The sequence below is a fragment of the Haliotis cracherodii genome, unplaced genomic scaffold, assembly GCF_022045235.1.
Source record: "Haliotis cracherodii isolate W230 unplaced genomic scaffold, xgHalCrac1.p SCAF_15, whole genome shotgun sequence".
Taxonomy (NCBI): domain Eukaryota; kingdom Metazoa; phylum Mollusca; class Gastropoda; order Lepetellida; family Haliotidae; genus Haliotis; species Haliotis cracherodii.
The window spans coordinates 23,757,297-23,829,385 of NW_027266270.1; the positions used below are offsets into that span (position 1 = coordinate 23,757,297).

The window sequence follows — 72,089 nt, forward strand, 5'->3', positions numbered from 1 at the left end:
ACTGACGAAAGCAGTCCTAAAATCCTTGATTTTCAAAATGCCAATTATGTCCCTTTGAACAACTATTTTAGGCATTAAAACACAAGGTGTCGCGTTTGTTGGAACGATAGACAGGTTTGCCTGCCATAGAGCGCTTTCGCTCCTCGTAGCACTTCACGTTGTGCAGCCGCAAGGGCGAAGGACAAGGGTACCAGTCTAGATGGAGGGAGTATATTACGTCTTTCTTCATTGGGTTTCGGCATGATATCTACCAATCAAATTACGCGTTACATTTACGCGCATCTGCCAGATTCGTGGGGCTGTTTCCGGTCGGGACCTCCCAATTTTTATATCTTACTCAGCATCATGGCAGACGAATCAGAATTGTCTAAATCCTTTTTGTGGAGTGTAAAAAATGGAGACATTACAGAAGTGAAAAATCTCCTGGCCCAAGAGGTTACTATTGTTTTCATTTATATCAGCGATCCTTTTATTTGTTGTTTAATGCTCTGTTGTATATGGATCTCCGTGGCAATTTGACAGAACTTCGGTTTTCGTGTATTTGGACAAATCCCAAGTGCAAATTTCATGTAGGCCTAATGTTAAATAGAAAGATTTCTTAGACCCTTCGCAGCCCAAAGTAACTTTGAAAATATGTGTCAAAAGATTAGTGTACGCCATGTATTGCTGGGGATACTATCTATTCCCGTATTTACATCTCGCATTCTTGGGATGTCAACGACAAGTCATGGTGCTTAAAGAATTTTTACCACCGAGATTGATTTGTTCTTACCTAAATTATCGTTAACTAACTGGTACAATTTCTGTACCCAGGACAAAATTAACTGGAACAAACCGACATTTAGTTGATACATAAACTGACTGCCCACTTGTTACTGTTTTAGATATACAACAAGGAAGCAGTTTTTATCTTACTCATCTGCCATGACTGTTTAAGTGATTAAGGCTGATTTGCATGTATTTCGCTTTTCGTCAAAGGTTCTATAATTTTTAATTCTGCTTATTTTGTTGTAGAAATTAGAGGTATCTTGTTTGTTTGTATCTTGATTAATACCACTCAGCAATATACCAGCTATATGACTGCTGTCCGTAAATAATCAAGTCTGGACCAGACAATCCAGTGATTGACATCATGAGCATCGATCTACGCAATTGGGATACAATGACATGCATCAACCAAGTCAGCGAGTCTGACCATCCAATCCTGTTAGTCGCCTCTTACGACAAACATGGGTTGCAGAAGAAGTATTCTAAGACGAATCTTCATGGGTAGATGTATTTTGTTTTGAAAATTAAGTGGGTATGATCAGGATATTGTTCATAAAATAAAATGTCCCTTGCTAGCTTTTCTAGGAATGATTGTTTTTGAGCGTGGAGCACAAATAATGATTTTGAAGTGTATGCAGTGTTATGTATTATCAAATCCTGGGATTTTGTTTTGAGAGTAGATATATAATCAGTTGCAGCTGCAAAACCAGATATTTTATTTATTAGAACTATGAGCCTGATCACTTAAAAAACCCAGAACATCTTGCAACACTGCAGTAAAAACTGTCATAGTTAAATGGATACTGACCAAAGGTATTATAATATGAAATCTTTGCAAGCAAATTTTGATAGCGCAACAGAATAATTCAGGTATTTTGACTCGGCAATAATAGTTGATAGAATTTGGTTGATATTTGCAAAGAATGCTGAAGCTAATCCACTTTTCCAAGACAGGTAGTTTTAAGCATGGAATATGATAATCAATGAATTTGTTTTGATGTTAAATTTTCTTGCAGAAATCTCTTGGCACAAAGGAAATAGCAGGAAGGAGCCCGCTCCATTTTGCTGCAGATTATGGCCAAACAGATGTTGTGGAATATCTAGTGGCTAATGGGGCTGGTATAAATGTAAGTACATTGATTTTACTGTTACTTCCCTGTCAGACAGCCTAATCTCTTCAAAAGTCGTAGGTGAAATTGGTGCTACAATTTACTGTGCTAAGTAACATCCCTTAGCCATATCAGGAACTGCTGAATGGTGATGCAAATCACTGTTTTGCTAGCATTATGATCTTTGGTTTGATAGCACCGTACTCATGTGCTTCAGCATGCTCTATATCTCCAGGGCTCCAGCCTACACTAACCCTTGCTGAACGAGGCAGAAATTCCGGAGTTGCATTTTGGCTTGACTAACGAGTCTATGCATAGTCCAATCAAAATCGCATAACAGATTTGACATTCGGTTGATGAACAACATGGATGTCAACATGCAGATTTCAGTTGACTGCTGGATTTGCAAAACATGGGTACTGTCGAAGTAAGACGAGTTCTATGGATGAACAACTTCTTTATTACAATTAGTGCGACGTTTCGGTGTAGATCCTAACACCTTTATCAAGCAAGTGATAGATAGGGCTTTCTTCCCACATTGATATAACTGGAATAGTGTTCAACTTCAAGGCAGCGTTAACCTGACTTTCACTCACTCTCCTACTGTGAAGGGCGATCGGGTAGCAGAGCGGTTAAAGCATTTGCTCGTTCCCGACATGGGTACAATATGTGAAGCCCATTTCTGGTGTCTCCCACCGTGATATTGCTGGAATATTGCTAAAAGCGGCGTAAAACCTGAGTATCTCACTCTTCCTGTGAAATTGCCGGACTGAGGAATGTGGTCTTTTGCATGTATATTTCTTCTTATGATGACATCATTATTACGATTTTGATGTTATTTTCTTGTTTTCTGATTTATGCAGAAAATAGTTTAACTCATGTTAAGTGGCTGCCTTTGTTGACATTATAAACTGTTGACTATATATCCAGGTGAGCTACAGTGCCATGGCACTATTTGTATTACTTCAGACACTTTTAAGAGGTAATTGGTTCACAGAATTACAGTCTGTGCCAAAAGTGTTTAAGACTACTAGCCCGAACATGGCTCTTGGCATCATTTTCAGCAGAATTTATTGTGATTATGAAGACTATTATTAACTGAGCTTACAAGATTGAACAGATTTTTACTACATGCAGGCTTTGGTCTTGTGGCTAAAGTTTCTGACTGGATTTATAATTTCTGCAGTGATTCTCTTTCTTCCAACTTCAGTAAAAACGGACATATCTCACATCTAAATCACAACAGGATCATATACATGTTGACAGTTTTGAGAAATGCTATTTACCATGCAGACAAGTGATGGACTTATTTCTATTTAGGTTGAGGACCAATACGGTATCACCCCATTGCTATCTGCCATCTTTGAAGGTCACAAAGAAACTGTTGCACTCCTGTTGAAAAAAGTAAGTCTGGTTTTCAGCTCCCCTGGCTGAAAGTTGCCCCTGTCAGCAGTATTTCAGCTGCTGGGTAAAATCTGCAGAAAATGTCAGTAAAAGTTCCCAACTTGGAATTATGATTTTTCCTATTCATGTGAATATACACTCTTCATAAAAAGTAGGGGATTCTTGGAAATAACTTAAAAATTTCAAAGACATTAGGTTTTAGTAACAGTTGTATGATGATAATGGAAGAATTTGGAACAATACAAGCTTTTGTAACGTAGACAGCAGATGTTATGACCGCCAACAATCTTGAAGGATGATAGGGTTAGGATTGGAACTCTCAAAGTTGACGTTTTTTGCATCAGTGGCCACATTCATTCACTCAGTGAGGCCTGTTGTGTAGGAGTCTCCCAATGGGGATTTGAGGGAGTGTCCCACTCTCTTGCACAGTCTGACCAAATTCAGCCAACGTGGCCGGTGTCCTATGATATTGACACACACGTCTCTCAATCATTTATCATATACCCAACAAACATTACAGATACACTACGAAAATAAAACTTGTGCATATCATCAAAATATTGTGAAGTAACCCTGCAAATTCGATTAGCAAATAAGCAACTTATTTTGAAATTATATACGGACATTCCGTCAACCTTGCCAAACTCCACGATAACAGTTACATCATAATCATTTGCCATCACACTTTCTTGTGGAAGTATCGTGGTATTTTTGAGTCCTATAAAGCTCTCGAACCCACACGACACCAGTTTGCTGGGACTAGATGAATAGTGTTTTTAAATATTTAACTTAAATACCCACATGTGTAAAAACTAGTGGGTAACAGAAATTTGAATACCCAGATAGAATTACTGATACCCATCGATTTAAAAATACATGCGTAAAATACCCACAACACCAAAAGCTTATCTGGAGCTCTGCTAAAGATTCAGGCCTCAAGGTTTAAATTTTTACCAAATGGCCATATGGCGACCAGTATTGTCTTCCAGGTAGCCAGTGGTAAAATCAAGCAGTCAAGCCAATGTTGTAGCCAAAAGCATTTGAAATTATCTTTTATCAAATAACTATTATAATACTAGTATATATACAAGTCATGGCACTAGTCTTGGAATTGTATATTAGTGGAAACTGTACTTGACTTTTGTTATTTGTGGCTCGAACAATGATGCAATTTATGTTACTAGATTGCATAGGTATATCCTTGCTTATCGAATAAATTATCAACTAAAATTAAATACTAATTACATCAATATTTATGTATTTCGGTTCATTGTTGACTTTAGGAGGAATTTATTTTGAGTACAATTAGTAGCAGACATGTTGTGTCTACACATATGTAGCAAAAGAATTTAGTCACCACAAGATATTTTTTAAGCTACCTCTGAATTTTAGACCGTAGACAAATTGAAATTTAGGTCGCATTGCCGACCGTTTTAGTCGCAACTTTGAGGCCTGAGATTTCTAATCGTCTGACCCATAACTTGTACTCCAGTCGCTCCGGGCCTCAAAGGGGCAACTAGAACACCAAAGCGACCTAAATTGCAGTGTGTCTATTATGAAATATTCAGAGATCACTAAATGACTACCTTGAAAAAATATCTTATCGATTAAGTTGTATTACTTCACATGAGCAGACACAGAAACAAATAACTTGATTGACATTTGTTTCAATGCTTTCTTGATCACCTGTTATTTCTGATTGCAATGTAACTCGTATAACCACACTCGTGTCAAATAACCAGGTCAATAAACATTTTTATAGCTCCATGCAGCAGTGTGAGGATTTGGTTTGGTTAATAATTTTACTGTGTGCAGTGCCTTGAGTTTACAAACTTCTGAGATGCGTAGACTGTTCCATTTTACGTGATATCATTGCAAAATACTTCTCCATCTTCGTACAACCAAAAACGATTGTACCACCGAAAGTTGTTTTTGAAAATGATGATGATAGTTACTTTGAAAGTAATAAATAGTCATGGTTGACGTGATCCCGAGCCGATGGACGCAAATGAACATGATGAAGACAAGGTGGTGATGTTTGAAAGTAAAATAAATTAGTTGAAAAGAAAAACAAAGAATGGCTGACGAAGTATACGTGGATAATATACGATTCCAAGACTAATGCTATGACTTATTTTAATAGGAATTGAACTAAAATGCTCTTAAAACATATTTTCAAATGTTTTTGTTTACATACAATTTTGGCTTGACTTCTTGATTTTACCAGTGGCTACCTGGAAAAGGTATTTGTAGCCATATGACTACTTGATAAACAATGAAACTTGGAGGCCTGTAACCTGATAAATGGTTTGCAGTAATTTGATCCGCCATGTGAAATCGATTTTGTTGAACCTGGTTTGGGATCAATTGACCCTGTACTCTGGTTGTAGACCTGGAATGCCCTGAACAGAGTCGATCCTCAAAATCTTGGGTCTGTTGATACCTGTTCCACAGTCTGCCAATCACAGACTGGGAAACATTGAACACATTGGCCACTGCATGCTGACTTCTGCCAGTTTCCGGGGGCACGGGTGGCCAAGTCATCTAAGGCGCTGCGATTCGCTGTGCAGCCTCCCTTGGGCTCGCCAGAAACCTATGACTGTGGGTTCAAATCCCAGTTCGCCCCAATTTTGTTTCTAGGTTTGTCAACACCATACCCGTACTCGTGGGTTTCACCTAAGTGGTAAACGTCTGTGACCTGCATTACTTCGGGCTTTCCTCCCACATTAAGCTGACACGCCGTGATATAACTGCAATACTGTTAAAAGCGGCGTTAAACCCAACTCACTCACTCACTCTTCCAGTTTCCAGCATACTAATAGCCTGTTGACGCTCTGCTCGTTGAAGACGCCACATCGCGAGTGAATGAAATCAAGTAAATCACAACAGTATGATAAGCAGAATCAATAAGATTGACAAAAATAATGGCCCACAGAGATGAATTGACCTTCGCGAAGGTTCAAAATCAGGAATGACATGCTACACAAGTTTGTGACACTGCTGTGTGAGGCATGTGTGAACTTTAGATGTGTTTTGGTGTTTTACAGACAAAAACAGTCCTCCTAGGATGTTTGTCGTCAACATTTTTCTTATCTTATACTTGGTTTAACATTTATAGTTCATGATCCCCTACTTTTTGTAAGAGTATAGTTCCAACTGATATTTATGGCTTTGTAGAAGCGCCATGTATTTATTTGATAACAGGACCAATAAAAAAAACCAATCTTGCTGTTAAAGGCAACTATGCTTGTCGTAATAGGTGACTATTGGGATTGGGTGGCCAGGCTTGCTGACTTGGTTGATGCATGTCATCTTATCCCAAGTCGGGGGTTCGATTCCCAGCCGCGCCATACCAAAAGACGTTAAAAGATGGTACTTGTTGTTACCCTGTCTGGCGCTCGGCATTAAGGGGTTAAAACAAGGACTGGTCGGCTCGGAGTCAGTATACTGTGTCTGATAGGGGTATTCGTGTTAAACTGCGGCATGGTATCTCAGTGTGCTAGCACTATAAATCAGCATCAGTCCAGACTAGTACAAGCAGCCACACACACACATTTACACGTGCATGCACGTCGCAATATAAGTGCAATAATCTTGGACGCGACGTTAAACCCCATTTCACCTCACCTCACCCCTGGTCCAGAATTGATTATTTACAGACCTCCATCATTTAGCTGGAATATTGCTGAGTGCTGCATTAAACAACAAACAAACAAACAAAAAAAAGATAAACACACTACTCCAACCTTCCTCGTCAACTAAATCAACACATGCATCTATAGTTTAAAAATCACTGACAGATGCTGATTTATCATTTCATCACGCCGCTTCCTACTTATAACAAATTCAAAAGTAGCTTTTATCTTTTTGTAAACTTGAGAAGGTGAAAAACTTCCCGTATTCAGTTACAACTATTGTTAACTACTCAATAATTTCATGGAACAGTATGAACAGTTATATTATGGTGACCCGTGAAAATCCGGGGTAGAATATGTCTTCAGCAACCCATACTTGCCGTAAAAGGCGACTATGCTTGTCGTAAAAGGTGACTAACGGGATCGGGTGGTCAGGCTCGCTGACTTGGTTGATGCATGTCATCAATCCGAATTGCGTGGATCGATGCTCATGATATTAATCACTGGATTGTCTGGTTCAGACTCAATTATTTACAGACCGCCGTCATATAGCTGGAATATTGCTGAGTGCGGCGTAAAACAACAAACCAACCACCTTATATTATGGTATATTTCACTATTCAGTGAGTATTTTGGTTTTCAGGGCGCAAACAAGAATGGAAAGTCGCCTGATGGGAGGCCCTATCTGGACTGTGCAGAAACAGATGACATGAAGTCTCTTCTAAGCAAGGCTTAGATGAGGAATATTTAATGTTTGACCACAATCTTTGTCCAACAGCAGACCAAGTTTACAGATCATTTCCTATAACTCCCCAGTATTTACGCAGTGCGTTAACAGAGGAGGTGTGACGACATGACCTGTATTTGTCGGAGCTGTCTCTCGGTTACATGTCTATATGATGAATGAGTAGAAACCAACGTTTCCTTTGCTACAAATTGTTATCGGAGTTATCTTTGATATTGTACACCATCTCTGTAAGAACATTTGTTGACAATAATTATGGGACCATTGTTTGAACTATCAAAACCTGATATTTATGAGATACTTTTCATTAAGATACATGATTAAATGTATTTGTTATGAACAGAGAATTGGTATGTCAGCTTTGTAAAGGAGTGTGTCACTTCTCCTTTTCTAATGGGTTTAACAGGCTTTTGGGTAGCCAAGTGGTTAAAGCGGCGCTTGTTTTCGGGGATGGCAGGGTTCTTTCCCAACATGAAAAGAACAAGGCAGCGTTGACCTGAACTCACTCACTCTCTTCCTGTGAAGGGTGGTCGGGTAGCAGAGTGGTTAAAGTGTTCGCTCGTCACAACAAAGACCCGGGTTCGGTTCCCAACATGAATACAATGTGTGGAGCCTATTTCTGGTGTCCCCCGCCGTGATATTGCTTGAATGTTGCTAGAAGCTGCATGAAACTTACTCTCCTGGGTTCCATACTTTTGTGTTAATGCTCGTTGTTGCCTTCCACGTCCTCAATAGTTTTTGACCATGGAATGGAACTAAAACATTTTCCATCAATGTGAAGAACAAAACACTGAATTGTAGTGTACAAAATCATGTATCATGTTTTATATAAATCATCAACCATTGTTTTAAAATATACTGAGCTGATTAATGGTTGGCTGAAATAATGTGTCTGTCTGTAACATGGCGATCACAGGATCACCAACCATTGGACCACGGGATGTGAAACTGGGAAGAGCATCACCTCTCTTTAAAACACCTGACATCCTTGTATTCCGAAAATATCTAAAAGAAAATGTAAATTTTTGATACTGCACAATTTTAAAACTCTTATATTTAGAACCAATTGTGTTCGAATATTATTTTGTCTTGTGATGATTATGTATCTTTAGTATAAGTAACAAAGAGTATGAAACACCAGGGGCTTGGGTCAGTTGCGGTTCTTGTCTTACATTGTAGTGACTAAAGGAGTGAGTGAGTGAGTTTGGTTTTACGCCGCTTTTAGCAATATTCTAGCAATATCACTGCGGGGGACACCAGAAATGGGCCTCACACATTGTACCCATGTCAGGAATCGAACCTGGGTCTTCGGCGTGACGAGCGAACGCTTTAACCACTAAGCTACCCGACCGCCCCAGTGACTAAAGGATGAATGTTTTGAGAAACCCTTTTATTTGGTTGAAAGTTGACTGGTGTGTCGGGGGTCGTAACCTGCTGGTTTCAGCATTTGCTTGTCAAGATGAAAGAAGGCTATTCAAGGCGTCTCCAAACATAGTTCTGCTTGAATATTGCTAAAAGCAGTATATAAACATACTCACTAGTTTGACCTGGAACTTATTTCCTTGCTGATTAACTGTTTAAGGGTATAGAGTATTCAAAATGTCGTCACACCTCTCTGTAATAAGATTCCTGGCTTGGTGCTTATGGGATATTCCAAGATTCTGAACAGTTTATCTGTTTCAGAACATGTTGTCTCGAAGGAGGAGTGCTCACAAACAATATTTTATTGCAGTTTTCATCTGAATGATGATATTCTTTTTACACTTGTCTGTTTGTAAAAAATCATCAAATTGGAAAAAAATGTTTAGCAAGTTAAAGCTGATAGAATTTTCAATGATCATTAGATTATCCTTGTTTGTTTATTTTCCGTACAAAGCTGCTTATTTGTTGATGTCAAGGTTGGGCTAATTCGTCTGCATTTTCTGAACATACTTACCGTATTCGACGTATGAGCGCCTAGGGCGCTCTCAAAATTAAAAATAGTGGGCTCTTATTAGAATATTATTTTGGTGAAAATGAGAGAGTTAAAAGACAAATTTCGTGGTTTATGCTGAGAGCCTGAAATGTTTATATACGAGATATACATTTTTCCAGAATTTAATTGTCCATAATTAAGAGTGCATATAACACACGAGTGTGTAAAATACGCGAATAAATAAGTGTTGTGTACATTGATCTATCGGAAGGGGTGCTAATTGGTATTGTTCACAAGCCAATATATTTGCAAATATCGTCGTGGGCGCTTATTAGAGCGGGGCGCTTATTACGTCGAATACAGTAATATGAATAGGACCATGATTAACAAGTATTTGTTTTGATGAATGATATTTTTTATATGCTTGAATGGTTTAATAAATTCATTACTTGCTTATGATTAGAACACGCTTTGCCTTGAAGAAACTGTGATGATGCTGACTCCAAAGCTGATCTCGGTATAATCATCTGGTAACAAGAAACGTATTTCATGTATCAGGAGCCAAGGAAATATTCATATGTATTCAAAGACGGGCATTTTTAAAGACATATTTGAGATTTGTTTTTGAAAACATGGTGCAAGGCGCTTAGTGGCGAAGGGCACTTTCGTTCGTGCCATGCAATTGAATAATGTTTATTATTTTGTTTGATTGTTGACATGACTTCTTGAGTAATGTGAACAACTACATTGGATTGCCTATTCTTTCTGTAACTCAAACTGGTTAAATAAAAAAATCAATAAAATGTTTTCTGAACAAAAATGGACAATAGATGGTATTGACTCGTTTCTTTGTATGATTTGATGTCTTAAAAGTAATGTAATGCAACGAATTAATAAAATATTGATCTGATTTGATATTTAATTGACAATATATACTATGAGCATTTTTGCATTATAAGAATCTTGGTATATAATTATCCGCATGGTACAGGGTTCTTTAGCTGCTTGTGTTTTTTGTTGCTAATGTTAACATCCGATTCACCAGCCCTGCTACTAAAATGACTATCTAGATGATTCATGACATGACACATGCTCTGGAGTAGCGGTCATTGGCATTAATCACAAATTAGGCCAGACCCCTTTTCCTTGTTTCTGAAGAACAGCAAGACCAAGATGGTTAATTGGACACCATCACTTTAAAAACATCCCATTTGAAATTCATGTAACATGTCAGGACATAATTTTGACAAAAAACCTCTTTTTGCAAAGGTTGATTTCCTCAAATTAGGCCATTAATCAAAGTTCATGACACCACTAACAAGGAGATATTTGAAGTAAGCATTTCTCAGATACAGTTACTTGTACTTTCAATAGAACTTGGGCGTGTTCTCTTTTTGGTTTTTCAACAGCAACAACATGCTAGGTCCTTTAAGTGTCTCATCTTCCTCTTCCTCTAACGGGGCAGTGGGGTAGCTTAGTGGTTAACGCGTTTACTCGTCATGCCAACGCACGGGTACAATTCCCCACATGGGTACAATGTGTGAAGCCCATGTCTGGTGGCCCCTGCCATGGTGTTGAGGGAAAATTGTTCAAAGGAACATAAAGCCATCTCGTTCCCACTCTTCCCCTTGTGATGTCATCATCTGATTTGGTCTGAAATGTCACTTCCATGTGTGGAAGATATTTCTGCCCAGTTAGTACTGCGACACATTTTTCTTTTGTTTTAGGTTGGATTTATCGGAATGATGCTGTGTTTTCTATTCAGAAACAGTTTGTGTGAGAAAGAGTCTTATTTTGTAGACTGTTGTCACAACACATGCTTTAGATATTTTTCTACCCATTCTTGGTAGGATATTTTTCTGTTGTCTAGTGGAAAATAAATCCAGATTCTTATATATGTTTTTGTAGTTATTTTTTGGAAACATTGTTTCACAAAGAATTGTTAAAACTGAGCTGAAAACATAATTTCTGTTTTCTTTAACTTGGTTTTGATTTAATAACACATAGTCTCAATAGGTGATTTGTAATTAATTACAAGGTCTACAGACTATAAACTTTTCAAATGTGAAATATCTGGAACAATTTGTAAATTTGATTCTGCAATAAAACTAGCCTCTGTATGAGATCAATATGGTCACATGCACACAAGACCCGTGAAGATTCTGGGGCAGAATAGGTCTTCAGCAACCCATGCTTGCCGTAATAGGTGACTATGCTTGTCGTAAAAGGCGACTAACAGGATCGGGTGGTCAGGCTCACTGACTTGGTTGATGCATGTTATTGATCCCAATTGCTTGGAGCGATGCTCATGTTATTAATCACTGGATTGTCTGGTCCAGACTCGATTATTTACAGACCGCCATCATATAGCTGGAATATTGCTGAGTGCGGCGTTAAACAACAAACCAACATGCACACAATTATAATATCTGTGCTTCAATGGGTCGGACAGTTGATATTTATCAACTTCAGTTTCAGAACTGTTTTTGTCAACCAACAACCGAGTGCCTAGCAGTTGTCTTTGAAAATCAAATCTGTAAATCATGCCATGAAAAGACACGTAATTAGGACATTATAGCAATGTGTTTGTAGGGTAAATATGCTCTTTCAATGGCGATGCTTCTGTGGAGTGAGTACTGAGGAGTTACTTCCCTTTGTTACAAGTATTGTCTCTATATTGCTTGCTGTTGAGATTTCTGTATTGGAAGGCATAATACTCTTTCATAGTAGTCATGAAAGCTGCCTGCCCCAAACACTGAAATGCAAAGCAAGACAAAAATATTAACTGTCAGGTCCATGAGATGTGTACTGGAAGAGCACCACCCCTACCATCTTTTATCAGACAATTCTGAGTTGTGGTCTTGTTTTCGTTCTCTTTTCGTTTGTTTGTTGTTTAACGCCGCACTCAGCAATATTTCAGCTATATGATGGTGGTCTGTAAATAATCGAGTCTGGACCAGACAATCCAGTGATTAATGTCATGAGCATTGATCTACGCGGTTGTGAGTTCACTTTTTTATTTGAGCAGAGTGCACCCCTAAATTATAAAAATGCAGATTCCAACTCTGATGTGCCAGCTCAAATTTGTACCTCGTGAAAGATGATTCAGGGAAATATATGAATATTCTTTTTATGAACCAAGGACCAAATATGAAAAACATTTCCCAATGATATGCTTTTATGATTGTTTCATAGATGAAAGTTTGATAAATGACGAGACAATTGATTAGTTCTTAAGAATTGATGCTTTTCACTTCAGCTTGATATTTAACTAGAATTAAGGCTGGGGCATGGGTGGCCTAGTTGTCCAAGGTGCTGCAACTGGCTGTCTCCTGGACACAGCAGAAACCTATGATTTGTGGGTTCGTATTCCGGTTCATTCCCGGGCTCACTTTCACCCAGTGATAAACGTTTAAGACCTGCATCACTTCATGCTTTCCTTCCAGATCAAGCTGACGTGCTGAGATATAACTGGAATACTGTTTAACTCGCTGTTAAACCAAACTCACTCATGTAAAGCTTGTGCTTGACTTGTTTATCACAGATTTATTTGTCTGTTGTGGAATTCATGTCATAGCATAGATTTATTTGTCTGTTGTGGAATGCATGTCATAGCATACACACTTTTAATAAAGTTTCTCCCACATTGTCTGCACTGTTTAAAGGTATCTAAAAGCTATAATATACTACTCCACTTTTGATAGGGATATTTTTATCTTTCCGTGACACAAAAGTTATTCTCATCATAATGTGGGGTGGTCGGGAACCTAGTGGTTAAAGCTCATCACGCCAAAGACACAGGTTTGATTCCCGACATGGGTACAATGTGTGAAGCCCATTTCTGGTGTCCCCCGCCGTGATATTGCTGGAATATTGCTAAAAGCGGCGTAAAACCATACTCACTCTAATAATAGTGTAAATATAAATAGAATGGACATACCTAATTATCCCTACAAAAGTTTACTTTATTAAACTGATTATTAGATTTTCATTCCTTCACTCACCACCAAACACTCCACCACAGAGAATAGTATTGTCCCTAAATACCAAAAGATGAAGAAAATCTGTGTTTCTCTCTTTCTTTACTTGATGAATACACTCTATGCCAGGGTACATATTTCTATCAAACAGTTATGGTTCATTTGAATCACATCCTTTACAACTGACCGTCTCCGTTATCTAGTTGACAGCATCTGCCTGGAGAGTGGAAGGTCGGGGGTTCAATCCCCTGAGTGTGCCCTACCAAAAGATGTTAAAAGTTGGTACTTGTTACCGTGCTTGGCGTTGGGCATTAAGGAGCTAAAACAAGGAGTGTTCGGCTCGGAGACAATGAACCGTGTCTAAGCGGGGTATTTATGTTAAACTGTGGCATTGTATCAACATGGGATAGCACCATAATACTGACAGTCTGGACTGCTACAAGCCGCAACAAGCACAGATGTTCATGCATGTCGTTATGCAAGTGCAACATGAGTTTGCCACTAACGTGGCTATATCCCCCGCCCCTGTTGCAGAATTTATGACATAATTAAATCTAAACAAACCCTAACCTTTTTAAACCGAGGTGGAACTTGCCATGGAAATTGTAAAAAAAAGAAGAGTTTGGAACCTAAGTCCATCTTGCTTCCATGGAAACGAAAAAAATTTTTTTTTTAAAATTTCTTAACAGCAAAAGGCACCAGTTCAGCATGTACTTGACAGATCTGCAAAATTTGATGAAAAAATATTGAGCGGTTTCTGAGTTATGCTCAGGAAACGAAACGTGAGGGATGGACGGAGCCTGTTTCTATATTCCCCGCTAACTTTGTTGGGCGGGGGATAATAATCACGAATACTGCGAAAACCCCATTTCACCTCACCCTGTGAAAAGTAATGTTCAGAAACTTGTTAACTGATATATGTAGTAAAAAGTTATTTTTTAATTTGGAAGAAAATATTACATGCTGTCTTGGCCTAATTGAATGGAGAACTAAATAATGGATAATTGAAGATGAACCAGCAGTACAGAACACCTTTTCTCGGAGCTGGGGCAGACACCACCCTCACAGTTTCATTAAGGGGCCTTGGCTGTGGTATGTTTCACTTAATCTTTAACATGGGGGTGGTATGGCAGAAATTAATTAACATATATATATATTTCTTTTGAATTATTAAAAAATATTCCAGGTACAGTCAAACACCATTGTGTCGAAGTTGAAGGGACCTACGTAAATACTTATTCAAGGTTCGACACAATCGAAGATGAATATAGAAAGAATACGCAGGGACTATTCCCAATTTTGAGCTGTTTTGCAATTCATCATTCTAATTTAGTGCCCAAAACACTTTAACTGAAAACTGATTGGCCAAATATTATTCTGAATTTGTTAAATACCTAACCTGTCATTTCGTTCGTACATGTAGATATAGTCTGAGACATCAGTGGGATCTGATAACTACCAGTTACTTGTGTGTAGTGATGTTTTGGTCCGTGCCTTCAGAATTAGTGCGACAAGCACTGGTGTAGCCCCTGAAGATTCCGGGGTAGAAAAGGACTTCAGTAGCCCATGCTTGTTGCAACAGGATCGGGTGGTCGTATCCCAATTGCGTAGATCGATGCTCATGATATGAATAACTGGATTGTCTGGTCCAGACTTGATTATTTACAGATTGCCGTCATAGAGCTGGAATATTGCCTAGTGCAGCATTAAACAAAAAATCCAAGAGTGTGATCTCGTTGAGCCATGGCAGAATGGACTTAAGTACTAGGATAAGTAAAATCAGTATCCATACGGTCTGGTTTCATGTGTTTACTACCTTTAACAGGTAATTTTTAGGGCTGGCAAACAAAAAAGATAATCAGAACTTATTGGCGATGGGAAAAATATTAACAATTATCGATATAAAAACTGTCTCATCGTTCAGATTTTACATAAACTATTGTCATGAAATAAAGTTAGGTTTACCAAATCAGACTTGTTATTGTCAGTTGCTAAAGATGGAAGGTAACTTTTTTGGTTATATTTTGAATGTCCACAAAGTAATCCCTGCATAAATAACGGGCCACCACTCACCAGTGGAGCGAAATATGTTGACTGCTTTAGGACTTTATTTGCATATTTACTCAAAGTTACTTCTGATATTTATCGATAATTGATCAATATTTAGTTAACAATGATCTGTCTCTATGATCTGTATCGACAGCCAGCCTGTTTTTTTACTGCCTCACCAAATGTGATAAAACTTATCAATTATTCATTGTTTAAGTTTCGCGCCACATTCATCCAAATGAAAGTGACCTGTGAGTCTCAAACAAACAAGTGATTGAGATCATGAGCAAAATACCAGTGTCTGGGTATGACGACATTCAATAAAAAAATCACAGAGCCTGACCTCTTACAAGAACAGGTTGCTGAGGACCTATTCTAACCCCAAATCCAAATGAAGATGTACTTGCATGTATATGAATATTGACCGACACTGCATTGGCAATATGCAGGGATGTGAGCAGGTTTCCCGAAAAAACAGGAAAAGTCTAGTGGGGTCCGGTTTTCGATAACATTTTTTTAGTTTTTTTCTATAAAAATCTTTGATTATATATTTACGCGGATTCTTATTCAAGATTTGGCAGTCGGTTCGCCAAAGATGGCGGGTGCCACTCCTTGTCTCTATGTATATATAGGGGTGCGATTTTTTTCTATACGAATATATTATGTTGTACACGCTATCATCGAGTTCCTGTGATATTACATCCCTGAATATGTTATTACTTGTTTACAGGAACACCTAACATCTTTGTGGGGCTGCAGGGGACAATGTCAATAAAAACACAAGGAGGAGCTTACGTCCCCAGACTTTATTATCACATAGTACAGACTTAACGGTAGGACTTCTGGTATCTGGCACGGGCACCAGGTCCACCAAACTTTTTGGGCTCGCAGCGTCTGGGGTCAGCAACAAGCAGTGTTCTGTCGTACTGAATCAGGATGTCCTTGATTTCCTTCTTTGAAGCTTCATCTACATCTGAAAACCCAAGGTTTATCTTATGATTGTCTTGAAGTGAATATGCAATATTTTCATCAGTATCAATACTATCATGGCCAATCTCATTAAAATCAGATCTTAGTTCTCGCTAACGCTAAACAAAGATCTGAGGACATGCCATTACAGGTCATGTCAGACTGACCTTGCACAAACTTTGACCACCAATGGAATGACCAATCAGAAGGCAGCTTTCTCATGCTTTACGGTACAAATTTCAAATTGGCGACTACGCTTCGAAACATTTTGACAAATTCTCGATGACAAATTTGAAAGCTGAACAAACAAACAACATTCTGGAATGGCTAATCGATGGTCTAGATTGTAAGGATTCCGTCGTTAAACCCGTAAATATCGTTCGGAATACCCAATGTTAAAAGTTTGCATGGGATTGCATGATTAGAAATCACATTCCGACTGTCACTTTCATAATCTGGTAAGCCACGCACTGATTGGTCGGATGAAAGGTCGTTCTGATTGTGATTGATTGGTAACATCATTATTGGTTTCAAACTTAAGCTTTATGTCTTATATTAGATGTTGGTAAAATATGCATCAATGTCTGTGTTCAGGTTAAGAACATTTATGTATTATTTGTTTGCTTTTGCTTAATGCCGCACTCAGCAATATTGTGGTGGTCTGTAAATAATTGAGTCTGGACCAGTCAATCCAGTGATTGACATCATGAGCATTGATCTATGCAAATGGCATATGATGACATGCATCAATCGAGTCATACCACCTGATCCCATTAGTCGCCCCTTACGACAAGCATCGTCACTTTTTAAGGTAAGCATGGGTTGCTGAAGACCTATTCTAATCGGGATCTTCACGGGTATATTCATTGCCAGATAAGCAGTATGGATTTATATCCTTTGAGTGTAACATTGGTTGTATTCAGCTTGTTTTACGAATGATGAAATGTGGAGGAAGTTTACCACTATGTATTCCACCTAACCAAATAATAGAAACAACTTACACTTCTGGTAGTATGCAACAAGAGACTTGGAGATGGCTTGCCTGATCGCTAGAAACAAGAAGACAAAAATCATTAACCATTCAAAACATGGGTTTATCTTCAGTTGTACTAGCAGTTGGCTTTCAGTGAAACAGTTAACTGGAACTCTTTTCAGTTAACACACAGACTTTGATATTGGCAAGATGTACTGTGGCTAACATAATGTTGCCAGGAACTTATTCACTTTTTATTTACTATAAACAGCATTTTCGAAAGCCTGGTAAAACATTTTCTAACAAACAAGGTTGAAATCTGGTTCCTTGGCAACCAACACCAAAATTTACATAGTGTTATAGGGATTGTTTCTCAATGACCAATTTCTTGGGCCAATCAAAATTCAAAACTGAAACTGTACAAGGATGTCATGTCACCCATGCAACATACCAAGCCCCCCCCCCCCCCCCTCCAATGTGATCTTAGCGCCCGGACAGTTGTAAGTCAAGCCTCAAGATTGCTTTTTAACCCACAGTCATGTTTTGGCTCAAAAGCTTTTGGTCTGACCGAAAATCATTACTGATACTGCTCAAAAAGATGATACAGTGTATAAAATATGCCTACCATAGATCTGTGCCACATGACCACCACCTCTGACGCGAACACGGATATCAACACCGGCAAATCTTTCTTTGCCGAGGAGCAGCACAGGCTCTTGGAGCTGAAAGGAAAAACAACTTAAATGTAGCACTGAATCAGTAATGTGTGTCAGTCATTAATGTACAGCACAGTGGCCTGTAAATGTAGTCTTGACCAGCAAACTAGTGATTGGTGACATGAGTAGCCATACTACTAATGTAGTACCAGGACAAGTGATTAATCAAGCTCGTCTGTAGCAATGTAATCTCAACATGATTCACTTCTGACAACATGCACAATAAGCTAATAAAACCAGGCCACACATTGAAACAATCCAATAACTCTTGCAGATCGTACGTATTGTAGAGTTATGGAAGTCGCAATCTTTACATTTAAATATTTCAAACATATTACATGTCACAGGAAAATCTAGCCATGATTTTTGTATTTATACAATTATCAAATCACCTTAGCCCTCAAGATCTGTGGCTCGAGCTGTTCCAGGGGACGACCGTTCACCTTAATCAGGCCATTTCCACGCTTGCAGTGAGCAACAGCTGTAGCAGTTTTCTACAACCCAAGTACATGAAGAATAATGTGTATGTCATGTACTTGTACATTCAACTTCTTCCTCTTTCTCTCTGGGATATTGACATTATCTAAATAAATATGTTCATTTAATGCTAATGTGATTGATAATCAAATTAATGCACACAAATAATGGATAAACCAATTTTATAATCAATCAGTGCACCAATACCAATAGTATTCTGCCCTAGGAACGAGGAGTGTCTGATGTCAATCCCTGGAAGAAGGGTTTATAAGCCAGACACTCCATAGGAATGCATGAGGCAAGCGACACATTTTGTGTATTGTATATCATTTGACGCAACTGTTAGCTTAATCAACCACTATTTTAAAGCCCTAAACACATGCTTAACCTGTATGTAATCAAATACTGACATTTGAAGTGAACGATAATCAATATCTACCCTACCAATACCAATAGTATTCTGCCCTAGGAACGAGGAGTGTCTGATGTCAATCCCTGGAAGAAGGGTTTATCAGCCAGACACTCCATAGGAATGCATGAGGCAAGCGACACATTTTGTGTATTGTGTATCATTTGACGCAACTGTTAGCTTAATCAACCACTATTTTAAAGCCCTAAACACATGCTTAACCTGTATGTAATCAAATACTGACATTTGAAGTGAACGACAATCAATATCTACCCTAGGGCTGGCCATCGAATGACGATACAGATAACAGACTGATAATCGTTAACTAATTATTGATCAATTATCGATAAATATTGGAGAAGTAACTTTGAGCAAATACGCAAACACAATTCCGAAAGAAATCATTATCAACATCCACACATTTCACTCCACTGGCAAGTGGTGGCACATTTATGCAGGGCACTTTGGGGACATTTGAGATATAACAAAAAGTTACTTTCCATCTTCAGCAATTGACAGTAAGAAGACTGTTTGGGTAAATGTAAACTTTATTTCATCATAATATTTTATGTAAGATATTATCGAAGACAGTTTTCAAATCGTGAATTAGCCGTGACATACCGCAAGGAGTCCTGTATTCGATCAAGAGATGAAATATCGTGCTTAGATTTACATGAGTAAACAGTCAACAGTGGTGTTGATTATGAGGTTTACCGATACCACGATAATATATAGGCCAGGTGATATCGTTTGGAAATGAGGATGGTAATGTCACTTGATGGTGATCAACTCTTCATGCAAATTAATGTTGCCACTTGTCACATATACTGCTGTCAGTTACAAGCAACACGAGTGATCCCACGCAGCTGTACATCTCCCATGATGATGAAGGTTGGGAATTCCTTCAAATATTAAATAGTGAGTCGAAACACAGTGTACGAAATATCCTCGGATTAACCTCTTAACCACGCACCTTACGTCCAAATACTTGGACAGACTGCAGGGGTCCTTTCGACTGTGTAGTCCTGTGAAACAAAAGATGTGTGTTTAGTAACGCTTTATTGTTCATGCCATAAATGAAGTAATCGTGTATTTTATTGGGATATATCTAAGATATGTCAAAGAAAAGGAGAGTCCCTCACTTCTCGTCACGTTCCCCAGCCATGTTGGAAAAGAAAGGAAGTCAGGGGGGAAAGCAACTTCCGCTGCAGCGGGGCCCTACTCTCGTTACACAAAGTTATTTTGTAATATTTTCTTCTTGTTTATAGAAAGGCTGTTTCAATGAACATATGCGACCGTTTATTGAAATGGTAACCATGCATATATGATGATAATTTGGAAAAAGATTACGAAATATAATATTATTTTGTTACACAGTGTGGTTCCCTGGGTATGCTGCGCTGGCGCTACACTGACCCTAAGCTGGGCCCCGTCTATAATATCACAATATACGAGCCGGTACAGGCCAATGAGACGATGTCGGTAAGCGCCTTCGAAATATTAAACATACACTATGTTATGTAATTTTTCATCGGTCGCTATTTTTAGAAGACGCGCTGCCGTTCTACAAAAGCTTCTCTGAGAAACGTCACAAATTACTTTAAGTCATTTTGTTAGATGTGCAATCAAGAGGCTCACGTGATTTGATGCATTTCGCGATGTAAGACCCGTTTTATCACAATATAGATCTTGATTATCGATCGGATCGTCCTGACTGAGCGCCACAATTTTGTGTGAAGCAAACGCAAGTGATACGAGCGGTGGAATCTGATTGGTCAATAGGAGAGGCTTAGGCGGGACATAATTGGTAATATCCGCCCACGTAGGAATATACGGTAATGAAAACGCCGATAAAGCAGCTAAACTATCCCTCAAAATCCCAGAAATAAGCTTAAAATCTCAAAATCAGAAATTAAAATTGTAAACAAGCAAAAAATCACAAAAATGGCATAACCTATATCTAAACTCAAATAGCCAAATCAAAAAAGTGCTCTGCAAACCACTAACCAAACCAAAAATTCTCCATCCATAAAAAAAACCCCGACAGAGTAATAACTAAACTCCAAAGAGGACACACCAACCTAAATAACCACCTAAAATTTAAAAAACAAACACACTACAGTAGTATAGTCTCAGTCCGCAGAAGGCCATTTTGGTTGAGGGAGGTTGAGGGAAAATAGGGAAGGTGATTGGCTGATCCAAGTCACGTGATCGGATAGGATGACTCATGCATCAACAGCACGTCACAGGTGAGGGGGGATGAAAGGTGTGTGTTTATAAGGCAGAAAAGAATTCACAAGAAAACAAAAGTAAGGGTTATTGAATAGAGCTATGTGTATGGCGTGAGGCCCTAAATAGACAGACCGTACCCGTCAGCCCAGTTTGAATTGAGCGCACTTGACAACTCACGTGGCCCTATATTCAAATAACCCGCGCTTGCTAGAGCGTGCGACCTGGTTTGATGAATACAGGGTGTGTGTTGAAAGTACATCATACCGCAATAGAGACGGGTTGTGTCAACATGATATACGCCGGGTAATGTAGGAATAAAAAATGTACGTCTAGCTGGATCAAATTCATCTTGTACAGTCTACAAGTTGTACACCATGAACGTTAGACAACCTGTATAAAAAAAAAATATAGATAAAATAGATAAGAGTACACAACCAGCAAGCTAGCAGTGTAGTTTACATTTAGCGCGCAACAACGAGGTAGTCATGTCACCCTGCATTGACTATAACGCTGAAGGCAGCCGGATTTCGAATCATCCGCGCTGCCTACTATTGTGAACCATTTGTATAGAAGGCGTTGACTTATTCAGGTCTGCCCCGACTTGCATAAGCAGCCAAGAAGTCGACGCTGAAGACAAAGAAGAGACAGGTAACACCTAAAATGAAAACGATGACAACCAAACAGGGATCGAAGACAATACCCCAACTCGTGAAAATACAACATGTGTCGGAGGTGAAGGCTGTGGTGGAACGGGCACTTGCTGCCTTGAAGCGTCAACAGAGTCAAGGGTATAAAAGAAAGCTTCATACCCTCTAATCGCACACCGTATTGGATCACCATGGGGGTTGCCACCTGTCTGGACTGTGGAAAAATGTTTTCAAGGAGAGATGTCATGTTACGACACAGGAGAAATAAACATAGCATACCGCCACCGTTACAAGCCCACCCGCCGCCGCAAGTCCACTCGCCATTACAAGCCCACCCGCTAACGCCGCCGCCGCAAGCCCATCCGCTACCGCCGCCGCCACCGCAAATCCACCCGCCATTACAAGCCCACCCGCTAACGCCGCCGCAAGTCCACCCACCGCCGTCGCTGCGTCAAGCCAACCCGCCGTTACAAGCACATCCGCCGCCGCCGCCATCGCAAGTCCACTCGTGGCTGCCTCATTTACCATGTATATCTGATCTTCGAGAACAATTGAAGTTCCTGATTCCCTCAAATGCGCTCGTTGTGGGACCCAGTGGTTGTGGAAAGTCTGTGTTTACCTCTCATGTACTCCGGCATGGCCTGATCCAACCCCAACCTACCCGCATCGTTTGGTGTTATACTCAATGGCAGCCATTATATCAGGACCTCGGTGAGCAGCTGCCTCAACTGACCTTTGTAAAAGAAATTCCCTACGATAACTTGGACGAGGATTACTTTGATGCTCGTCAACAGAACGTGTTGGTCCTGGATGATTTCCTGGCCGAAGCAAAGCACGACAAGCGTATTTCGCGGCTGTTTACTCAGACCTCACATCACAAGAATGTATTGATCTTTCTCTTGATACAAAATCTGTTTCCGAGAGGTAAGGAATCGAGAGACATTGCTTTGAACGCGCATTATGTCATCCTGTTTCATTCCCCCATAGATAAACAGCAAATCAAACTCTTCGCTCGTAGAATTTTCCCCGAACATATGGATCACTTTATGGCTATGTATGAGAAGGTTGCTGAAACACCCTATGGACAACTCACCATCGATCTAAAACCTACCACCAAAGATAATGATCGACTGCATGTTAACCTTATAAATGAGGAAAACAGGAGAACAACAGCACAGTCTGAACCTGATCTGCGTAGGGAGAAGTTGACTACAACAGAATCTCTGGATAGTCCTCTGACACAAGAAGAGAGATTGCCCCAACATCAGCTCACTCCAATTAAAACCGATTCAGACACGAGTAGTGAGACATCATTGACTATGGCCACGGATTGCGCAGATTGCGGGGTGCTGATAGATAACATGCACGATCTACAGCGACATATCAAACACTGGTGTCCGGCCAATAGCCTTCAACCTAAGAGAAAGCGTGCCAGACTCGAGAGTGATGACGATGACAGTGACTTTGACGACCTAGCCTCTTCCCAGAAAGGCAGTGGTCTTGCCGTCAAACCTCCACGTGGGAAGTCAACATTCACTAATATGGAAGCCGAGGAGTGGCAAAATGTAGGCTTACAACGCATCTGGAAGCAGGTGTACGATACGTTTCATGACAAGATGAAACTGCAGAAAAAACAGTACAAGCGACAGGGACGAACGCAAGAGTGGATTGAGAGAAGATTGAAACTGAGGTGGGAGGATCTAGTGCGTAGTACTCTCAACTATGCGATGGAATATACCACGTACTTTAAAGAGGCACCTCTGTTTCAAAACATACTATACAACCTGGGAGACATGAATCCTTAAACGGAACAATCCGTTCTCAAAAATAAAATCAAACTCCTAAAACCCAAGATGAAAGAGATCCTGCCTTTGATGGATATGCCGGAAATAGAAAGTGGGACTGAATCTGATAGCGTTGCAGAGGATAACGACAGTGATGACGAGGAGGAGGATGGTGATCGTGAGCAGAACGATTAGGCATAAATACCCATCACTACTATATCAGTCTAACAGTCAGAAGAGAATGCTGAGTCACGCCACGCGTCTAGTTTGATTCATATTTTGAAAACACCTCGTAAACTGAGGCATTTGAACGATAAGAAACGCCGAATTTCCCTCTACTTGAGAGGAATTGTGAAACTGGGACCTGGGAAATCGTTACAAGCAATGGATAAAGCATAGACTATAGACAACCATTCAACCTTAAAACAGCGTAGGAAAGGAAACATTCAACAGTGCGAAATGTTGTATTTTCACGGGTTGGGGTGTTTGTCTTCGATCCCTGTTTGGTTGTCATCGTTTTCATTTTAGGTGTTACCGGTCTCTTCTTTGTCTTCAGCGTCGACTTCTTGGCTGCTTGTGGTTTCTTTCTCTGTTGTGATTTTCTCAACGTAGTCTTCCTAAATATATCTCTAGGGTCAAGTCTAATCTCTGATGATTTCTTCATGTTGTTCACGTCAAATCCTTTTGCTGGCGAGAGTAAAACTGTTTGTCGGGCTACACTACTGTAGAGTTTATACTGTCTTACACGTGCAGGGAATCTTGGAAGACACTCTTTTCTTCTCAGCACACTTGTGAGTATGTTAAAAAAGCGATCATATTAGTATATAGTCTTCGTCATACTACACCCGTGAAGGTCCGGGTTATATAATCGACCTTCAGTAACCCATGCTTATCGGCGACTGACGGGGATCGGTTGGTCAGTCTCGCCGACTCGGATGACACGTGCCATCGGTTCCTAGTTGCACAGATCAGTGCTCATGCTGTTGATCACTGGATTGTCTGGTCCAAGCTCGTTTATTGACAGACCACCGTCCTAGAGCTGGAATAATGCCGAGTGTGGCGTAAAACTAAATTCACTCACTCACTGATACCAATACATCTAAAAAGTAATGTCATCATTTAAATGGTGAGTTTAAACGCGTATTTTACCCTTACAAGGACGAGTGCATTCCACACACCCTTCCTGTTATCAATGTGTCACTGTTTACAGTTCGGGCGAACATAGTGAGTGAGTGAGTGAGTATGGTTTTACGCCGCTTTTAGCAATATTCCAGCAATATCACGGCGGGGGACACCAGAAATGGGCTTCACACATTGTACCCATGTCGGGAATCGAACCCGGGTCTTCGGCGTGACGGGCGAACGCTTTAACCACTAGGCTACCCGACCGCCCCCGGGCGAACATAACCCTATAGACATGTGTGCGGGCGAGTTCATTCATCAGAAATCTGTCATTTACGATGTGTTTATAAATATGAACTGCTAACCACGCTCATAGTCATGTTGCGTGTCGTGGTTAGAACCGTAATTGATCTATTGAAAGGTGTCATACATTCGTGCTCGGATACAGGTTCAACATCTACACGCACATACTTTCCTACATCATTCAAATGTATTAAATACCGGATACGTTTAATAGACACCAACGAAAGAAAGGTTTAATGAGGGGAATACCCATATATATCCTCTCTGAAATAACTCCTTTTTTTAAAATAACAAATGTACAACACATCTTCCCTAACATATCATAAATACGGGACACTGGTCACACAATTTATGAATGGGAAGCTTCAGGCGAGGATGGTATGTTAACATCAATTGTAAGGCCGGGGTATGTTGACATCATTATGGGCGGTCGGTCGCTTAGTCTCTCTGCTATACATTAGCTATGAATAAACCTGCTTCGATATATATTTCCAATAAAACATTTTCCTCGTCAAACAATTTTCCATGATAAACTCTGTTCTCTCTTCGAATTAAGGGTGAGTATTGTAAACATGAAAACGTCCTATAGATTACTTCCATCACTTTCCCAACAAACCTAGCTTCGTGCGGTCACACTGGTACATGTACTTATCAGTTTTCTATCTATTTTCAAAATAGCACGTTCTGAAGTAAAACTGTGCACATCGTGTTACACGGTTAAAACTCAAACCGCAAGATTTATTTATCATCGCGTTAAAAGCAAACGCTAGCATTGAAACATCAACTATGCAAGTCGGGACGCCTTCTATACAAATGGTTCACAATAGTAGGCAGTGCGGGTGATTCGAAATCCGGCTGCCTTCAGCGTTATAGTCAATGCAGGGTGACATGACTACCTCGTTGTTGCGCGCTAAATGTAAACTACACTGCTAGCTTGCTGGTTGTGTAGTCTTATCTATTTTATCTATATATTTTTTTTCATACAGGTTGTCTAACGTTCATGGTGTACAACTTGTAGACTGTACAAGATGAATTTGATCCAGCTAGACGTACATTTTTTATTCCTACGTTACCCGGCGTATATCATGTTGACACAACCCGTCTCTATTGCGGTATGATGTACTTTCAACACACACCCTGTATTCATCAAACCAGGTCGCACGCTCTGGCGAGCGCGGGTTATTTGAATATAGGGCCACGTGAGTTGTCAAGCGCGCTCAATTCAAACTGGGCTGACGGGTACGGTCTGTCTATTTAGGACAGCACGCCATACACATAGCTCTATTCAATAACCTTTACTTTTGTTTTCTTGTGAATTCTTTTCTGCCTTATAAACACACACCTTTCATCCCCCCTCACCTGTGACGTGCTGTTGATGCATGAGTCATCCTATCCGATCACGTGACTTGGATCAGCCAATCACCTTCCCTATTTTCCCTCAACCTCCCTCAACCAAAATGGCCTTTTGCGGACTGAGACTATACTACTCACTACAGGTAACTGCCCACACTGCAAACAACCACAAACCCCAGAACACGCACTCATCCACTGTGCACACTACCTAACACATCGAACCGCATTACAAACCACCCTCAATCTAAACAAGGCTCTCACTCTAGAAGCAATACTAAACCCACAAAATAAACTAGAAAACTTCAAGGCCTTAGGCGAATTCTTAATGAAAACGGAACTAATAAAACGCATCTAAAAACACAATAACCTACCAAATCAAAATCACATAAACAAACATCCACCATACCCAGCTCCCTTAGTTCTCCTCCCCAACCCCATCGGCATCTATTCCAAATCTCTAAATTCCCAAATTCTATCTAAGCAACCCCTAAACCCCCCTCTTGGGTTACACAGACCACTTTCGCCCCTTTCGAAAACACATTAAATGGCCTGGCCGGGCCCGTGTGCGAAATACGCATCAGTCGGAAAGCGCACGTTAAATCTCCAAAGTAAGTAAGGTAATAGCCACTGGTGGCGCAACGATCGAGCCCGGTAATTCCGTTTTCGCCAAATGCGGTGCCGTTTTCGCCAGAGAAATTGGTGACGTTTTGCTGAGGTGCTGTTTTAGTTATAGCGAAAACGGCACCTCAGCAAAACGGCATCGGGCAAAAACGTCATCTCGACTCAAGCGAAAACGGCTACTATTGCCTGGCGAAAACGGCACCTTATTTTTTTACACCTTGGTCATATAAATGATAATAAACTTACATAAAACAAGTGAGAAATTAGACCCCTTCTCCAATTTACTCGCCAACTCTGATTGGTAGGCACAGTTAACTTATTGTGAAAACTTTGAAGTTTTAAGTACTTTTACTCAACTTAAGCTGAAACTGTTTTTAAGAGGCCAAACATGGTGCTGTCAGATCACAATTATTCATAATGGCCTTTCGATGTGTTGCATGCGAGAAGAATGTCAGAAAAAATCAACATGCTGTATCATGTGATAAGTGTGGCCCGTAAAAAGGAAATTTGCCGGATGCGTAGATCCCATCATTAAAGAGGTGATCGGTAACTTTGATGTCAGTTTCCAATCAGAAGATGCAGAAGAAATGAGAGTACCAAACCAGGTACCAGGACAGTGTTGACAGTAATTCAAGTCCGAGTTGAGGTATTAATATTGTTGTTACAACTGATTGGTGTAATTGTTCTCGGTAATTTACAATAAGCTGTCAATTACATGTTGAATAGTTTATTGTTACAGTAGAGTAATTGAACGTATTATGTTTTAGGTAAAGGAACAAGCTGTTGAAAACATCTACAAATCGGGCACCAGTACCGTTGAAGATGCTAAACAGAGATTCGTCGACCCTGACCAAGCTAGTGGACGCCATAACCACTCAACCACTTAGTGGAATAAGGGTCTCTGAAATCCTCAAAGTGAGGAACAGCTAACTGCATTCCAGTCCCCCCAAAACTCCCGCTATCAGCAGGGGTCCTCTTGCCAGCTTCCCCGGGGTGTCACAACTGATTAATGACCACAAGCTATTCTGTAGCAGACGACATGTATGTGAGTCCAGAAAATAATTGTCTTCTTTTAAGATATTGATATTTGGTTATTTTAAACTACTTTTGAAACATTTAAATGTTCTGCAGATAAAAAAACAAATATTGGTCAACTTGTAGACAACCCATTTAAATTTAAATTTATTATGCGTAACACAATGGCCTTATTAATGCTTTCAAAAGCAGGCAAGACATATTACAAAGTATAACTCTTTTGCCATGTAACATTTATCTAGTCAGTTGTGTACGATAATATCAAAAGTACAGTAGACATTGATGAATAATTAAAACAAATGTTCATAATTAACAAATCAAGTGGGGTTTTTACATGAAGAAGAAACAGTATATACTAACTGGATTCAACATTTCACATAATAAGACATATCTTTAAAGAGCTATAAGCGTGTCCATAAACCTGCAGGTGCAATGGACATCATGTTACTGCCCAGTACATGTGGTGCACGTGGTCTTCTGGTGACAGATGTGAGAAGTTCAGTTAAAACAAACTATATAGAAATAGTTTCATCTTGGTTTTCCTTTCATGTAAATACCATAGTCACCGCTATTTCTTCTAACTTTGATGGCATAAATAAACCATAAAACATAAAACATAAATAAGTACAAAGTAATAAATGTCATATTTGGGATAAAACTTTCTCTGTAAAGTGCAAACCCTAGTAATTTTTTGGAGTTGAGTCCCATCTGGGACAAAAATGGAAGTTTGACAAATGGTACTCACAAATTTCGTGTACCACTCTGACAAGCGTACATTGGCACGGGTACAACTTTGCAATATGTTCGCTACTTATTAAACCCAGTAATTATAAAGTTTAAAATTTTACCCATCATATTAGGTTTGAGGAACCATTTTACATTGCTACATTAGATTTTGATGAGGTTATTGAGGCATATAATATATCCTTTTAATAATCTGAAATGGCAGTCAAACATAACAAATGTTATATTTGGGATAACACTTTCTTTGCAAAGTACAGTTTCTCCGGGATTCAAACCCACACTGCCAGAGTGAGGCACCAATCGCCAGCACACAAAGTCAGCGATCTAACCCACTCAGCCACCGAGGCTTCCGCAAAAATGAAAGTCCGACAACTGGTAGTCTAAATCACGTGACACTTTCTTTTCAAAGTACAGATTCTCGTACTTTTTCGGGTTGATTCCCGTCCAGGATTCGAACCCACACTGCCAGACTGAGGCACCTAATCGCCAGCACACAAAGTCAGCGATCTAACCCATTCAGCCACCGAGGCTTAAACAAAAATGAAAGTCCGACAACTGGCCATGGGAGCCCTACCAATTTACACTTGTCAGAGGGGTACACAAAGTATGTGACCTAGACTACCAGTTGACTACCAGTGTTATCCCAAATATAATATTTGTTACATTTGACCACTTTCTAAATGGCATTGTGTGTTCATGGCAGTCAAACAGTTTTGAACATTATTTGTAGTGGCGAACATATTGTAAATTTTCTCCAGTATAAATCCATTTTTCAATTTTTCACTGAAAGAGCAAGTTGAACAGAATACTATTAAAACACTAGTCTGCCTCACAGAATCTCAAGCTTTTTAGTATCCTTTCTGCCTTCCCCTTACTGAAATGGTATAGCCCTAAAACATGAAGCAAGTGTAGAATTTTCTAAAAGCGGAATCTCTCATCTCAGTGTGGCTCTTTTTCAATTTATTGGCGTTATTGGTTTTTATCAAAATTATATAGACTAAGGGTTAGTCTAATAACATACCATCATTAGTAATGGCTAATGAATTGCCTAATCGGGTTTAAACCCGATATATATAAATGCTTACAACATTGAACATGGTTTAAATCTTGGTCAAGGGATGTCGGTTTCCAGTGAATAGACACTTTATTATAATTATTACCTCCAAAACGTTTTTCAAAGAGTTGATTTGGTCACTGTAGTTTCACTGTTTTGTCTTGGAGTGTTATGTCTCAATCCTTGAGTGTCAAGCTGGCCCATGCCATCAGTGCCCTAAAGTAAACAAACTTGGACCAGCTTGACCGTGCCTGCTTCACTGGAGCAGGGGGACAACTGATAAGATCATGGCTAAAGAGTATCAGATTCAGTGAGAGGGGGGATGCTGACAGGGAGAGTTTGGGCTTATGCCACTAACTGCAACCCTCATTCGCATGGCGAACTGAACCCGGGAACTGTTGCGCTCCAAAGAGCTGAGGACTTTGGACTTCGAGGTACTAATAAAAATAAAATAAACTACATAAAGCGATTGTATAAATTCTCAGAATAACCACAATTTTGCAACAGAACGGAAAAATTGTATTTTAACTTTTATTCATATTTTCAGATTACCGAGGACTTCTTACCTGTCCGTGTAAAGTGAGTGAGTGAGTTGGGTTTAACGCCGCTTTTAACACTATTCCAGTTATATCACGGCGTGTCAGCTTAATGTGGGAGGAAAGCCCGAAGTGATGCAGGTCTAAGACGTTTACCACTTCGGTGAAACCCACGAGCACGGGTATGGTGCTGACAAACCTAGAAACATAATCGGGGCGAACCGGGATTCGAACCCACAATCATAGGTTTCTGGCGTGCCCAAGGGACGCAACTCTGCACAGCGAATCGCGGCGCCTTAGACGACTGGGCCACCCGTGCCCCCTGTCCGTGTAAAGACATCACATACATCCAATAACATGAAATACCATGTAAATAAACCATATATATTACAGAAACTACAAAAATCATTCTTTATTATTATCAAAAATAGAGGTGCCGTTTTCGCCAAATGCGGTGCCGTCTTCGCCAGAGAAATCCGTGACGTTTTGCTGAGGTGCCGTTTTAGCTTGCACCATATAGAATACTCATGGATGTGTATGCTACTGTACCAAATTAATTATGACCATATTCTTTATTATTATCCCATTCAGACCCGACATTTTTTAACAAGCACACACAAAGATCTAGTTCAGAAACACTAGATTTAAATTAATCCAATATATGTTTCCAAAATTATTAGATATATCATGGACCCTAAATATAGACGTATTAACAAGGGTCCATGGATATATTATCTTATTAATTTCATTGTGTAATAAGAAAACAAATGAAAAATAAATGGCTTTTCATGTGAATAAAATTCAGAGGCCAAATATCAGAACCAATGACAGACCCTGTCATTAAACAACATTATTACGGATACCGGGCGTTAAATAATTCCGCTATACCACCATTTCACAAGGGGCGAAAACGGGGCATAATCGGCGACATTTGCTTCATCAAATTTGCTAAAATAAAGATGCCAACGGTATTTCATTGATGTGGTCGTTCAATTCCATGTATTATGCATACGATTTCGTGACAACAGTGAGCTGACACGGAATATTAACGCACATATCACTGTTGAAAATTTTGGGGGGTCATTGTTTACATTAAAAACACTCTGCGTGTTTATTTGACGTCACATCCGGTGATTTTCAAAAGTTGGATACGGCCTCAGACCACAATTAATTTCCTTCTTTGCTATCTACAGTGACATGACAGCCCACCATAATTATTATCAGTCGTAGGCTGTTCTCCTGTTGCATGCTGACCAACCTGCCACTTGTCACTTAACATGCAAAGTTTCGGCCAGCATTCACCATCTCGCTTTCGCAGTAACCACTGTCAACAATGCTCACCGGAAGTTTGGAGCCGAAACACACACAACGGCCTTCAACTTGGGGTCAAATCATGGGAAGCTGGAATCAATACCTTCACAGATTGGGGCTAACAAAAAATTGACAGCAAACTACAATGTCTTATCTTTCATTTAAGCTATCACAAGTCACTCCAAAAAAATTGCCTCAGGCTGAACAGCCCATTTAAACAGGGTACTATATTCTCCTATTTTCCTTCCGGTTCATGGTAAACTTGGGGGGGGGGGGGGGTTAATGTGGTCTGAGTCCATACGCTACCGCGGGAAGCTTAAATATGGCGGGATTGGCCGGAGCTGGAGTGATGAATGATTACTTATCAACACAGTGCAACGGTCAAACGAAATCAGAAATGATTTCTTTTGCAAACGGAATACGAGAAAAGTGAGATTTTCTGTTTTTTTATGGTCATTCTAGATTTTTGAAACTTTCTAGTGTTCAAGATCAAAATATAGACACAGCCTAAATGGCTAAATTGTCTGGCCAGTTTCAGATCCGTCACATCCTAGGTTGTAGTGACGCACCTCAATTGCAGTATCTGTACATTGTTCAGTTATTCGTGTCATGGACATGTGGCTTTATTTAATGTTGGATATTTATTTTACGCACGTAATATTTATCGTATTGAAATTTTTAGAATCTACGAAATTTGCCGCGTTCATTTATGTATGAATATTTAAATATGGTTTCTCATTATTGTAAGTAAATGTTGAAACCAAGATCCGACCACATCAGGCATATCTGTCATGTCTGGACTCTTTTGTGTGACCCCTGCCTTCACTCCTAAATATCAGGTTATCAGGGTTGCATTTGGTTTCACCTCGTGCTACGTTAAGTGTGTTTTCACAATATTTTATCTGGGTTGTAGAAAAAGGCAAATCAACGCACTTGGGCTTCGCATTTATATAATCAACATATACATGGAACTTAAAAAAACATTGTCACGATTAAACTGTCAACACCGTAGGCCGGTTATCCGGCCAAGAAGCATCGAGTCCCCAGACACCGCAGGCCGGTTATCCGGCCAAGCCGTAGTCACGTCAAAATAGTATATATTTTTATGGACCTACCTGTAATGTCATTCATTTATTAAATCTATCACATTTCACAATGTCTGAAATACATATTCCATTTCAATTTAACATTTTTTATCGTTAAATTAAAAAATTATTCACTATTTCTCGCGATGTTATTGAAAATAAAATTCTCGGACACATTTCGACAACGGGTCCACATCGAACACGTCAAAGAGGAAAATAAAGACGTTTTAAACGAATCTTTAAATATATTATACAAATTAGTAAATAAAATCAACAAAAATATATCTAAAAGTAATCAAACTTACATCTAAGTTATTATTTCCATCTTTTCGTGCGATCGCGTGTAATGTAAGTCAAATGACATCTCGGCTTTCGTCGCCTTGAATTCTCGGCTCGGACACGATGTTTGATGCAAAAATATATGCATGAAAAATCTTTGTTACAGCTCGTAACCTAGCACGATACATCCACAAAGTTCCACATTTTCAATTTATATCGTGATTTCCTGCTCAAAACGTTCAGAATAACACGTTTTAACAAAACAAACTTTTCGCAAACTTCTGTAATTTATCGAACACGTGCTTGGTATCACAACTGTAATTTAATTGGCTGCTCAAAATTGACCACTCACGATACTTGTAACAGATTTTAGCAAGAAAGCGTCATTAGAAACCAATTTTAATCCAATGAAATCGCTTGTTATAACTACGAAAAAAAAACCAGTCGATGTAGACTGGTTCCCGTTCGTTCCTGCGACAGATTGGAAAGCGGAACAAGTGCAGCGACACCAAGCGGAGGATCCGGGAACCAGTCTACAGTCGATGTTACGAGCCTGTAGAAGAAGGAATAAGCTTTCCAGCGATGTGTCATGTGCCATTCTTTGAAGAACGTGTTATTCATACGTAACCTCGAAAACGGGGGTATTTCTTCATTTTACTGAGCGGACAGTCGCTGTTATCGGGAAATGGGTGATGACAGAAACTATTTATAATTCTTTTTAAAATGATTTTCCAATCACGTAAACAATGAAAATAAAACAGAAATAGGTACGTGGATATTATGAAATCATATATTTGCCGAAAATCGTCAAGTTTTCGCTTCCTTGGTCCTTAATCTGGATGTTAACGCGTTAGCGTACATTTTTTATTTACAACGAATTTAATTAAGTTGTAAATGCATTATTTTTAATAATGTGAAAAATATAACTTTCATATTTATAAACCATAGGATCAGACCTTTCATATGGTGTATAACATGTAGTAGCAAATATATTTTACAAGCAGGTATTTTCTTTGATAAATGTTGGCTTCATCTATCACACAAGAGTCTCTGGGAACTCGGTGTCCCCGCAGTAAACACTTCTGGTTGACTGGTGTTGAAAGAGTTAAAGTTGCTGAACGACTAAAGTTTCAACATGTTCAAGGGGCATAACTCTGGACTCTGCTATGACTAGTAACTCAACATCGATGTGTTATGCTGTCATTTTCCCTGGCAATCCTACATAATCCTTCTGATGTCTTCGCCATTTTGTTGCTAAGATGATAATGCACTGATTAATCCAATGATTATGGAGTATATAAGCCGCTTCAACTGCAAGTACAAAAATTAACACTGCTTGCTTGATCCTTACTTCAAAGTAGCAACTAAGTGTCAGGACACTTACAGCAATGTACAGATGCTTCACCAAGTGACCAACCCCGAGGGATCACATTTGACATCCTTCACTGATTTATAATCATTTGGACAAGAAGACGATTCTGATATAAATATTTTGAATGATTCTTTTAGGATATGGTTATCACAGACTTGAGCTGATGCCTTTGATTCTAGTGGTTGGACTTTCAGTGATGTCATGACTTGACCTAGAAATGAAACAAATCATTCTTGGGTATATTGCTACTGCTAGGTTTGTGAGAATCATAGAATGGCAAAACTGTGAGTTGGGTGGATATAGTTTTAACAGATCATGGATTATGAAATCCAAGAGGCACATGGGATCTCGTAAAGTAACTTGTCAAGAAAGGTAAGCCTCGAACATTCATAGGACTATCATTCAGTGAATTTTCTGTACCTACGAAATGTGAAATATGAATATAAGTCACAGGGTCTTTGTCTTTTTCTTTTTTTTCTTTTATTGTTTTTATAAACACGCACCTGTTACATAAATGGGCTTCCACCCAGGGTAGCAGAAAGCCCGTGAAATAAAGCACAACATATCAGTACATCTTACTTTGTTTTTTGTTTTTTACAGAAAATAACATACTTCTCACTCACACATTCACTCTTGTTTATATATCATATTGCAGTTTAGGAAAGTACATGGTCTCAAACATTAAAATCTTAAGTACAAAACTAAAATTAAATTGAAAGCTGCTCCTCATTTTCGAAAAGTTGATGATACAGCATCCAAGCACCATAGAATTTCTGTTGATTAACTGTCTTGAAAGCAATATCTTTTTCAATGTTGTATCGTGAAAAAGCTTCCTTTTTATAAACATGAAAATAAGGTTTTGTATTTTGGAATTTGCATCTATAAATATAGTATTTTGCAATTACTAAAAGTAAATCAAACACTTTATCTGTTTTTATGTTCTCTTTAACTCCAAAAAGTATCAATTCTGCACAAAATGTCATATTATAAACATGAAAGCACTGGTCGATCCACAATGACACTTCATCCCAAAATTGTTTTATTACATCACATCCCCAAGACAAGTGAGTAATTGTTTCCTTTTCATTGTGACAGAAGGAGCACAAATCATTCTGAGCATAATTGAGTAAATACAGAAAAGTATTAGTGGTGAGAATTCTGTGGGTAATTTTGTATTGAAACCATCGCAGTTTGACATCCTGTGTTGTACTGAAAATTTTATTACAAATATTGTTCCAATTTAAGTTTTCAAATTGTAATTCCCACTTTTCCTGCCCTTTAGTTTTTACTTCTGTAGAAACCAATGAAAAATAAATATGTTTTGAACCGGACCTGGAACTACAAATAGTTTTTACCACACAGCGCTGATCCTCCACAGAATCTGTTGGAACTCTAACTAAATTTAGAGCTCCAAGGTATTGTTAACGCTGCTAACAACACCACAAAACTCCAAATAGGATGAACAAATACCATACATATAATTAAATTCCTCATATGACAGAAACTCCTTATTGGCCTTGACCAAGTCTATAATTTGGGAGACGCCCTTCTCAAACCAGTATTTCAAGAAAAATGATTTCCTATTAATTTTAATATTAGGGTTATAAAAAATTAGTTCAGTTAAAAAACTACTGAAAGATTCTGGCTTGATTTTCTTATCAAGCACTATAAATGACTGAAAACAACTTTTCCAAAACTCATTACTTATCAAAGATAATTTTCTTTAAAAAAACGTCACACCAAACTCACCAAGTTTACACAAATAAGGATATGTAGATTTAAATAGGTGCTTCCATTTTTGATCACCTGAGGACACAAGTCTCCTTATCCATGTTGCCTTAAGAGATGTTACATATGAAAAGATATTCACCATACCTAAGCCCCATTGCTTAACAGGTTGACAAACTTTAATCCTCTTTACTTTGTCTCGTTTATCACTCCAAAGAAATTTAAAAAGCATAGCATTTAAAGTAACAAGAAAATCATTTGGGGGATCAGGCAGTGATAACAATAGATAATTGAGTTTTGAAATCAACAAGGATTTAATGATTGCCACCCTACCAATTGGTGTAACTATCCGTTTCATCCACCTATTCATAATCTGTTTTAACTCAAATAATTTGTCTTTAAAGTTCAACTGAACCATGTTTTTCAGATTTGTGCAAAATTTGACTCCTAGAATTCTGAACTCTTTTGGATTCCAACCAATAGGCAAATCATCTTTGAACTTTTCCTTACAACCTCTCTTGGAGCCAAGCCAGATAACTTGAGTTTTATTATAGTTAATCTTAAGACCAGATATTTTGGCAAAACAATCAAGAGAGTTAATACATGATACAAAGGAGGACTGACTACCATCAAGTAATAATTCCATACTGACTAAGAAGATACTCACTACCATCCACCAGGATACCTTTGACATCTCTATTAGAGCGGAATATATTGGCTAGTATTTCTGCACAGAGAATAAATATATACGGTGATAATGGGTCACCCTGTCGGCAACCGCGTCTGATATTAAACCAAGATGACAACTGACCATTGATAGACATACAGCTTTTTATATCATTGTAAAATACCGATATATATTTTCTTAAATTTTCACCAAATCCCGAAAAGGATAAAGATTCATCTATAAATGACCAAGCAATGGAATCAAATGCCTTCTCAAAGTCTATAAGAAGAAGCATACCAGGAATGTTTGATTTTTCTGTACATGAGATGGCATCATAGATTAAGCGAATATTGTCACCAGTGTAGCGACCTGTCATAAAGCCAGTCTGATCTTCATTAATGATAAATGGCAATCTTGATTTGATTCTATTTGCTATGCATGAAGATGCCAGCTTATATGAAACATTCAATAGTGATATGGGCCTCCAGTTAGTTATGAAGCGTTTAGGCTTGTCCCCCTTTGGAATACGGACAATAACCCCTTGTTTCTGGGTAACAGAGAGTTCACCAGATATTAAACCACAATTCAATGATCGCAATAAAAATTGTCCAATATCTTTCCAAAAGAATTTATAAAATTCAGTGGGAAAGCCATCTGAGCCTGGGCTTTTGTTATTTTGCATATTTTTCAAAGCTTTTGCCAGCTCATCAAGAGTTAATAGATCTTCCATCTCGTTCACATCACTTTTATTTAAAAAGGGGAGAGAATCTCTGTCCAACAGGGTATTCAAATCACAATCTTGCACCAGGTGTTTTATGCTACCAGGTGTTTTATGCTACACCAGGTGTTTTATGCTACTGTATAGATTCTCATAGAAATTGGCAGCTTCAGCAATAATGTCACTTGAACTTAGCAATGTGGTGCCATCGTTTAACTCCAAATGAGTCGTAGACTTGCTGACAAAATTCCTGTTCTCAAGGTCACAGAAATAGCTGCTAACTCTTTCACCATCCATAATCCACTTAGTTCTAGATCTTATGGCAATTCCAGCCATCTTGTGTTTCCTAATTTCCTCCAATTCTTTTCTTTTATCTTCCAAATCATCAAAATTAATAGCACTAGAAGTTTCAAGAATTTCGATCTGTTGAATCAGGTTTTGTTCTTTTTCAATATTTTTTTTTTCTTGAAGGAAGAATAAGAAACTGTTTTTCCTCTGATTTCCAGAAGCAGGACTTCAAAGAATAATTGATCATTTATATTAAACTGATTTTCATGATTAGGTATATCATTAATATTTCGAGCATCACCATACATTTTAATATACTCTGATTTAACCTTTAAAATAGTTTCTTTTACTAGATCTATGTAATACTTATCTTTTAACAAAGAAGTATTAAATTTCCAGTATGTATTACACTTTAGGGGTCTTTGTCTTAATAAACAAACTTGCATTTATTTATATACTCGATATATTATACCCAATATTCAATACTAGATGCGCTATAAAGGTTGTTGGATACACCCCGGGAAAAATAGATTGTTGTACAAACCCCCCCTCCCCCCTAAATAAAAGGGACGCTCCTTTTACAAACTTTTATCGTTTAAACCAAACTTATTGATTGAGTTAAGAAAAAAGAACATCATCATGGACTGTAAAATATAACATGCATGCTACTTGGAAGGCCATGAGTGAGAGAGAGTGAGCTTTATTTCAGTAAACGGGCCACCGGCCCATTATACAATACATGATATCAGAGTTAGTCAATTTCAGCGCCAATGAGAAAGTTATTACGCTTTTAAAAAGCAAGAAATATAAATTAAGCTAAAGCATTAATTATGCATGGGGTTTTGGATGAACAGAGTGTTACAAATTTATCAAAAGTTACATTTGTGGCCATTGAAGGCCATGAGTAAATTAGATGTTTAATGATAACTTCACATCCCATGGAACTCACAGTGTAAAATATTTGCATCCGCTCTATATGTATTTGATTCAATATTTTGGTCCAATAAATCTGTGTTTATGTTGATTAAGCAATATTTTCTCGCTAGAAATAATTTTTCAATGAGAATTTGAAAATTGCCCTGTGAATATTGTTATAGGTAAACAATTTAAGTTAGAGAGTTCAACAGGGATAGACACCGTTGATCTTACTGTAAACAGGGAATTTTTTGCGACCGAGACTCAATCGCAAAAATTAAAAACGCAAAAATAAGTATAAATAATACATACATACTTTATTCATTGCAACACGTCATCAAATGTTGAAATCATCAACCAGAACCACAAGTTACTCAATAAGTTAAAAACACAAATGAATGCAGAATGGTCACACAATACATCACAAATGACAGTGTAAACAGATCAATTAGTGTCACTGTTGCCTCACAGTAATCCTGCCTTCTTCCAACCTCGCTTGATTGTGTCAGTGTCCTTTGCAATTTTGTCAAAAACAGGAAACAAGCCATCTTGCGTGAATCGGTTTCATGACACTGGTCAACTTTCCGGCCAACTCAGATTAACTAGCTTCGGAGAGAAGCTGTCTGTTGTTTGGTAATCGAGGTGTCATCTCAAAACGGCAACTCGCAAAAATATCTCGTCAATTTAAGTAGAGAGATCAATGTCTGCCTTTAACAGTCCAGTTGAAGTCATATCCCACAATCTGCCTGTCTGTATTTCTGTTTTCCATGATGATTATTTTTTCTTCAGGAAGCATGACGAGAGACAGTATTTGGATGCTATTGAGGAAATCATCAGTCGAGGTGTGCGACGAGAAAACCGCACAGGGACAGATACATTGTCAATATTTGGCATGCAGATGAGATACAGTCTACGTGACAGTGAGTAACTGAAAAACATGGTTGTTTTCTCATGATATTGTGGTGGAAATTTGGTCTTCAGCGATCTTTGTTTGCCGTAAGAGGCAATTAATGTTTTGTTTTTGTTTGTATGTTGGTTAGCTACATGAAAGTGGTTGGCAAATAATCGAGTATGGACCATACAACTCAGAGATTGACATCATGAGCATCGCTCCACTCAATTGGGCTACAGCATGAAATGATACAGCAATAGTGATGTAACAGTACAGAGATACAATATTGTATCCCAATACGAGGCCTACTATAGACCGCCTCCGTGGTCTAGTGGTAGAGCGTCCGCCGGGAGGGCGGAAGGTTGGGGGTTTGATCCCCGGCCGCGTCATACCAAAAGACGTTAAAAGATGGTACTTTCTGTTACCCTGTCTGGCGCTCGGCATTAAGGGGCTAAAACAAGGACTGGTCGGCTCGGAGTCAATATACTGTGTCTGAGTGGGGTATTCATGTTAAACTGCGGCATGGTATCTGAGTGAGCTAGCACTATAAATCGGCATCAGTCCGCACACACGCACGCATGCACACACGCACACACACACACATCGCTCTATACGTGCAATCATGGACGCGACGTTAAACCCAATTTCACCTCACCTACTATACTATGAAGCGATTAATGGGCAGTGTATCGCGATACATGCGATACATTCGATACATTCCGTTGCTAGTTATATTGGTGTAAAAGCAGAAACTGTTCAAACACCTGTTTACAAAGATCCTCTAGTATTTCATAGTTGGACAAGTGTAACAGTCACAGTGCCCTCTAGCCAATATACTTCTGGCCTATGATATCCAATCTTTGATATCTGAACTTTATAAACAAATATTTCAGGGTTGTGATTCACTTGCGAAAAGAAAGAATATCAACTGTATCTACTACAACTATAAAGTAATGCATCGGAATACAAAATCGTATCACACCAATAGTATGGAGATACCACAGTATCGTTACACCTCCATACATCAAGGTGAAGGATACGATATGTATCGCGATACCCATATTTACGTGAAAGCATGTGAAAATTTCTTAACTATAAATATTTCAGAGCCAATTCCAAAAGAAAAGCTAGCTGCAGACACATGTTTGTTGCGGTTTATTTTTAGTACTGAACTTGAAATGCTATTTGCAATATTTGACTTAGAAAATCGCTGGGATTGGGGTCATCAAACAAGTACATGTAGTAATTTATTATAGTAAGTGTATCGTCTTGTATCGATAGAGAACAAGGGTATTGTGTATTGTACAGTATGAAAACTCATGATGTATTGTTTCACCCCAAGTAAACTAAAGTACAGTCATGCCCCACTTATACAGACTTCAGATATCCGGAAACCTCGGTTCCCGGACGATTTTCAATCAAAACGAAATAATTACTATAATTGTCAAATCAAACAGTACATTGCACTTCACCATTTCAATACTTTACAGGACCCTCAGCAGAGCTCCAGATAACTTTTTGAGCAATTGAATTTTTACTCAAAGGTTTCTATTTTAATTGGGTTATTAAATTTTTCATTGGTTAACCAATATTTTTTTCACTCCTATATTTATCACTCTGTTAGGTTTTCCTAAAATGAGTAAATATTTTGAGATTAAAAAAAAATATGTCTGTAATGTATCTGTAGCTCTGCCTTAGTCTTATATTTCCTGTGAGGTCCCTTTAAATTAATTATTAGGGGACCCCAAGTTTCGCAAGTCAAGGTAAAACCCTGCTGATTATTCAATCAGTTATTGCATTTTGTTTCCTGATGAGTAAAATAGCGCTATCCAGAATATGTTTCAGTATTGTTTATTGTGAAAAAATGTGTTGATATAAATTGCAATGGATCTGTGAATTGTGACACAACTAGGATAAAAAAAGCTTGTAAGGCTTAAGAAATAAAAGAAATGGTTCTCAGGCAATGACTTTTGAAAACAGAGTGCAGGCTGTTGTTGTCAACCTGGGAGAGGGCCTCCCTAAACAACATACAAGCATACAAACTCCTATTGCTGCCATGACCATTTCACCAGATGCGCAGTAAAGCAGTGTGCATGTTAAAGGAAATAACTGTGACATATTGGATCGCTTTGTATCAGGATCTTAAATTTAAAAAAAAATATTGAAATAAAAACGAAACCTGCAGCAGACTTTATGATGATGCGGGAAGTGCGTGAGAACCAAGACTATTATTTTTTTAGCTTAAATAAGAAAAAACGTGAGGTATGGGTAAAAGCAGTGTTTTTTAGGATGGTAGAATTTTATAGCAAATGTTAGTTAGCTTCAAGTGGACATGTTTCTGTTACAGGTTTTCCGCTGTTGACGACAAAGCGTGTGTTCTGGCGTGGTATTGCTGAGGAACTGCTGTGGTTTATCCGAGGATGTACCAACGGCAAGGATCTCGAGGACAAAAATGTCAAAATCTGGAAAGCCAATGGTTCCCGAAGTTTTCTGGACAATCTTGGACTAACACATCGAGAAGAAGGTATTCCGGCCGATGAGGGCAAATTTCTAAAGGATAGACACAGCTGCCTCACTCTTACTGATTATAATGATGATGAAAGTGTGACATCCAGACACTTTTAGGGCAAGGGTGCATCGCTTTGGTGTGCCAGATCGTGGGTTAAAATCTTAATAAATTAACGAAGATGGCTGCATGTACTGCATGCTTATACTTATTGAAAACAAGCTATTCCACCGATAAAGAATATTAATTTCAGTGATGACAAAATTCAATTTATCGCTAAGAAAATGGACATTTCTTGAAAAATGCATTTTGCAATGTTTGCCATTGTTGTTAGTAATATTCCTTTAACATTAGAGGAATGGCTTGTTTGCGCTTTATCTTACAAGATCGTGTTAAAAGCACACAAGTTTCTTTATTCACTTTTAATATGCAATGGCCCTCTAACATTTCTCAAGGCTCCTCAAATCTCTATATGGCATCTAAAATATTACTTTTTGGTTTGGTTTGTTGTTTAACGCCGCACTCAGCAATATTCCAGCTATATGACGGCGGTCTGTAAATAATCCAGTCTGGACCAGACAATCCAGTGATTGATATCATGAGCATCGATTCACGCAATTGGGATCGATGACATGCATCAACCAAGTCAGCGAGTCTGAGCACCCGATCCTGTTAGTCGCCATTTACGACAAGCATAGTCACCTTTTACGGCAAGCGTGTGTTGCTGAAGATCTATTCTACCCCGGAATCTTCACGGGTCCTAAAATATTACAGCGAGGAGGCAGTGGCTACCTGAGCAAAAATGTAGCTTGGAGGACTGTTTAGGGTTTGGCTGAAGAAATAGGCTGTCATTACATGTTTCACTAGTCTGACGAGTGTCTGCATCTTCCCGAGAAAAGGGAGTTAACTGACTGTAAAAGTCCAGTTTCCACCCTTGCCAAACTAGGCTGGAAATTAAATGCTGGCAGTATTAACGACTCTGAATAGTCCAATCAGAATCACGTAACAAAATCAACATCAGGTTTGTCAACTCCCATGCAGATTTCGGTCGTTTGCACAATTTGCAAAGCATTTGTATCAACAACTTAGTGTCGACAGATATTTTCCAAATCTGTTCATGTTTTTATTCAAGGTGCTCGTGTGATTTGATGCTATTCGCGAAGGAAGACCCATTACATTTAAATATAGATCTTGATTATCGATGAGATCGTCTTCAGTGGGCACCACCATTTTATTTGAAGCAAATGCAAGTGATATGAGAGGTGGAATCATATTGGTCAATAGGAGGGACATAAGGGACATAACTTGTGAAGGTCTGGGCTTGAAAAGGTCTTCAGCAACCCATGCTTGCCGTAAAAGGCGACTATGCTTGTCGTAAGAGGCGACTAAAGGGATCGGATGGTCAGGCATGGTGACTTGGTTGATGCATGTCATCGCATCCCAAATGCGATGATGTCAATCACTGGATTGTCTGGCCCAGACTCGATTATTTACAGAACGCCGTCATATAGCTGGAATATTGCTGAATCCAGTGTATAACAAAAAACCAAAACAAAACAAAACAGAACTCGTAATGGCCACTGGTGGCGTTACGATTAAGCCCAGATATTCCAGCCTTTTTCGGCAAGGGTGGAAACTGGTCTTTTAGAGTCAGTTAACTCCTTGCTTCATGGAGATGCATCAAGCCCTGTATGTATTTGTTTGGAACACAATATATTATGTGTATTGTGAAGACACTGGGACTCAGCAACATGTGACTGTCTTGCAGGAGACCTGGGTCCGGTGTATGGGTTTCAGTGGCGGCACTTTGGTGCAGAGTACAAGGACATGCACTCCGACTACACAGGACAGGGCGTGGACCAGCTGGCCGACGTCATCGACAAGATCAAAAATCGTCCATTTGATCGCCGGATAATCATGTGTGCTTGGAACCCGACAGGTACTTTGACTCTTCTTCATTTCACTATCACTTTTAACCGCGAGAAGATCTGGAGTAGAATATGTCTTCAGCATCCCATGCTTGCAGTGAAAGGTGACTATACTTGTCATAAAAGGCGACTAATGGGATCGGTTGGTCAGGCTCGTATCCCAATTGCATGGATCGATGCTCATAATGTTAATCACTGGATTGTCTGGTCCAGACTCGATTATTTACAGACCACTGTCATGTAGCAGCAATATTGCTGAATGAGGTGTTAAACAGCATACAAACAAACAAAAGCAAAACGTTGGTTGCCTCTTACGGAAAACAAAGGTTGCTGAAGACCAAATTTCCACTACATTATTATTATATATCAGTGGTGAGAAAACAACCATTTTTGGGTTACTCACTGTCACGTAGACTGTATCTCATCTGCATGCCAAATATTGACAATGTATCTGTCCCTGTACGGTTTTCTCGTCGCACACCTCGACTGATGATTTCCCCAATAGCATCCAAGTACTGTTTCTTGTCATGCTTCCTGAACATAAAGCTGGAATATTGCTGAGTGCGGCGTTAAAAGACAAACAAACAAACAAACTTTTCAAGGAATGATAGTAATGGTTTCTTGTTCTGTTTTGTTACAGATTGCCTTTGGATGCTTCAGGGATTTATCTAGGGTTCCAAATTAGTGACCTTTGCAGGCAGTTGTTGGGGAAAACATGAGTTATTTATGTTATTCAATATTGCACTCCCTTCTGTTTCAATGTCGATAACATTACTTATTTATGTTATCCTGCATTCAATATTGCACTTGCTTCTGTTTCAGTGTTGTAAACATGACATATTTATGTTATCCTGCATTCAATATTGCACTCCCTTAATGTCGAAAACATGACTGGAAACATCATACCTGTTCCCGAACAAGGTCTAAACTATTTGCACGAACACATCCACCACATGATCAGCCAGTGCATATATCTTTATCGATATTAGGGATTTGTTCAAAATTGGAATGTTTTTGTTATTGCCTGAAATTCAGAGGTATTTTAAGACCAATAGTACATCATGTTCAAATTAAGGCATAAATGTTACAATCACAGCAGTAGAACAACAGTTTTAGCCCACTACTCCTTATAATAACAGGGGCGGTCGGGTAGACTAGTGGTTAAAGCATTCGCTCGTCACGCTGAATACCTGGATTTGATTTCCGACATAGGTACATTATGTGAAGCCCATTTCTGGTGTCCCCCTCCCCCCCTGATATTGCTGGAATATTGCTAAAAGCGTCATAAAACCATACTCATTTATTCATTCATTATCAGTGTTTGCGTTTACGGTGTCCCATATACAAAAATATGCACTGAAAAAAAATAGGACGCTAAAAAACAACCTTCACGTGTCCCCTTACACGTTTTTTTTGTTGCAAAAAGTTCACTTCACGCATAACTTATTGAGCTGGCTTGACTTGCTTTTCTATACGTTTCTAGGTTGGTGTTGTTTTCTTAAAATATATATATTCCACAGTCATGGTGCAGGACTAATGTTTTACAAGCAGATATTATCCTTGATAAATGTTGGCTTCATCTATCACACAAGAGTCTCTGGGAACTTGGTGTCACAGCAGATAAAGCTCCTGGTTGACTGGTGTTGAAAGAGTCAAGTGGCTAATCTATGAAGATTTCAAAGATGTTTTGTGTACACACATAAAAACTGAGACTTAAAGATTTTAACCACACACTTATTTATGCTCAGAATGGCCTAAAGTTCACCATTTCAGGTCCACATTTAACAAAATTTCTTGGGGGGGCATGCCCCCAAACCCCCCCTAGATAGCTTCGTGCCTATGGGGCTCGCGGCTACCACGTCACAGAGGACCCCGTTATTTTGGAACACAACGCGGAAAAATGATTATAATATAATTAAATTTTTATTGTGTTCATTGAAATTCCTGCGTTCTGATTAGTCACGTGTTATTGCATTCATTTCCCAATTTAAATGCTGAATTTAGAGGCAAGTCTTTATATTTTCTAATAAATCACTAAATAACATGCACAGCTTTCTCAGCTTGCACAGCTAGTGTCTCAGATGCCTTGGTAAAAATATTTCTGCATAAATGGATAATATAAATACCGAAATATTTGTAGTATGAAATTACCTCTATGGCTTTTCGATTTTTCAGTTCATAGTATTTACCCGCTGTTTATGAATACTACTTTCATGTTGCTTACATTAATATATAAACCCCATTTGAAGCAATATTCACTTTGGACATAAATTTTCTTCTGTAATAATATAACAGAACTCCCCAAAGACAACGACATCGTCAGCAAACAACAGTATTGATAAATCATGAATGGTGTTTTCAATAAAGATTCCTCTACTGTCATTAGAGATTATTATGTCACCCCCAGAATGGAGGCACGGTTCCCGTCGGTGTCGGCGTTCCCACCGTTTCCGGACCATAACTCAGAAACCGTTTAATATTTTTTCGCGAAACTTTGTATACCCAGCACTGAAGTGGTGCCTTTTGCTATTTAGAGATTTTTGACATTTTTATTTTTTCTCGTTTCCATGGAGATAAGTTGAACATAGACTCTGAATGGGGGTAAGCTTGGTTTCCGGACCATAACTCAGAAACCGTTTAATATTTTTTCGCGAAACTTTGTATACCCAGCGCTGAAGTGGTGCCTTTTGCTATTTAGAGATTTTTGACATTTTTATTTTTTCTCGTTTCCATGGAGATAAGTTGAACATAGACTCTGAATGGGGGTAAGCTTGGTTTCCGGACCATAACTCGGAAACCGTTTAATATTTTTTCGCGAAACTTTGTATACACATTAACCCAGCACTGAAGTGGTGCCTTTTGCTAGTTAGAGATTTTTGACATTTTTATTTTTTCTCGTTTCCATGGAGATAAGTTGAACATAAGCTCTGAATGGGGGTAAGCTTTGTTTCCTGACCATAACTCAGAAACCGTTTAATATTTTTTCGCGAAACTTTGTATACACATTTACCCAGCACTGAAGTGGTGCTTTTTGCTATTTAGAGATTTTTGACATTTTTATTTTTTCTCGTTTCCATGGAGATAAGTTGAACATAGGCTCTGAATGGGGGTAAGCCTTGTTTCCTGACCATAACTCAGAAACCGTTTAATATTTTTTCGCGAAACTTTGTATACACATTAACCCAGCACTGAAGTGGTGCCCATTAGTTGTTTGAAATTTTTAGGAGTTCTATTTTTGTCTCTGTTATTTAGTAATGGAGGGTGGGAATGAAGAGATGGGGTTTAACGTGAAGTAAATGAATGAATGGGGGTTAGGGGAGTGGGGGGAGACATATGTTTTTACGAGTAAAAACACTTTCTAGTTTCTTTATACAATAGGAACAGAACAGGTGACAATATGCAGCCCTGGCTAGCGCCTATTTCTGTTGTAGATTTATCAGTCATTAGATACCTGTAAACTCGTACAGATGCTTTGACATTTTTATTAATTGATTAAGTTTTCTGTGAATACCATATTTAAGCAATAAATACAACTTCAGTCTATCCACAGAGTATTTTAACATTGCATTCAATGCAATATTGTAAAGCTGACTTCAAAGCCACTGCTGCCATAATGGTCCTGTAAAAAGTGAAATGCAAGTCACCCCTGCAGTCTAAATCTTGTTACAAAAACATATTCAAGGATGGCTTGTTTTGCTCTCTTTTTTTTAAAAGAATGTTCAAGAACGAGTGCTAGTTTGATTCTTCAGGCATTCCTGACTTGATTATTTTCAAAATGCCCTGACAGGTGAGAGGTTGGTTGCATCAGTGTTTCACGGCTCTCACTGACTGTATTCTTGTTTCAGATTTGTCGAAAATGGCGCTGCCACCATGCCATTGCCTTGTACAGTTCTATGTTGCGGAGGGGGAACTGTCCTGTCAGCTGTACCAGCGATCAGCCGATATGGTCAGTCTTCTTCCAACTCCTTGTGAGGATGAAGGTGCCTGTGGCCCACAAGTCTAAGTTGTCACAATTCATGGTGCATACTTGGGTTGCTTTGGCATGCCAGAATCCTATATTGTTTGAATCCCAGATTTACACCGACTGTTTCCAGGTTGTCAGCACCATACCCGTTCTCGTGGGTTTCACCAGAGTGGTAATCGTCTGAGGCCTGCATCACTTCAGGCTTTCCTTCCACATCAAGCTTACATCGCGTTGTGGGGCACGGGTGGCCCAGTCGTCTAAGGCGCCGCGATTTGCTGTGCAGAGTTGCGTCCCTTGGGCATGCCAGAAACCTATGATTGTGGGTTCGAATCCCGGTACACTGAATTATGTTTCTAGGTTTGTCAGCACCATACCCGTACTCGTGGGTTTCACCGAAGTGGTAAACATCTTAGACCTGCAGCACTTCGGGCTTTCCTCCCACATTAAGCTGACACGCCGTGATATAACTGGAATACTGTAAAAAGCGGCGTTAAACCCAACTCACTCACCACTACATTGCGTGGTGTAACTGAAATACTGTTTAATAAAATTGCAACTCACTCCCCTGTTTGGATAATGGGACATCCCCATGCTTGCTTTAAGAGCAGACTAACAGAGCTCCAGCAGATAAGCTGCGTATCTGCATAAAATACGCATCAGAAATGCAGAAATACACAGTAAAATAAAATCCAAGCATATCAAATAAGCAACGAACATTACAGATACGCTACAAAAATAAAAATTGGGCATATCATCAACATATCGTGAAGTAGCCCTGCGTATTCGATTAGCAAATCAGCAACTTATTTTGAAATTATAAACGGACATTCCATCAACCTTGCCAAACTCCATTATGACAGTTACATCATGATCATTTGCCATCACACTTTCTTGTGGAAGTATCGTGGTATTTTTGTGTCCTATAAAGCTCTTGAACCCACACGACACCAGTTTGCAGGGACTAGATGAATAGTGTTTTCAAATATTTAACTTAAATACCCACATGTGTAAAAACTAGTGGGTAACAGAAATTTGAATAGCCAAATAGAATTACTGATACCCAATGATTTTAAAATGCATGGGGGTAATACCCACAACACCAAAAGCTTATCTGGAGCTCCGGACTAAACAAGGTTTGAGTAGTTACAGTATGCCATTATCCCAAGTATCAGACTGTCATTCATGGGGTTGTTACAATCAACACGATCGGGAGGTCAGGCTCACTGACTTGTTGATGCATGTCATCATATCCCAACTGTATAGATTGATGCTCATGATGTCATTCACTGGATTGTCTGGTCCAGACTTGAATTATTTACAGAACGCTGTCATACAACTGGAATTTGGCTGAGTGCGACGTTAAATGGGGAACAAATAAATCATGTGTGACCTGGTTGACTGTCATCATTCCTTGATAGTTGTGTATTGATGCTCATGCTATCGACCACCAGCTTGATTAATTAAGTACTGTTGCCCAGCTGTAAAATTGCCTTCTAAAGTTCCTGAATGACAAACACTGGGACACTTTCCAATCTGTCAGCAGTCGAAACATAAAAAAAGATGTCCCTCATTTTCAAACTAGATGACGCTCAATCAGATCAACTCATCTCAGTAAGCAAGAAATCAAGATAGAGGTTAAGAAATGGATCATTGATGGTGTTTTGTGTCTTCCAGGGCCTGGGTGTGCCGTTCAACATCGCCAGCTACTCCCTCCTAACGTACATGATCGCCCACGTCACTGGGCTAAAGGTGAGAGTGCTCATCATACACTACATGTCATAGTCACCATTTTTACAGAGAAACATGAATATTGTTTAATGTTGGTAGTAATTACGTAGGTCATCACATGATTCATGTTTAATGTTTGTAGTAATTACGTAGGTCATCACATGATTCATGTTTAATGTTTGTAGTAATTACGTAGGTCATCACATGATTCATGTTTAATGTTTGTAGTAATTACGTAGGTCATCACATGATTCATGTTTAATGTTTGTAGTAATTACGTAGGTCATCACATGATTCATGTTTAATGTTTGTAGTAATTACGTAGGTCATCACATGATTCATGTTTAATGTTTGTAGTAATTACGTAGGTCATCACATGATTCATGTTTAATGTTTGTAGTAATTACGTAGGTCATCACATGATTCATGTTTAATGTTGGTAGTAATTACGTAGGTCATCACATGATTCATGTTTAATGTTTGTAGTAATTACGTAGGTCATCACATGATTCATGTTTAATGTTGGTAGTTATTACGTAGGTCATCACATGATTCATGTTTAATGTTTGTAGTAATTACGTAGGTCATCACATGATTCATGTTTAATGTTGGTAGTAATTACGTAGGTCATCACATGATTCATGTTTAATGTTTGTAGTAATTACGTAGGTCATCACATGATTCATGTTTAATGTTTGTAGTAATTACGTAGGTCATCACATGATTCATGTTTAATGTTTGTAGTAATTACGTAGGTCATCACATGATTCATGTTTAATGTTTGTAGTAATTACGTAGGTCATCACATGATTCATGTTTAATGTTTGTAGTAATTACGTAGGTCATCACATGATTCATGTTTAATGTTTGTAGTAATTACGTAGGTCATCACATGATTCATGTTTAATGTTTGTAGTAATTACGTAGGTCATCACATGATTCATGTTTAATGTTGGTAGTAATTACGTAGGTCATCACATGATTCATGTTTAATGTTTGTAGTAATTACGTAGGTCATCACATGATTCATGTTTAATGTTTGTAGTAATTATGTAGGTCATCACATGATTCATGTTTAATGTTTGTAGTAATTACGTAGGTCATCACATGATTCATGTTTAATGTTTGTAGTAATTACGTAGGTCATCACATGATTCATGTTTAATGTTTGTAGTAATTACGTAGGTCATCACATGATTCATGTTTAATGTTGGTAGTAATTACGTAGGTCATCACATGATTCATGTTTAATGTTTGTAGTAATTACGTAGGTCATCACATGATTCATGTTTAATGTTTGTAGTAATTATGTAGGTCATCACATGATTCATGTTTAATGTTTGTAGTTATTACGTAGGTCATCACATGATTCATGTTTAATGTTTGTAGTAATTACGTAGGTCATCACATGATTCATGTTTAATGTTGGTAGTTATTACGTAGGTCATCACATGATTCATGTTTAATGTTTGTAGTAATTACGTAGGTCATCACATGATTCATGTTTAATGTTGGTAGTAATTACGTAGGTCATCACATGATTCATGTTTAATGTTTGTAGTAATTACGTAGGTCATCACATGATTCATGTTTAATGTTTGTAGTAATTACGTAGGTCATCACATGATTCATGTTTAATGTTTGTAGTAATTACGTAGGTCATCACATGATTCATGTTTAATGTTTGTAGTAATTACGTAGGTCATCACATGATTCATGTTTAATGTTTGTAGTTATTACGTAGGTCATCACATGATTCATGTTTAATGTTTGTAGTAATTACGTAGGTCATCACATGATTCATGTTTAATGTTTGTAGTAATTACGTAGGTCATCACATGATTCATGTTTAATGTTGGTAGTTATTACGTAGGTCATCACATGATTCATGTTTAATGTTTGTAGTAATTACGTAGGTCATCACATGATTCATGTTTAATGTTTGTAGTAATTATGTAGGTCATCACATGATTCATGTTTAATGTTTGTAGTAATTACGTAGGTCATCACATGATTCATGTTTAATGTTGGTAGTAATTACGTAGGTCATCACATGATTCATGTTTAATGTTTGTAGTAATTACGTAGGTCATCACATGATTCATGTTTAATGTTTGTAGTAATTATGTAGGTCATCACATGATTCATGTTTAATGTTTGTAGTAATTACGTAGGTCATCACATGATTCATGTTTAATGTTTGTAGTTATTACGTAGGTCATCACATGATTCATGTTTAATGTTTGTAGTAATTACGTAGGTCATCACATGATTCATGTTTAATGTTTGTAGTAATTATGTAGGTCATCACATGATTCATGTTTAATGTTGGTAGTTATTACGTAGGTCATCACATGATTCATGTTTAATGTTTGTAGTAATTACGTAGGTCATCACATGATTCATGTTTAATGTTTGTAGTAATTACGTAGGTCATCACATGATTCATGTTTAATGTTTGTAGTAATTACGTAGGTCATCACATGATTCATGTTTAATGTTTGTAGTAATTACGTAGGTCATCACATGATTCATGTTTAATGTTTGTAGTAATTACGTAGGTCATCACATGATTCATGTTTAATGTTTGTAGTAATTACGTAGGTCATCACATGATTCATGTTTAATGTTTGTAGTAATTACGTAGGTCATCACATGATTCATGTTTAATGTTTGTAGTTATTACGTAGGTCATCACATGATTCATGTTTAATGTTGGTAGTAATTACGTAGGTCATCACATGATTCATGTTTAATGTTTGTAGTAATTACGTAGGTCATCACATGATTCATGTTTAATGTTTGTAGTAATTACGTAGGTCATCACATGATTCATGTTTAATGTTTGTAGTAATTACGTAGGTCATCACATGATTCATGTTTAATGTTTGTAGTAATTACGTAGGTCATCACATGATTCATGTTTAATGTTTGTAGTAATTACGTAGGTCATCACATGATTCATGTTTAATGTTGGTAGTAATTACGTAGGTCATCACATGACTGATGGCCTGACCCAGTAGTTTGTTTCACTGATGAGTCTATCCCCCATTCTGCTTCAGTACAAAATGAAGGCTTTAAAAATGCTGTTTGATTGAAAATACATTATCCCGAATGTCTATTTGCTTTCATGATTGTTGCAAATTATTTCAAGACTGATTTTATTAGAAATTTATTAACATCAATCCCTGAGAACATGTTCAACATACTGACCCAGAATTCTTTTACGACAAGAAATTAAAACCAATTTATTTTTAATGGTATAATCCGGAGTATTAAAAATCTATCTACTCAATATAAAATATAATCTAAACAGAGCCCAAAACAAATCCTTAGTTCCTAGAGCTGAGGCAATCTAGACTTGCCAAATCATTCTAGACTTGAGTTGGACTCCTTTTTTAATTTATTCTCTAAGGCCTGGGAGACTATCCGGACAAAATAAACTTGAACTTGATGTTAAATTTCATTTAACCTGACCTAAATACTTTGATGTGTATGTGATTCTTAAAGTAACATGACGTTCTTCATGGTTTATAATTATTGTTCACACTTGCGTACTTTGATGTGTACTATAAGTGGCATCTAATTTGTGTTTAGACTGGAGACTTTATCCACGCTATCGGAGATGCTCATGTGTACGTCAACCATGTCGAGGCGCTAAAGGAACAGGTGAGATATTTTTGTGCTTCCAGGGTTTTACGTGACACAGATGTGTGTCAGTTACGCACACATTGAGATTGGATGCAATAAAAGAATATACTGCATCCTGAAGGACGCACAGTGAATAAAACTCATGCACCGACAGCGCATCAAGAGCAGTTATGAGTGTCTGCCATTTCATCCATCAATCATGACCACTGTCCACATGATCGTTGATTCATTCAGGGCTCCCGACCCGTGAAGATCCGGTGTAGAATAGGTCTTCAGCAACCCATGCTTGCCGTAAAAGGTGACTGTGTTGGTCGTAAAAGGCAACTAATGGGATCGGGTGGTCAGGCTCGCTGACTTGGTTGATGCATGTCATCGATCCCAATTGCGTGGATCGATGCTCATGATATCAATCACTGGATTATCTGGTCCAGACTCGATTATTTTCAGACCGCTGTCATGTAGCTGGAATATTGCTGAGTGCGGCGTTACACAACAAACCAACCAGTACAGATTGCCTCAAAAACAGAATGTCGAAACAAATAGAAAATATTACACCTTGAAACATTTGTTAACATTTGTGAATTTGTGATGATGCTAATATTAGCCATATTTATCTACAAAATTATTTTCTTGGGATAAACATTTGAACATGAAAGCTGTTGTTTCATGGTTAAAGTGTTTTAGGGACATAAGAACATTCATGGTAGATGATGTATACAAGTCGACATCATGAATCTTAATTATTATACGAGATGTATTATTTATTTTAAAATTGATGTGAATAAAAGTCACTATCAGCTATTAATTCTTTAAAAACATGAACAAATAATCCATAAATTCATGTGCATTTGCTGTTATAATTTACTTTTAAATGATTTGTTTTCAGATTAAGCGACAACCTAAACCATTCCCCATTTTCAAGATAAAGAAAACTGTGGAAAGTATTGATGATTTTACCATGGAGGACTTTGAAATAGTGGGATACAACCCCCATCCCAAAATCAAGATGGACATGGCAGTGTGACCTGCTGGGTGTACACCCTTCTTCCTACACCTGCTGCGAACACCTCAATAATAACTGCTGATTCTCTATGTCCTTTGATCAGACCAAGATGACAATTTGTAGATTGGAAGAAGTATTTAGCATGTAAAGGGAAGTAACTGCATGCGGTATTGGAAGGCATTATTTCAAAATATTTTTGCATTTCACTGCCCCGGTCGTGTGTTCAAGACATCGAATATTTAAGCATTTCTACTTTTACAAGAAAATAGCGTTCTTTGAGACGATGTGGCGGTGCCTGAGAATAAAAATATATATTTTTTAGCCTTAGGCGAGTTCTTCTGTAAGTTGACTGTTTTGCCTACTTTTTGGGGGGGGGCAGAGCAATTATCATTGATATTCATCATACTACATTCTTTTGTTAAGAAGTTTGTCATACCAATAACAAAATCATTGAAGTTTGTCCTGTGTGGTGATACGGTCACAGTTTGAATTTGATGATTGTTCCATTGGTTACATGAATCAATGCATGACCATGATACGACTTGTTCGTTTGTTGTTTAACGCCGCACTTAGCAATATTCCAGCTATATGACGGTGGTCTGTAAATAATCGAGTCTGGACGAGACAGTCCAGTGACTGACATCTTGAGCATCGATCCACGCAATTGGGATCGATGACATGCATCAACCAAGTTAGCGAGCCTAAACACCTGATCCCGTTAGTCGCCTTTTATGATAAGCATAGTCGCCTTTTACGGCAAGCATGGGTTACTGAAGACCTATTCTACCCTGGATTTTCACAGGTCAATATGACTTGTAGCACGAAGCACTGGGCCTACAGTTAATCATACCACTCAAATGTGCTTAAGGGGATTCAGGGTAACAATACTGGTAGCTGGTTGTAGCAGGCGACGTGATGGATCAGGTGATCAGACTTGGTGGCTGATAACATGTTTGTTTGTTGTTTAATGCCGCACTCAGCAATATTCCAGCTATATGATGGAGGTCTTTAAATAATCGAGTCTAGACCAGACAATCCAGTGACTGACATCTTGAGCATCAATCCATGCAATTGGGATACGATAACATGCACCAACCAAGTCAGCAAGCCTGACCATCCGATCCTGTTAGTCACCTCTTACGACAAGGATAGTCGCCTTTCACAGCAAGCATGGGTGGCTGAAGACCTATTCTACCTCGGATCTTCACAGGTCGATAACATTGTACCCAGTGGCGTAGATTGTTGCTGATTATATCAATCACTGGGTTGTCTGGACTTGATTATTTCCAGGCTGCTGTCACATAACTGAAATAAGATGGTCAATGGCAGAGGCTGTTAAAGTGAAATTATCAACTCTTTTAACAGTGTTTCAGTACTATAACTGTGTGTCAGCTTGATGTGGGAAGAAATTAATGTTGACGTTTACCACTTTGGTGAAACCCACAAGCATGGATATGCGCTGACAAACAGGATTCTTTTGACCCACAACTTCGGCGAAAGACCATGCCAGTTTTTTTGTTTGTTGTTTAACCCCGCACTCAGCAATATTCTAGCTATATGATGGCGGTCTGTAAATAATTGAGTCAGGACCAGACAATCCAGTGATTGACATCTCGATCGAAGCAATTGGGATACGATGACATGCATCAACCAAGTCAGTGTGCTTGACAACCCGATTGCGTTAGTCGCCTCTTACGGCAAGCATGGGTTGCTGAAGACCTATTCTAACCCAGATTGCCAGTAGAATTGGTCCAGTTACCTAATCATGTTATACTACTCAAAACAAGTTAAAGAACATCCCCAATCAGAAGGCTGTGTTGCAATCCCCCACCAGTCATGACAGATTAACTATAGTCATATTTGAACATTGTTTTCTTTAACTTCTTTTGAGTAGTATGTTTGCCATGAATGACCTGGCTGATTCTGTCATTACAACTGAAACATGCTATCAACCATTTATTACATAGCATAATGCATAATTACATAGCAATAGCAGTCCACTTTCCACCCTTGCTGAACTAGGCTGGAATTTCGCGGCTTGATCACAGTGCCACCAGTGGCTATTACAAGTTATGTCCGTTATATGTCCATCCCATTGATTAATCAGATTCCACTTTTCATATTACTTGAATTGGCGGTGCCTGGTCAAAACGATCTGATTGATAATAAAACAGGTCTTAACTTGCAAGTGCCTCAGACCACTTGAGCAATTATGAAAAACATGTAAAGATTTGGAAAATATCTGTTGATGCCCAGTGGATGATACACGTGCAAATCTTGCAGTTGACCAAAATCTGCACAGCAGTCCCCATATTAACATACCAGATGTCAATTTCGTTACATGATTTTGATTGGACTGCATAGACTCGTTAGTCCAGCCAAAACGTAATTAAGCAATCATAGCCTAGTTTGGCAATGGGCTTCTGTGGGAAGTTGAGCATAATGTGGACAGCAAAACGATATTCACTGTAAAAAAAAATAACAAACAGGTGTTTGTGTCAACAATTCATTTTTATTCCTGCAATAAATGGAATATCCCCTGAAGAACCTCATGAAAGAAAGATCAATACAATCGTGCTAAGCCTCATGGTTCACATGTAAGTATTCGCCGACCTTGGCGAGATCTGGTAAACAGCCTCGGCAGAAATAAATAGCAAAGTTTAATTTTTAGCACTTTTAGTCTTGGATACAACTTAGATTTCACAATGTGAACATAGGCAGGGCATTGCCGAAGTTCTGCACTGACGGGAACGCAGTACCACAGGAAGCTTTCCCTCTAAACAACAAACTTTACACAGCCCTGCTACCAGGTCATCTATAAAGCCATCTATGGACATTAAATAGTAAAAAAAGTCATTTCTCATCAATGGGCTAGTTTACAAACAGTTCAGTACACCTGTAAATACAACCAATATGAAGATAGTCTACCATGGGTGATCTCACAGCTTAAGGCGCTCTTGTCCCTAATTAGAATCTATCTGCAGTAGATAAATAGTTTGTTTACAAAGGAATGTGAAGCTGTAACAGGAAATATTGAATATGATGTGTTCTGACCTTATATCGAAACCAAGCTCCTTTGTTTGAAACTACATATTAATCAGCTAACGAATGTAGTCTTCTGCCATTGAGACAAGGAAGAGTGAGTGAGTGAGTTAGGTTTGATGCTGCTTTGAACAGAATTCCAATTATATAACGATGTGTCAGCTTGATGTGGGAGGCAAGTCACAGAAGTTTACAACTTTGGTGAAACCACAAGTACTGGGATGGTTGCTTACAAATCTTGAAACATAATCCGGATGAACCAGGATTTGAACACCTCAAACGTAGGTTTCTGGTGTGCCCCAGGAATGCACTGAGCCACCAAGACCCCCTTTTTCCTAAATAGATATGAATAAAACAAAATCAGTTGCCAAAGAGCTAGGTGCATGTAGAAACATTCACAAAATGTACTCACTGTTAGCCATAGAGTTCTTGAATACCTTTTAAAATACAGATAATTTAAAAAAAAAAAAAAATCATATTTTTCTTTGAACTATAGCCATGGCTCAAATAGATTAGACACCGGGGTCTGTGTGACATATTCATTGAAATGGTATGTGAGACAATAATTAGACCTTGGTTCCTCATGCTGTAACAAAAATTCATATCTTTCCTGTACAGCTACAAATTCCTGATTAACTTATCATGACTCATATTTATCCATAATTAGGGTCACATAACAATAAGGAACATCCACAACAATGGACATAAATCAGTTAGTTCACTGAGCTGATGGTTGTGCAACAATATTTCTGAGATGGTGCTAATTTTGGATTTCAAATAGAAAGGTCATCCTAGGTACGTTCTGATTGTATAGATATGACAGCCAGCCTCCCTGGAAATACAAACCCATGATGACAGAAATCTTTATCGATTTGTGCAAACAGAGTGAATAACTAATGAAGGTTGTTTTTAAGTCGTTTTTAAGTCTCACAGAGTGCAGGTCAGAGGGAAAGAACACACACAATCATTCTATCACCCTTTCACAAGTGTTGAAATACAATTTGTCGTATTAGCACCTTCAAGTGAACCACATGCATCAGGAAACAAACAAGTGCTGTCATTTAACCAAACCATGTCTCTTGCAGATCACTGACAGCACAAAGATAAACATGTTGATTTTCCCTAATTACTGATGAAACTCACATAGCTCACCTGGTACTTGGAAGTTGTACACAGCAGCATTGTCAAGCAAGTATCATTATTGCCGACAACCCAGTGAAATAAGTAGAAGTTTACTTCGCAAAAGAAGTTAAAGAGTGAGTGAGTATGGTTTTACGCCGCTTTTAGCAATATTCCAGCAATATCACAGCGGGGGACACCAGAAATGGGCTTCAAACATTGTACCCATGTCGGAAATCGAACCCGGGTCTTCGGCGTGACGAGCGAACGCTTTAACCACTAGGCTACCCGACTGCCCAGAAGTTAAAGCACACCCAATTCTTTCAAATTACTATAGTTAATCTGTCACGCCAAGATATTTGAACTATAGTAAAAGGAAAGAAACAGGTTTCTTTAACTTTTTTGAGTAGTATATCTAGTCCATAAACAACTGTTTTCAGGACAAACAATTAAACGTTATGACTGTGTTCAAGAGTGGTTCTTGAACAATTCATAAACTAAAAGTACCAGTGATGTTCTTGACAGTTGCATCTGTGAGGACCCAAAATGATGTCAAATTATTAGTTGTCATGAAAGTCAACTTAATATCAATATTTTAATATCGAAATAGCTGCGAACTATTTGCATGACCCTCCCAAAGCTGAATATAGGGTCCCACTACCAATCTCATGAAAATCAGACCTTAATTCTCGCTACCGCTGAACAAAGATCTGAAGACATCCCATAAGGGGTCACGTCAGAATGACCTTTCATCTGACTAATCAGAGCGTCGCTTACCAGATTATGAAAGTGACAGTCGGAATGTGATTTCCACCTTGAAAACTTTAACACAGGGTATTCTGAACGATAGTTACGGGTTGAACAACTGAATCCATACACCCTAGATCATCTATTAGCCATTCCAGAATGTTCTTTAGTTCAGGTTTCAAATTTGTAATCGAGAACTGTTCAAAGTTTGTTTCGAAGCGTAGTCGCCAATTTGAAATTGGTGCTGTAAAGCATGAGAAAGCTCCCTTCTGATTGGTCAAAGTTTGCGCAAGGTCGGTCTGACGTGACCCGTAATGGGATGTCCTCGGATCTTTGTTTAGCGGTAGCGATCTGATCTGATTTTAATGAGATTGGTCCCACTACCAAACAAGGGGCATGGCGACTGCCCTCTTCTGGAGGGATTTACAGCATTTGGAGAGGTCACAAACTTCAAACTTCGTTCAGAAAAAGTGAAATAGAAATAGGTTGAAGCAGAACAGCTCGATAAGCAAACCTACAACTTTATTGATTACAACTTGTGGTTGATCTACATTGAAACGTTGCTAAATGCAATATACCAGAAGTTCTTATCCATAAAGATGTATGTTTTCTTATTTACTCACCATGACTGATCAGATGATAAGAACACTTGACCTTTGGTCCAGATGAGCTAATAACTGTGTGAAAAAATACCACTTAGATAATAAAATTCAATTCCCATTGTAAGAAGTTGTCTTCAAATGTTTACAGATTTTATTACACAAGAATGTGTGTCATACTGTTTTTACGAAACGAGTGTCAGAATTCTTGTATTTCCCCAAGCGAGAGTGTGGGTAATACATGAATTCTTATACGAGTTTCGTAAAATCAGTATGACACAAACGCGAGTGTAATAATTTCTGGATTGCCAATTATTTCTTAATTGCATTGAGCTCCTCTTTAGAAAAATGTAATGAAAACCACAATTGTCAAATGATTAGTGCACACAGCATTTTTATAAACTTGGTTATTTCTAACCCTATGGGTAATAAAATCACACGATATTTCATCTTATTTCGAACACAAATTGTTTGAATAAATCTTCATAACATTTTCTAACATCAATACTTGAAAAAAAGACCTGGCACCATAGGCATACATAAACATATTGTCAGACCCAGACAGAACTTCTAGCAGTGCAAGTCAACTCCGGATATACACAACTTAGTTTACACTCTGGGTCCTGTCTAAACAGTGTAGAAAGCAATTGACAGTGAAAAATCAAATTTTAGCACTATTATCCAAGCATGATTATGATGAAAAGACAAAACTATAATACCTGCCATTATAATAAACATACATAATCTCACCTGGCTGACACACATATATCAACAAGAATTAGAAACTTGTCATTCCAGTACAATACATATATGGAATCCCCTTAACCTGTAACCATGGTTACCTAACAAATAATCATACAAATACTTGAGTACTTGGATATGTTTCTTATTTTTCTAAAGCTCAACGCTATTGAAATAATTGCCTACCTATCTGGAATGTACTTGCAAGCTTGAGAAGAAACAGGCTGTATGCATTGTATGTAGACAGAATGTGAACCATTCATACTTCATTCAGGGCTATTTGTCTCTCTGGTTGCCATGGACATGTACATCTTCCCTAGGCAAGGGTGTTAACTAACTATAAAAGTCCAGTTTCCACCCTTGCCAAACTAGGCTGGTATTTCTGGGCTCGATCACCAGTGGCCGCTGTGAGTTATGTCCCTTCTATGCCCCTCCTATTGACCAATCAGATTCCACCTCTCATATCACTTGTATTTGCTTCAAACAAAATGGGGGCGCCCAGTCAAGACGATTTGATCGATAATCAAAATCCATATTGTAACGAAACGGTATTACCTCACGAAGTGCATCAAAACATGTGAGCACCTTGAATAAAAATATGAAAAGATCTCTATAATAACTGTCGACTCCCAGTTGATGGAATACATCTTTGGCAAATCCTGCAGTCGACCAAAATCTGCATATTAAAATTCATGTTGTTTACAAATCTGGATGTTGATGTTGTCAGACGATTTTGATTGGACTATGCATAGACTCTTTAATCCAGCCAAAATACAACTCCATAATTGCAGTCTAGTTCGACAAGGGTGTAAACTAGACTTTTACAGTCAGTTAACTCCCTTGCCTTGGGAAGATGGGACATGTAATACAGGGTCTGAAAACGTGCCCACAAATCATCTCTAAGTCCATGTCAGTATGGAAATGAAGCGTGTCCTTCAGGACTGCTCCTACAGCATTTGATGCCGGGAATCCTTAATCTTTAACATGTCACATGAGTGGCAAGAACCCTGGATTTTCAAGTTTAATTTCGAACACTTTATGTAATATTTAGTACCTACCATTCAAACTTCTTTGGCAACTTAACATTGTATTTGAAGATAAATTGTTTGATAGGATTTACTTAGAAGTTGAAGGATGACAAAGTAGACACAATTAATGGATAACAACTTCTTTATTTTACGGTAATGTATTTGATAATAGTTTTGTAAAACGGGTTTTCCCCTCCAAAACAAGAAGCACCCCAGTGACATGATGTGCAACTGATGGCCACCATGAAACCCTAAACAAGCTGCTCAATGTAGTTCTACTAAAGACCAGGGCCCCGTTGCACAAAGCAATCTTAGTAGGAAGGTGATCGTAACTCCAATACTTGAACATAGGCTTACAATAGTCATAGCGTTAAGTTTGCTTTGTGCAAGTGGGCCTTGATTCTTTCATACTCAAAGGGACCGCTAAGATGATCGCAACTCCCATACTGTAACATAGGCTTACAATAGTCGTAACGCTAAGGTCGCTTCGTGCAAGTGGGCCTTGATTCTTTCATACTCAAAGGGACCGCTAAGATGATCGTAGCTCCCATACTGTAACATAGACTTACAATAGTCGTAACGCTAAGATCGCTTCGTGCAAGTGGGCCTTGATTCTTTCATTCTCAAACGGACCGCTAAGATGAACAGGTCCCTGAAACATTCCTGCCCCTCCCTTGTACTCATGCTAAAACCACCATTGTTTAACAAGCCATTTTGTTTGAAAAAATTCCTCATCAAACACAATTTGATTCTAGATAGTTTGCCAACAATGAATTTGTACATTCATATTATATACAAGTTAAAAATACCATATTCGACGTAATAAGCGCCCCGCTCTAATAAGCGCCCACAGCGATATTTGCTAATATGTTGGATAGTGAACAATCCCAATTCCTTCTGATTGATCAATGTACACAAGACTTATTTATTCAAGTATAGTAAACACTCATGTGTTATATGCACCCTTAATTATGGGCAATTAAATTCTTGAAAAATATATCTGTCGTGTATAATACACACAGACTTTTCTTTTGTATCATTTCAGGCTGTCAGCATAAACCACGAAATTTACGATCTTTCAACTTTGTTGTTTTTCACCAAAATTTAATTCTAATAAGAGCCCCCTATTCCTAATTTTGAGAGCACACCGGGCGCTTAATACGTCGAATACGGTAATAATGCTGGTTTCAAGTCACTGTTGATAGACAACACATCACGGAATGGTCACTGCAATGAAATGCAACACTGAACTGCAACATAAATTGTCTTGCCACTTCAGTTCCCCCTTCCCCCCAACCCCCCAAAACAAACATAAATGACACACCAAGGCAAGAACAACTTTTTTCCATTTGTTTCATGGGAAACTTCTTGTTATATCATTTGACAATGATGTCCATCAATCAACAATACACAAACAAATCATCAATAAATGTTGCATGGAGCAATATACATAGGACCTTTCTTGCTACACTCAGCATCGTTATTGAGGAGTCATTCAGATAATTAGAGACAAAACATCACATTTCTAACTTACAAGAGTGCAGTTCACTTGCATCTGGAATGAACCATATCATATCCATATACTACTTGTCATGTACTGCATGTGCATGGGAACAAACCACTGGTTGCGTTCAGGTGCGTGTTTTGGGTGGCCTTTAACATCACCTTCATTCTTGAATTTTTCATTGTCCTTAATAGTCATTGTCCATTTTTCCAGTTTCATGAAGGCATCGGGGTGACAATCTAGTCCATGGGTATATCACATTGTCAACATACTCAAAGCTATTGACACTTGCTGACATACGTTCATGTTAGACCACTACACACCTAGGTGACCCTTCAATAATGATGCCGAGCAACATGGAGTTGACAGCAGGTTACCCTGTAGATCATGAGGCTAATACATATGGCTTATTTCATCTGATCAGACAGACAGACAGACAGATACACTGCTGGGTTAGTCGACTTTAACATACTTTAGTTATGTGTCCATAATACAGAAAATAATAATAATAATAATAATAATAATAATAATAATAATAATGATTAGAGTTGGAACATTTTGTGTGTGCATGTTGCATATTTTATGATTTAGTTTCTGACTGACAATTAAAGAACGAGTGAGTTGGGTTTAATGCCACGTTGAACAGCTTTAACAGTTATATCACTGCGTGTCAGCTTAATGTGGGAGGAAAGCCGAAATTGATGCAGGTCTCAGACGCTTACCACTTTGCTGAAACTTTTGAGCACGGGTATGGTGCGGACAAACCTAGAAACATAATTAAGGAGAACTGGGATTTGAACCCACAATCATAAGTTTCTGGAGTGCCTAAGGGATGCAACGACTGGGCTAACCGTGCACCCCTGAGAATCAAAGAACCAACAATAAGTTTTAATTCTAAATAAACAGGTACTTCCCCATTAAATATAAGTATCACTATTTGAAAACAGAAAATACAGTTTTTAATTAACATTTTGACACTGAGCGTTAAGTAACAGAAATCCCAATCAGGGAGAGACAGATGAAACTAGCCAAAGCGGCGGTTTAAGTAGAACTGTTGTCACTAAGCAGTCACATTGTTAACATGGACTGTTCACATATTTGACAGTTTAATTACCAAATATATGTCTACATCATTATGAAACTGAAGACAATCCCCAAGGGAGAAACATAGTCCTCATCTGAAGGCTGTAATAAATTCATGACAAATTTTCAGCCACATTTGTCCAAAAAGTGACAGGCTGTTTCATTTTCTGTCTAAACCCTTTCCTTGAAATAGTTTTCATTCATGCCTTGCCCCGTGAAGATCTGGGTTAGTATTGGTCTTCAGCAACCCATACTTGTCGTAAGAAGCGACTAATGGGATCGGGTGGCCTGGGTTGCTGACTTGGTTGTAAGAAAATGACATCCAACCAGATATCAAACTAAATGGCTACCTGCAACCTTGACACCCTGCACAAGTACACAGTCATAGCTGCGGTAACTGTATACCCATCCTACTCCATATAAACCATTTTGATTTTGACTTGTCACACTACACAGAGCTACAGGCTGTCCCATAGTGTTTAGATACCTGATCCAAATCTGCATTGCACTGTATATGCTCCAGCAAAGTGCATGCGTCATGATCTGACGACAAAAGCATCATGATCCACTTCCAAAGAACTTGCCTTCAAATACAACTACCGTATTCGGCGTAATAAGCGCCCACGGCGATATTTGCTGATATATTGACCAGTGAACAATCCCAATAAGCACCCCTTCCGATTGATCAATGTGCACAAGACTTACTTATTCGCGTATAATACGCACTCGTGTGTTATATGCATTCTTAATTACGGGCAATTAAATTCTGGAACAAATTATCTGTCACATTTCAGGCTGTCAGCATAAATCACGAAATTTATCTTTCAACTCTCTTTTTTCCACCAAAATAACATTCTGATAAGAGCCCCCTATTTCTAATTTTGAGAGCGCCCTGGGCGCTTATTACGTCGAATTATTATACTTCTGGTTTTAGATCATGTTAGATTCTGCAACAATATATTTACTTACTGAGTTGGTAAACAGACAGTTGGTAAAGATTTTTATCCGCCATTGTACTCAGCGATGGCATCCTAAAATATGTTCCCTCTCTATGATTCTAACCCCTAAAGTACATAGAAAGTTGCATGACCGAAAATATAAATACCCACATTTGAAGGCAAATGTTTTAGGACGCGAACAGTGTAGCAGATTTTCAGGAATTATGATTCGTGTATATTGTTGCAGGTTTGTTAGTGCGGTATGTTCTGAATCGGGAATCTATTAGGAAAATGCAATGGAACGGCCTGTAGTTCTGTGTAGTGACAAGACAATATCACCATTGTTTATAGCAGCAGTACAGAGATACGGTCACCACATCTAACACAGTCATAATCCATACACTGGAATGAAAGGTTTGGTTTTCCACATGGCAATTAAAACCAGTACACATGTAATAACAGACAGAAATATATACAAGGACATTAATATCAAGAGGCTTTTCTCTATCTTACTGGTACAAGTCCTGACAGTTACCATGGTAACACTAAACAAGAAGCACTTTAAAAGCAAAGCATGGCCATCAGCAAACAAAGAACAACAAAGTATTTGCCGATTTGAGAAACAGGTGTAGTACGGTGATCACTCCCTCTACACGCATCTCCTTGATTAATGTATACAGGTAATATACTGAAGAAGAAAGGTTTAGGGATCATGAATATTTTTGGAAATATTTTTTTGAATTGTTGGCTTAGTCCTCACTATTCATGATCCCTAACAGTTTTAGTTCAGTACATAAGTGAATAATTTTGACATTTTAGGAAATCGCTTTCAGTCTGGTTAACCTGAACACTGGAGATCTTTCAATCTTCTTGGAAGATAAATCCCTATAATGCCAGGAAGGTCATTAAGTCTGACATTGCTATCTTACAGGCTATTTATCATGAATACTACCCAAACCCAGATCTAGTCCTATTCAAAAGGAAAGTTCATACAAAACTAGCATTTGTTTTGATTGTTCGTGATCATATCTAATGGTTAAACTACTCATTTTCATCTCATTTAATTGATCAACCTAATGACTGTCAATCATGTTTGCATCTTATATTTCAACAAGTTCTGAAGAACACATCGTAACCATGGTAACAGTAATTCAGCAGTATTCTGGAGGTCTGGTATTGGTACCACACACAGTAATAACATCGGATTAATACAATAAGTTTGCAAATTTACCCATGAGCAACACATCCGAAATAATTGAAACATTCAGGGCCAACTGATCAACATAATGGGCAATTCATGAAATACCATCAACCCATCAATAAATCACTTAACATCACCAACACTCCCTACGTTTAATCCCCTAAATTCTTCCATCACCTGTCATTACCTGTGGATGCTTTGTGGTGTAGTAGAGACATGCATCTAGTGTTAGTCTGCGAAGGCATTTTATATCTTATTAGTTTGGGCCAAAACTCAGTGGAGGTGGTTGAAAAAATAAATGAAAAAATAAACGAAAAAATAATTCAACTTCCAGATTAATGCTGCTACTAATGTACGGAAAACAAACCATTTTTAATATGGCAAGATACCGACTGATAATTGATTCCTTTTTTTTGCTAGAATAAACATTTTTAGACTCATTAACATCTTATGAAGAGCAGTGATAAAAACCTGACTGTAAAAAATTTGGACCCCCCCAAAAATGTGGTCAAAAGTTTTTTTTGGCAAGTTTTTGTTTTCTCCTGTTGGTCGTTCTCGTAAGCCAACAAAAAAATTGATAAGGCCAAATGAAATGAGTCCATTTACAACTCGGTAAAGTCACAAGGGCCGAACTCTGTTCATGAAATTCGTGTCAGCCCTACCACTGCCTGATACTGCTGAGGCAATGTGAGAAATCTATGGCACATGCTGTAGGAGAAATAATGCAGCTTGAACAATGCAAACTAAGTGCTGAATGATCACAGCAGCTGGTGGTTTCCCTCTTATTGGAACACTGACTGAGTATGGTTTTACGCCGCTTTTAGCAATATTCCAGCAATATCACGGCGGGGGACACCAGAAATGGGCTTCACACATTGTACCCATGTCGGGAATCGAACCCGGGTCTTCGGCGTGATCTTATTGGAACAATGAATGGCTTGATTCATTTGTCAAAAGTAGTGACTACACTGCAAAGCAGCCCATGTATTCACAGGTAAGGGAGGAATTTTGAGGATACAAAGCCTGTGAAGTATTGATACAGTTTTCTCTTGTCCCCCATGCAGGTCAAACCAGATAAAGGACTGGACAAGACCTACTTGACCAAGTGACCTGACACATTACATGTCTGGAAACAACACCTCACATATATCAGGCTTACACCTCACATATATCAGGCTTACACCTCACATATATCAGGCTTACACCTCACGTATATCAGGCTTACACCTCACATATATCAGGCTTACACCTCACATATATCAGGCTTACACCTCACATATATCAGGCTTACACCTCACATAGATCAGGCTTACACCTCACATATATCAGGCTTACACCTCACATATATCAGGCTTACACCTCACATATATCAGGCTTACACCTCACATAGATCAGGCTTACACCTCACATATATCAGGCTTACAAATTGTTGTAGTTATAATACTACTTAGTGCAAGTGGGACCGAGTTGGATACAAGTTGGTGAACGAGTTGGTAAAACAGATGGACAGTTGTTAGATCAATGACTGATTCTGTTCACGTTTGGTATTGGATGTTAGTCTTTTACATATGTACAGAGACCTCAAGTTGAAGGCAAGAACGGGCATCACATAAGGAATGAGTGAGTATGGTTTTACGCCGCTCTTAGCATTATTCCAGCAACATCACGACAAGGGACGCCAGAAATGGTCTTCACACATGGTACCCATGTGGGCAATTGCACCCGGGCCTTCAGTGTGACGAGGGAACATGCCCAACTGTCCAGCATCATGTATGGGACAGGTCTTGAGACATGATTTTACCAAGTTTTGAACCAAATCATAGACTATCTGCCAAATCAACAATCTTGAATCTGAACTGGTCTCAACCATACTTAAAGACTTGGAAATCAGCCACACTGTCACATAGTTACCAGTGAGAGTAAACAGGCACCGGGAAATGATAAGTAGTGGATTTTCCAGTAAATCTGGAGGGTGATGGGGTATACTTACTAAACTAAAAAAACAACTATCGTAAACACAAGATGCGTCAATTGTTATCGTAAGAACCTAACTTGTGATGTCCATAAGTACCTGCTTGACACAGACTAAGCTTTACAGTTTATCATAATTGTGCTAACATGGAACAGCCAACCCTCTACATACATCCTGCGTTAAAAGAGTTAGGATAACATACTTTTGTAATACGCCAATATAACAGGAATAAGATCGTCACCATTCTTCATAATAGGCAATGGTCATGATGCAATACACGATGACCTAGCTGCTGTGTGTGATGTACCTTCACTGCTGTATCACTACAGCCAGGAATCAACACGACAGGTAAGAAATGCCGAAGCTGCTACATCAGACAATGACCCAGGACCGTGTTAACGCAACCAAAATCTCAATGCACTCTTGAGCTCAAATCCACAAATTATCCAATTATCCGATCAGATGATTCATAAAGATTCTAATACCATTCAATAATTTACAGTAACACTTGATCTAATCCATAAATTAATTTCCAACAAATTTTACATAATTTGTAATTTTCTACAAAACTATACAAGGCTTTCATCATTAGTCTCTAGATTACAAGATTTCCATCTGTAGTCAGTGAGCAAAGTGTTCCTCCTTTGAAGGGATATGCATCATACCCAGGCTCCGCTGTCCCCGGCAGGTTATATGTAACAAGCTCTGTCATCACTTGAGCTTAGCTCACCTCCACTCAGTCACGCTTCATTCAAAAACACTCGTACGCACGACGCTGGAGTTCACGTTTCGCTATGACATCTCTTCATCCTGGGAATGGTCTGTAAGCTGCTGCATCATGCCGGGCGTCTCCTGGGGGGGCTGCAGAAAAGGAGACAGCAGACTGCATCGACAGCATCAACGTATCAAGAAACTTCCAATTGATCAATGTACACAAGACTTATCTATTGCGTATACTACGCACTCGTGTGTTATATGCACCCTTAATTATGGGCAAATAATTCTGGAAATAGATATATGTCGTATATAAACATTTCAGGCAGACAGTATCAACCACGAAATTTATCTTTTAACTCTGTTTTTTTCACCCAAAATAATATTCTAATAAGAGCTCCCTATTTCTAATTTTGAGAGTGCCCTGGGCGCTTATCACGTGGAATGCGGTCTTCTTAAAACCTTAATAGCTTCACAGATTTTTGTGTGTTTTGATTTGTTTGTTTATCTGTTATTTAACTCTGAACTCAGCAATATTCCATCTATATGATGGAGGTTTGTAAGTAATTGCATCTGGACCAGTCAATCCAGTGATTTACATCATGAGCATTTATCCATGCAATTTGGGATACGATGACATGCATCAATCAAGTCAGTGAGCCTGATCACCCGATCCCGTTAATCGCCTCTTATGACAAGCATGGGTTGCTGAAGATCTAATCTACCCCTGATCTTCATGGGTTGTGTGCTTTGACTGTACATGGGGAACAAGGGACACCCCCCAGCATGGCCAGTGTCAAATGTCTTATACACGGTACCTGTGACAGTCCTACAGAGAAGCCAGGCCAGGGCATGGGTAGGGGTGGATTTGAGGGTCCTTCACAGTGTGGCTGGTGGCTCGGGGAGTGCATCTCTCGAGTGGGGGAGTCAACACCATCCTGGTGGCCTATCTTCTCTGGAGAACCGAAGGGGTTGGCTGCCACCACGTTGGTGGGACTCTTATGGAACTCCCCTCCGAAGCGTGAGAGTTGTTGAGTTACCCCCAGCAGGCCTCCTTCATCCACGTTGATTATCACCCATATCACTTCTGGGAAGGAGAACAATCACACCTTGTATTTCAGGCATCAAGGGTGTAGGAACATATCATTTGGCAAGAAGACAACATGAAGACATGTGCACAGACTCAGAATTAACTCAGAATTAACACTTAGTAGTCCTGTTTCAATCCCCACATGAGTTAATGTGTAAGCCTATTTCTTGTGGCTCCTGCTGTGATATTCCTGGAATATTGCTAAAAGTGGCGAAAAACCATAATCATTTACTCGCCATCAGCGACTAATATTCTCATGTTGCACAAAGCTACCCTAGCACGATGATGATCGTAAGTCAATGCTAAAGTATGGGAACTACGATGGTCTTATCACATTCACAAGTTGCTTTGTGGACATGGATCAAATAAACCAGTCAAAAAATGTGATCAATTCACTCAGTTCATGAACACACAACCTGATGCTAAATGAAGCAGTCATGGTTGTGTGAGTTGGGATTCACGCCGCTTTGAACAGTATTCCAGTTACATCACAACGCATATGAGCTTGATGTGGTAGGAAAGCCCGAAGCGATGCATGTCTTAGACGAGTACCATTTTAGTGAAACCCACCAGCTTGTAAGGTGCCTGCAAACCTACAATTTAGTACAGACATTATTGAGAATTTTGTCATGCCTTGTTCCATAAAGCAATGTTACTGCTACGATGTATTAAGTCTATGTAAACAATGGGACTTTGTGGAACGATACCCTGGGCCTCATTCCATAAAGCGATGTTACTGCTACGATGTTGTATGTCTATGTAAACAATGGGACTTTGTGGAACGATACCCTGGGCCTCATTCCATAAAGCAATGTTACTGCTAAGATGTCGTATGTCTATGTAAACAATGGGACTTTGTGGAACAGTGCCCTGTTCTTTGAGAAATCTACCATACTAGGGTACTGTTCCACAAAGCAATCTTAGCTCTACGATTGTCATAAGTCCTTGTTAAAGTATGGGACGAGGACCGAATTAGCACTAAGCTTGATTTAAAACTTTCAAAATTCCTGTATAGCAAAAGGCACCAGTTCAGCACTTGAGTAAAACATGCTCACCTCCAAACCCAACCCCAGTGGGCGTGTGCATCCTCCACTGCCCATGGTATGTCCCCTTCTGAGCCGGACTGGTCATCTCAATACTGATGTCGGTCATCTGGCCTGGCTGTAGTGTCTCCACCATTGCACGATCTGTGATACTGAGGTTGTCCCCACTGCAGAACTTCAAGCTGCAGCCAGGGGGCCATGCTTCTGTACCTGGGAACACAATGGGGTCAACGTGGTCAGTTGTCAGTAGGCCTAAAACCCTGCACTGAACACCCTGCACCCTGCTGCTGAATAGTGATGTCGCAATTCACCGCTATACTGGTGCATCGTCTGCAAACTTTGCACGATGTGATACCCGACGCACTTAATTTGGCATTGATTCACATTTAAACACAAATCGATAGTCCATGTTGATCTCACATCAATATCAACAACAAATACAAACTATTTTTAAACTCCTCATTAATTTCTTGGTTGTCTTTCAGATACGAAAGCGGCTCGATAACAAGGCTGACCAGCTATTTCGTTGCAGCCCCTCATAATACAGTACATAAACTTAATTGTTTATTTCTTATTAGTCATGTCAGTTTCTCGTACAGTATACAGTACGCTGATCACTGTCGGATTAACGAGACTGATTAATGAGTGATTTC

General features: G+C 38.8%; 4 protein-coding genes across 6 annotated transcripts in view; 2 read left to right on the forward strand and 2 right to left on the reverse strand.

Moving 5' to 3' along the window:
• Window positions 1-290: 290 nt before the first annotated feature.
• LOC139462401 (myotrophin-like) lies at window positions 291-11,469 on the forward strand. Its single transcript, XM_071244092.1, has 4 exons — window positions 291-435; window positions 1,785-1,895; window positions 3,198-3,281; window positions 7,560-11,469. The coding sequence occupies exons 1-4, from the start codon at window positions 346-348 to the stop codon at window positions 7,650-7,652; spliced, it is 378 nt and encodes a 125-aa protein (XP_071100193.1). The 5' UTR covers window positions 291-345; the 3' UTR covers window positions 7,653-11,469.
• A 4,927-nt stretch (window positions 11,470-16,396) lies between these two features.
• LOC139461970 (small ribosomal subunit protein uS9) lies at window positions 16,397-20,349 on the reverse strand. Its single transcript, XM_071243461.1, has 6 exons — window positions 20,292-20,349; window positions 20,123-20,174; window positions 18,656-18,757; window positions 18,173-18,269; window positions 17,576-17,623; window positions 16,397-16,578 (listed from the first exon to the last, which is right to left on the reverse strand). Exons 1-6 carry the CDS (start codon window positions 20,312-20,314, stop codon window positions 16,433-16,435), a joined length of 468 nt encoding a protein of 155 aa, XP_071099562.1. The 5' UTR covers window positions 20,315-20,349; the 3' UTR covers window positions 16,397-16,432.
• Window positions 20,350-22,060: 1,711 nt separating this feature from the next.
• Window positions 22,061-54,882, forward strand: LOC139462402 (thymidylate synthase-like). 3 transcript variants are annotated; one of them, XM_071244094.1, is made up of 8 exons: window positions 22,061-24,603; window positions 39,733-39,863; window positions 42,183-42,359; window positions 44,110-44,280; window positions 48,115-48,215; window positions 49,908-49,982; window positions 53,559-53,630; window positions 54,499-54,882. In XM_071244094.1, the coding sequence occupies exons 1-8, from the start codon at window positions 24,464-24,466 to the stop codon at window positions 54,634-54,636; spliced, it is 1,005 nt and encodes a 334-aa protein (XP_071100195.1). In that variant the 5' UTR covers window positions 22,061-24,463; the 3' UTR covers window positions 54,637-54,882. The 3 variants fall into 3 exon arrangements, with proteins under 3 accessions (XP_071100195.1, XP_071100196.1, XP_071100194.1); XM_071244095.1 differs by lacking the exon at window positions 22,061-24,603 and adding an exon at window positions 32,206-32,320; XM_071244093.1 differs by lacking the exon at window positions 22,061-24,603 and adding an exon at window positions 34,440-34,999.
• Window positions 54,883-69,031: 14,149 nt separating this feature from the next.
• LOC139462403 (protein ILRUN-like) overlaps window positions 69,032-72,089 on the reverse strand; it is a 10,332-nt gene continuing 7,274 nt past the window's right edge. The window contains exons 3-5 of the mRNA XM_071244096.1: window positions 71,449-71,646; window positions 70,122-70,390; window positions 69,032-69,450 (exon numbers count right to left, since the gene is read on the reverse strand). Of these exons, the coding sequence (XP_071100197.1) occupies window positions 69,382-69,450; window positions 70,122-70,390; window positions 71,449-71,646 (536 nt within the window). The 3' untranslated portion in view covers window positions 69,032-69,381. The remainder of the gene's footprint in view (window positions 69,451-70,121; window positions 70,391-71,448; window positions 71,647-72,089) is intronic.

Bases quoted from the DNA above. Each gene is read 5' to 3' on its own strand.
- LOC139461970 (XM_071243461.1), bottom strand. From the start codon at position 20,314: ATGGCTGGGGAACGTGACGAGAA. The intron at 20,175-20,291 runs GTGAGGGACTCT...TTTGTTTCACAG, and splicing joins GCTGGGGAACGTGACGAGAA to GACTACACAGTCGAAAGGAC. The intron at 18,270-18,655 runs GTGATTTGATAA...TTTTCCTTTCAG, and splicing joins CACAGATCTTGAGGGCTAAG to CTCCAAGAGCCTGTGCTGCT.
- LOC139462402 (XM_071244093.1), top strand. From the start codon at position 34,845: ATGAAACAAATCATTCTTGGGTATATTGCTACTGCTAGGTTTGTGAGA. The intron at 48,216-49,907 runs GTCAGTCTTCTT...TGTGTCTTCCAG, and splicing joins ACCAGCGATCAGCCGATATG to GGCCTGGGTGTGCCGTTCAA. The intron at 53,631-54,498 runs GTGAGATATTTT...ATTTGTTTTCAG, and splicing joins TCGAGGCGCTAAAGGAACAG to ATTAAGCGACAACCTAAACC.
- LOC139462401 (XM_071244092.1), top strand. From the start codon at position 346: ATGGCAGACGAATCAGAATTGTCTAAATCCTTTTTGTGGAGTGTAAAA. The intron at 1,896-3,197 runs GTAAGTACATTG...ATTTCTATTTAG, and splicing joins CTAATGGGGCTGGTATAAAT to GTTGAGGACCAATACGGTAT. The intron at 3,282-7,559 runs GTAAGTCTGGTT...TTTGGTTTTCAG, and splicing joins TTGCACTCCTGTTGAAAAAA to GGCGCAAACAAGAATGGAAA.